Source organism: Thamnophis elegans, chromosome 2 (assembly GCF_009769535.1).
Source record: "Thamnophis elegans isolate rThaEle1 chromosome 2, rThaEle1.pri, whole genome shotgun sequence".
NCBI classification, from domain to species: domain Eukaryota; kingdom Metazoa; phylum Chordata; class Lepidosauria; order Squamata; family Colubridae; genus Thamnophis; species Thamnophis elegans.
The window spans coordinates 174,279,327-174,351,415 of record NC_045542.1 but is presented as its reverse complement, the minus strand read 5'-3'; the positions used below and the strand labels follow the sequence as shown (position 1 = coordinate 174,351,415).

The following is a 72,089-nucleotide window of genomic DNA, read 5'->3' as shown; positions in this document are numbered from 1 at the left end:
TAGAGAGTCACTTATCTGAGGTAGTATAGCTTCTCCTGCTTGAGCAAGGAGCTGGACTAGAAGACCTCCAAAGTGCTATCCAGCTCTATTCAATTCTATATGTAGATCTGATTTATTTTTTGTTTACTCTTACATACAGTATATGTGAACATAGTGTATATTTTCTTTCAAATGCAAGGAACATGTACAATTTACAACTACATAACATCAGAGATTGGATGTTTTCTTGCAGATGTTTCATTTCATTTGCTTGAAAATGTAATACACTTGAAACAGAAACTAACAAACTTATAATAATTGCAATGAATAAAAAAATAAATGTCATGAGCCTAAGAAACAATTTCACTATCAGTTCCCTACTTTTACTATTAGATGTTCCTTAGTGTTTAGATGAGGTCTCAGGATGATAATGTAGCACTTGGGGAAGAAGATGCAGCCCAGCAGTCGAGCACTGGAAGTCAGGATGGAGAAGATCTGCACAATCACCATGGACTTTCCTTTGGTGCTCAGGTAGGTGGGCATGAAGGAGATCCAGACACTGCAAAAGACCAGCATGCTGAAGGTAAGAAGCAGTTCAATAGTTCAATAGTTCTATTTCTCACCCACCCCTACCCTCCACTCAATTTACTAGGTAGAAATATAGTAACACAAACCTGTGGGACTTTGTAGGTGCTTGTTGATATCTGTATGGAAATTTCCCTGAGAGCCCCATCAATAATAACCAGAAGATTGTCCTTCCTTCCACAGCTGTAGTTGGGAACATTGACTTCTCCAGTAGACAACGTGTCCATCAAGGCATCAGAAGTGTGAAGGGTACTCAAATAGTTGTCATGGACATTGTAGCCAAGTGTGAGATTATGCAGGAGCCAGGTATTCTTGTTGACCAATTGAATGGCGAAAACAAAGGGTAGCATTTTTGCCAGATTAATGTGCCTAGTACTATACAAATGTTTTCATGTTATCACCACCAGAAACAGCAAGAACAAAATATTTTTATTTACTCCTATTTATCTCCATGAGTCTATTGAGTCTTAAACCAATATTGATCCAAAACCATGGTCAAAGGTTAGTCGCCCATTATTAGTTTTTTGTCAGTTTTGAGAAGATGAGATGGGGATATTCTTCCACCAGGATTAAGAATCACAAGTAAACCCTTATTTCTAATAGTACTAATTTTCATCTACAGAGTAAGCAGCTGCTCAGCTTGAACTCCTAAGTAAAAAGAATTCTTGGTTTTATTTGTGAATTGCAATAAAGCAAAGCCTGAACTGAAATTTGCATGCCAAAATCTCCAAGTGTAACTTTCCCCCAGTTTAAGTACTTCCCATTGTTGGCCCCCATCGCTCAATCAATTTTTATAAAAAATCTTTTTGGAATGGTCCCTTCGGTGTGGACTGGAAATACAGCTGCATTCCAATCCCACCTGTCTCACCCCAAAGGCATGGGAACAGTAAAGCCTTCTCCCCTCCCATCCAGTTTCCCCCTCCCAGATTTCATGGCAGACTGGTACCAAGCAATAGCAGAGTTCAGGCATGAGGTAGCAGTTCTGACAGCAGGATTCAACATTGTTCAACCATTAAAGAAGAGCCACCATAAAAACAAGACTATCTATGAATAAGTGAATCACCAAAGCAATTCAGAAATTCAGAAATCCTTATAAGGAGCAGGCATTTAATATGGGATGACTGAGGAAACTATTCCTCTTCCAATTATTACATGAAATTAAAAAAAAGAAACATTATTCAAGAGGTGAAGATCCTCTGAAATTTTGTCTCTCCATTTCTTAGGTTCTTTTCAGTTCTTTTTGCCCACCCCTGCATTTGAGTCTGATAGAAGTTACAGTGAAAGAGAAAAGCCCTATAAAATAAAATGAACCAGGGTCTGATACATAACCGTACAATTTAGGTGTAAGTGAAATAAAAAAATGGGAGGAAGAGTGTTAGAAATGTAAATAGCGGGAAAGCAAGTCCATCACTGTGAATGACTTACGGAGGAGATGAAATGTATCGAGCCCCGTTGAACAGTAATAGCTCAGGAGAAGGTTTTGCTACTGTTTCGATCACACTAATGATGTGGTCTCCTGGCCCGTAATAGTTCCAAGGGTTTCCTTTGTCCCGCTTCTTCAAAGTCAGGGGACATTTCTTTCTGAGACCTCCACAGTTTCTGTGGATGAGAACCAGCAGCATCATAGGAAGCAGAAGCAGGAGGTCCATTTCTCCTTGGTCTGAATCAGCCACTTCCCTCTTTCTAAACCTCAAGAATTTCGAAGAATTCAAAGCACTCTCAGAAGATGGAAATACCAGTGAGTTTCCTGGTTTAGACAGAGACAAACTGAGCTTCACAAGAAAAGGAGAGAAGGGTACATTCGAGTGCACAATCTCTGCCTGTCCTAAATCTTGTGAAAACACCCAACATAACTAGAAGTATTTATCCTTTTCTGGTGCAAGATTACTTGTTGCTTAGGTCTGGGTTTACATCAAAGGAAGCCACTGGAGAAGCATCAGACAAGGTCTCAAAGTACAGGATGGTGATAATCGCAGGGAGAAGCAACTTCTCTGGGGACCTTGAACTTCTTCCAGGACTCCATGTGCAGACGGGCAGCTGGGGAATTGCATGTTACTACAAAAATCATAGGAATCACCCTAAGGGCAAAATTGTGCAGTGGTTGTAGCCTTCCTACTGGGATATGTTAGGAAATAAATGTTAAGAGTTCAACCCCAGGTGAAAGAGTTCTGATGTTCTTTAGGATGGCATCTTCTCTTCTGTGCATTCCATTATTAATTGAGATAACTGGATAAGATGACCCTCCATGCTTTGTGTTTGATGCTCTTTTATGCTGAGTGATGAGGGTGGAATGGAGGTTATGTATCCACCCTTCCCCTATTTGACATCTCTATGGCCTTTGATACTACTAATCATGGTATCACCTGAAGATACCCGTAAGACCACATGTAGTGTTGCTACCACTTTATAATGTCTTGGTAGGACCACACTTGGAATATTGTATCCAGTTTTGGTCACTGTGATATAAAAAAGGTGATGAGACTCTAGAAAAAAAGCAGAGAACAGAAATAAAGATGATGAGTGGAATGGAGGCTAAAACATACGATGAATAGTTGCAGGAATTGGATATGTTGAGTTTAATGAAAAGGAGACCTGGGGTGACATGATCGCAATGGCCAATATCCAAACATGTCAATGTTTCAACAGTGTGGCACCTGAGTGACATACATTTTAATACAAATAAAATAATATTGATCATATTTGTTTCATTTAACTAGCTTATATAATCCTTGTAATAATACAAATCTGTTTATTAAATTATTATTGAATCATTCAATATTTCAATATGTCATTTCTATGCTAATCACCCTATTCTAAGTATCATACCTTTTAATACAAATAATATATTATTAATCATATTTATTATGTTTAACAAGCTTATATAATTCTAATAATAGTACAAACATTTATGCTAAAGTTAAATATTCCATTATTTGCTTGTTCAACTTATTTAGTTATTCAATATTTCAATATGTTACGTTTATGTTCATCATCATATTCTGCATGCCATACATTTTAGCACTTAGCACTAGCAATAGCACTTAGTCTTATATACCGACAGCTTCATAGTGCTTTTACAGCCTTCTCTAAGTGGTTTACAGGATCAGCATATTGGCCCCAACAATTTAATATAAGTAAAGCATTTTAGTCAAGTTTGTTACATTTAGGAAACACACCAATTCATATTTTTTTTTATTTTTAAACAAATAAACATAAACACACATAAAACATAAAAACCATCCTCCAGTTACATACAGTGTGTCGATTGGTTACAAAACTTTTATGCTCCCTCACCAAGGTCTTCACTTACAATTTATATAGAATCTCATATTATCAATCTAATATATATGCATACAATTATTATCATTATTAAACATTTATTTGACTACAACCATTATTACTTCCTTTTATGTGAGATATTCTAAGTTTAGAATAAATTTACATTATGGCATTTCATCAAGTCATCCCAAAATCATCCAGTAATATAACATCTTTATATTGTATTCTGCATAAAATTGTTTATCTTTGGTTACAAAACTTTTATGCATCCTCTCCATAGTCCTCACTTACAATTTATGTAAAATTTCATATTATCAATCTAGTATATATATGTATACATATATTATTATCACTGTTTATCATTTATATGATTATAACTATTATTACTTCATTTTATGCATAATATTCTAAGTTTAAATAAATTTAAATTAATTTTTATTATAGCATTTCATTGCATCATCCTGCAACCATCCAATAGTAGTACAATCTTATATCTCTTGCCATTTGTAGTATTTGTGTTCTAATTGTTTTGGTAGATCTTATATCTTGGCAACTTGTTTTTCACTGCACTCGAAACCCCTTGTCTATTCCTTCCATCAGCTTCCCTTTGGTTATCATCGATGCTTCTTCCAGAATTTCTATCATTACTATCTGTCAAATTTTCTCCCTTTTCTCCTGGAATCTGAGATAAAATTCTGATCTATCACTCTCCCATTCCAATATTCCACTCTTGTCTTTTTCAAACACGCTCAATCTGCTGTCAATATCACCAATTTTTATCTCTTTGTTCATCTTTTTCTTCAATTTTTTGAAATCTGTCCTTGTATTTCATCATCGTTTGGTAAATATTCTCAATTTTTCCATCTATTTTCCCTATTCTTTGTTCAATATTCTCCATTCTCTTTTCAATGATCTCTGTTCTTACTTGTATTTTTTGAATTCCCTGAATAATCCTCTGTAATATCACTTCCTTTTCTTTTTCATGTTGCAACATCATCTGTATTGGTCTTTTCCTCCAGATAGTAAACACTGCCACTATGTAAAATCCAAGGCTTTTTTATTAAGTTCCAAACAAGTTCACTACAATCTTCTCTCTTTCAAGTCAAGCTTTCTTTTCACTCCAGTCCAGCTACTGATAGTACTCTAGAGGAGCACCTGTATAAACAATCTGTGCTCATCCCACTATCATTTTCAAAAACAAGCTCAGAGACCTTGAAATGCAGATGAAATGCTCAAAATGAAAAAAAGAAAAACAATGTTTCCAAGCCTCCAAGCCTCTATGTGGCACTGTTACGTCTTTTCCTCTACTTTTGCTTCCCTCTTTATATTCCAAGGTTAAGAAAAAAAGAAAAAATCTTAAAAAGAAAATGCAATAAAGCATTGAAAAAAGAAAAAAGAAACAAAGTCTGAATCAATAAGTATTAAAAAAGAGAAATAGAAGAAAAAAACAGTCCAGTTTAAAAAATAAGAAGCGTTTGTAAAAATTCCATCATTAAAATGATTTTTAAAAAATAACACACTAAGTTTGACTTAGGCTTAATCTCACCACTTAACCTCTTCTATCTTCAATTTTAACTTTACTTTTGATCATTTTGGGTGTTCTCTTCTCTAATGATAAAATTTATCTCACCGATTCGACACACTTTCTCTCCCGCTTTCCTTCCATTCTCCCAACTTTCAGCAGCTTTAATGACTGTTTCTCTGTCACTGGAAAAAAGGGCTTCTCCTGGATCTTCCAGGGACTTTGCGATGTCCCTGGGATCAGCAGGATGTGCCCTTCTCTATTACCATTTCTGTGGGACAGTTTAGGTCCAAAAGGACCGTCCAGCGGCAAAAATATAGTCAGCGATCTTGGAGCTTCAAGATCACACGTTGTATTGTTGTGACGTCATCCCCGCCTTCGAATTATAATCTTTCATTATTTATGTAGTCAATAGTTCACTTTATTATTTTTATTCCAGTCACCAGATTATTTAAGTATACTAAATAATACCATTCTTCAAATTCCAATTTCCCCTCTTATTATTACTACTCCTTATTATATAAAAATGTACATTTTATTAATCTCCTCTCTCTAGTTTCCATCCCTGTTCTAACATTGATTATGCCATGACTGTATTTTAAAAAATCCCTTTCTAACCATGATCTCTTGCCCGCTTTAAAGCTTTCATCATTCGTTTTTTAGCTTGCCTCCAATGTTCCTCTCTTGGAACTTTATTTCCACATCTTGGCTACTCATTTTAAACATTTCTTCGTTCTCTGCTCTTCTCTGTTGGCTTGTTTCTTTTTAAAAAAACAATTTTTATTTGTTTTTCAACAAGGACAAACAAACATAAAAATAAAATAAACCCATCTTCCATTACAAATTGTAGAAAGTGTGCCAGTTGGTTACAGTATTTCCATGCATCTCTTCCATAGTCACCACCTGCTTTTCATATCAAATCACATATTTTAAATTCACCTATATTCATGTATATCACAATTATTATATCTGGACCTTAATTTGATTATAATTGTTTTTACATCCTTTTATATATAATATTCAAAATGTAGAATAGGATTATATGATAAAATTCCATTAAATCATCCTAAAATCATCCAATCACAATACATCTTTATAACATATTCTAGATAAAACTTTTAAACCTCCTCTCATAATCTCCATGTATTGTTTATATATAATTTCATATTATCAAACTAATATATCTATATGTATTGTTATCATTATTAATAATTATTTATCTATAGCTATTGTCACTTCATTTTATACATACCACTAGTAAACTAAATTTAGCTTAATTTTTTATTATACATTTTCATTGCATCAACCTGTATCTTTCCAGTAATAGTATCATCTTATATCTCTTGTCATTTGTAGCATTAATGTTCTAGTTACTTTCTTAATAAATCTTGTATAAACTTCTCTTGGCAACATGTTATGTCTTTCTTATCTCATAAAAGCTTGAAATCCAACATCTGTTCATTCCATCAGCTTATCTTTGGTTATCACTAGTGTTTCTGTCAAGATTTCTCTCCTTATCTCCATCAATTTTTCTCTTTTCTTCTTCTCTGCTTTGAAGTCTGGGATAGAGTTCCAATCCATCTATCTCTCCTTTCCATATTCCGCTCTTGCCATTACCAACCACGCTCACTTTGTTGTCAGTATCCACAGTTTTCTTATCTCTTTCCTCATTTTTTTCTTCCATCTTTTGAACTCTATCCACTTTCTTCATTTGATAAACATCCTCAGTTTCAACATCAAATTTTTCTGTTTTATATTCCATATTCTCCAATCTCTTTTCAATTCTCTACGTTACAACTAAACATTTTGAATTTCAAACATAATCATTTGCAATGTTACAGTTTCTTTTTCCTGCTTGAGCCATTATTTCAATTTTGCAGACACTGCCACTATAGGGATCAAGGCTATTTAATAAACTTCAAACAGGTTCATTTATTATCTTTCAAGTCAAAATATTGTCTTCCCTCCAATAGCTAGTGATAGAACTTCCAAAAGGCACTTATATAAACAACTTGTGCTCTTCCTACTATCACTGTCATTAAACAAGCTGAAAGAACCTTGAATCGCAAGCGATCAAAAAGAAAGAAGAAAAAACAATGTATCCAGCCTCCAGCCTCTAAGTGGCAGTGTAACTGCTTTTCCTCCTGTTATTACAACCCTCTTTAGAAACTGTTTATATAGTTTACTGTTCTGACCCCCTCCTCCATCCAGTAACGAAAGCCGAGACAAGCTTAACTAGAATGTACTTTAATAGCAAGAAACTAAAACCTCGGTGGCTGAAAGCCAAGCATAACAAACAGATAAAGACAAACCTTGGCAGCAATCCAGCCTGCCAAGTTAGTTACAATAGTTCTCTTTAGTCAATGCGTTGATTTCTGCAAGAGGGCCGTGTGCACAAGGAGTCTTTTTTATAGTCTGGAGAGGAGTCTAATGACCACCAGCTGAGGGCAATTACCTCCTGTACTTGCGTAACTGTTCCTGACGCCTATTAGCTCTTCGATTCCAGGCATCCAGGAACAACTCACTGCTGGCTTCTGGATCACTCTCCCTGGTCTCCGCCCCACTGGTCCAAGGCTCAGGCACCACCTGGTGGCCAACCAGTCTCTCTGCACCCTGCTCGGAGTCAGAACCCTGTCCAGGGTCCCCCACATCCTCCAGAACCGACTCATAGGGCCCCTTGCTGTCGGAGTCTGGTGGCAGCTCCTCCTGCTCCTGCTGGGCCACAACAGTTTACCTATGTATCATTGATAAATTCTGAATCTTTGTTTTTCACTTCTCAATCAGTTGTTCGGAAACATTTTTCACTTTTCAGAGCATCTTGTTCTCCCGACTGAGCATATTTGCATGCTAGAGAAATATAGAAGAAAGATTGAAGCATGAAAAGAGCACCTGAGATAAGAAACCAAGGTTTCTGCTCTTAAAATTGTTGAATGTTCAATTCTAGTTCCATCCCTTTCTGGAGAAGAATGAGTTTTGCAATCTTTCCTGCAGGAAACTCTACTTGGACCACAATGGAGATGTAGCAGCAGATCTGATCAGGATAAGTTTGGAGGTTCTCTCCAAGGAGGATCTTATCAAAGAGCACCTGGGGAGTTTTGCAAGGCAGAGTATTACGATTAACCAAGATGCACTCGCACAACTAAAGTTGTTCAATATGGTGAGGGAGCTGATTGGTCGGTGGATCAAACTGCTGCAATATCCCCAATCAGCTGTTCCAGGATGCAGGGATTGCCAGAGACTATCGATGCCTCCGTGCCTCATGTTTTGGGCCTCTAGTCAGAGTGGGTGGGGCTACATTTAGTACACACACACACACACACACACACACACACGTTTTAGGTTCTTTTCTACTTTTTTTCTGGAATCAAGTTTTTGCAGAGAATGTTAATCCTCCCAGTTACTGTTTGGCAGTGGGTGGCAGGTCAGTCATCTTCAGCTTGGTACCTCACTGGCATCCTGGCATCGAAGGTTAGGAGGGAGGGAACATGTGGGGAACAAATGAGTAATAAACCCGTATGGGTATGTGATGAGAAAAGGAGAGGAGAAATGAAAGCTTGGCAAAGAATAGAGAAGCTCAGAACCAGTTTGTGCCAGCACTCAAGGCCATGCACCCCGAGAAAGAATGTGGATTACACCAAACATCTCAGTATGCTCAAAACACTGAGGCAAATCTTCATTGGCTGAAGAAGGACTGGTCATGTGAAGAAACTTTTTCTATCTTTTTCACATGGAAAACTTAGTTCTCGCCTGATTTTGCTGCAACCAGTATCTATTAGTAAAATAATCTATCACTTCAACCAAATGGAATTGAGGGGCTTTCTTTACTAAGGGACCTACCTGGGACAGATCTGACAGTGGGTCACTGTTGTTGTTGGGACATGTCAAGATATGGTTTTTGGAGAGTGATGACTAAAAAACACAGACACGGGACTCTAAATTTCATTATTCTTATATTGATTATTTTAATTCCTTCATTACAACCTTAATTATCATATTAAAAAGAAGAATACAAATAATCATTGCAATAAAAAAAAATGAAATATATGCCTAAGAAACAATTTTGCTATCAGTTCCCTACTTTTATCATTAGATGTTCCTTAGTGTTTAGGTCCGGTCTTAGGATGATAATGTAGCACTTGGGGAAGAAGATGCAGCCCAGCAGTCCAGCACCGGAGGCCAAGATGCAGAAGACCTGCACAGCCACCATGTATTTCCCTTTGGTGCTCAAATAGGTGGGCAGGAAGGAGATCCAAACACTGCAGAAGATCAGCATGCTGAAGGTGATCAGCTTGGCTTCATTGAAGGCCCCAGGCAGGTTTCTGGCCAGGGAAGCCACTATAAAGCAAATGGCAGCTAGGAAACCCATGTAGCCAAGGACAACATAAAACATGGTAACAGATCCTTCATTGCACTGAAGGACAATCTGTTGAGGCTGGGAGTGAAGGTCATAGTCAGGAAATGGGGGAGAAACTCCCAGCCAGATGGAGCAGATGATTATTTGGATAGAGGAACAAGAAAGGATGAGGGAGTTGGCCAAGCTCTTCCCCAACCATCTTCTCACCCTGTTTCCTGGTTTTGTGGCCAGGAAAGCCAGCACCACTGTTATTGTTTTGGCCAACACAGAAGACACGGCTACTGAGAAGACAATGCTGAACACTGTTTGTCGGAGAAGACAGGTGGCTTTCCTTGGTCGTCCAATGAAGAGTAAGGAGGACAAGAAGCAAAACAAGAGTGATATCAAGAGGATGTAGGAGAGGTCTCGGTTGTTGGCTTTGACAATGGGAGTTTTTAGGTAGTTAATGAATATGATTAAAACAAAGATGGCAACTAGGAACAAAAGTAGGGCAAAGGAGACAAGGATAATGCTCAAATGTTCTTCATAGGACAGGAAGGAGATTCTTTTGGGGATACATTGAATTCGGTTCTCAGTTGGATATTGATCATCTGGGCATTTGGTGCATTTTTCAGTATCTGAGAAAATAGAAAGTCATATTTCTTTTAGAGTTTTTCACATTTCAAGAAAGACTTGCTTAGATGACAGCTGATACTGAAAGCCAGTAAAATCCTAATTAATCTGTAAAAAAAAGAGTCTGTACATAAAGATAAACATGCACAATTACAGTATATATGATTATATAATGAATTACAAAATAATACCCCAAAGCGAAATACCTGGCACTACAACTATCTTTCATTATGTCCACCCATATTTTCTTTCTTTTTTTATTTCAAGTTTTTTATTTTATGTTTGTACATATCAATTAGTGAATGATGTGATACCTTGGTATCGTGCGTTTCAATACAAATAAGCATAATATTATTACTCATGGTTATTACATTTCATTTTCATTGTTTCATGTTGTTTACACATACCTTTTACTATCACCCTTCAGTTCTAAATCTCCTTTTTGTTCTTTTATATATCTCTTTCTCTTTCTCTTTCTCTTTCTCTCTCTTTCTCTTTCTCTTTCTCTTTCTTTCTCTTTCTCTTTTGCTTTCTCTATTTCTATCTCTATCTCTATCTATATATCTCTATCTCTATCTCTATCTCTATCTCTATCTCTATATCTATATCTATATCTATATCTATATCATCTATATCTACTGTATATCTATATCTATTTATCTATATTCAAATATTCTACCTTTCTTTCTTTCACCTATTTTGCTATTCACATTTCCATTTTTTAGCTCTTCACATCTATTTTTGTTAAAGCTTCATCCTTCCGAGGTGGCGCAGTGGTTAGAGTGCAGTACTGCAGGCCACTTCAGCTGACTGCTATCTGCAGTGCGGCGGTTCAAATCTCACCGGTTCAAGGTTGACTCAGCCTTCCATCCTTCCGAGGTGGGTGAAATGAGGACCCAGACTGTGGGGGCGATATGCTGACTCTGTAAACCGCTTAGAGAGGGCTGAAAGCCCTATGAAGCGTTATATAAGTCTAACTGCTATTGCTATTGCTTCCTTCTTTCATTACTCAATATCTCAATATATACTTCTACCACCAATCACAATCATATAACTATTTAAAGTACCTCTATTCATGTTCTTCCCAATCCTCCAATCCATATAATTCTACTGTTAACAGACATGTTTACATTAAAATATATTCTTTCATCATCTAATCACCCATTGTTTAATTCTCGCATTTCACTGCTAACCATATTTCTATGCATGTTTAATAATGTCCACCCACATTTTCAACCCCCTCTGTCCTCCCAATGCTTATGGGAAGAGTCATTTCTCTGGAAGGTTAGAAGGGTAGGGGGTCTGTCAGATCTTAACAGAGAAGGGACTGCAACAAAAAAGACAGATTTCCAGGGAACCACAAAGTGACAAAGTTTTAGGGAATGGACCTGAAGGATGCCATTTCCTATTCGCTGTAATGAGATGAGCAGATAACCTCAAGGAGAGGAAATCCCACCAAAACCCTGGGTTCTATGCCATGCAGAGCTTTAAAGATGAATTTATTTGCACATGGGGAAAAAATTGGGTGCCTGTGCAGCACACACAACAGGGGTGTGTGATATTGTAGAATGTAGGGAAATCTGTTGTGACTCAACAGAAGCTTGCTGTGAGTTCCGTTGGGATGCAGGAATAATGAGCAGCTGTTGCTCGTTAGGGTCGTCTTCTGCAGATAAAAGACGGATGGTGCCACGCCTTGGTGGCAGAAGTTAACGTCCTCCGTCGTGTGTGGTTCATCGTTTCGAGATTCAAAGAGCCACTTGGATACGTGATTTGCTTTCTGTAAACCTGATTCAAAGAGGACCTTGGATAAGTGATTTGCTTTCTGTAAACTTGGTGTGCTGTAAGAGCTTTTTGTTTTTGCTTTTGCTGTGTAACTTTTTGCCAGAGACTTTATCTATGTTTATTTTTGGGCTCACCGCCAGCTTGAGCCAGGACTGATAAAGATATTTCCTTTGAAGTTCTGTCTGACTGTCATTTGTGAATGAGCGAAGAGGGCGGTCAGAACAGGAACCCAGCAGTGGTGTGTGTGCCATTGCATTCCAAGCTATTTAGTGCAGAAATAAAGTATTGGATCCCAGGTACTTCTCTCGGCATGGGCTGTGGCCAACAAACAAACCCCAAAGGGAGAGTCGCTCCAACTGTTGAAGCCTTTTGAAAATCACTTAAAACGTCTTTCTTTCAATTGGCCCGATGGTCCTCTGGTAACAAGTAGCTTGTGTGCTGATGATGTCTTGGTGTAATCCCTTCTAGCAATCTTGTTCATTTTTTAAAAAAAAATGTCATGGTTTTAATCTCGTTTTGTGTTGTGGCCCAGCAGGAGCCGTTGGAGTTGCCACCAGACTCCGACAGCAAGGGGCCCTATGAGTCGACTTTGGAGGATGTGGAGGACCCTGGACAGGGTTCCAAATGCGATCAGGGTGCAGAGAGGCTGGTTGGCCACCAGGAGGCGCCTGAGCCTTGGACCAGTGGGGAGGAGACAAGGGAGTGTGATCCTGACATCAGCAGTGAGTTGTTCCTGGATTCACGGCACCAAAGAGGTAATAGGCGTCAGGAACAGTTGCACAGTTACAGGAGGTAATTGCACTCAGCTGGTGGTAATTAGGCTCCTCTCCAGACTATAAAAGAACTGCTTGTGCAGACGCCCCTTTTGCAGAAGTTAACGCAGGAACTAATGTTGGAGAACATTATTATGAGCTTGGCAGGCTGGATTGCTGCCACGGCTTATCTGTGCTGGATTGCTGCCCAAGCTTGTCTGTGCCGGTTTGCTGCCAAGGACCAGTCTGTCTGTTAATTAAATGCTGTAACTTATCTTTGGCTCGGAGTGTGTTGTTGTGGGACGAGGGGGGTCAGAACATTTTGTAATACATTTTCTTCTTGATTTTATTGTATGTCACCCTGAGTCACTTTGTGTGATAAACAAAATTTTAAAAAATATGTAAACAAAAAGGTTAATTCCTGATATAATTCAAGACTGAAACATTTAAAGGGTTTGAAAATGAGACGATAATGCAAAATATTTTGATTGTAGATTTGCTAACAGTTTTAAAAACTGAATGAGCTCCACAATGATATAAAAGTGGTCTTTTTTTAAAAAAAAGTCCCCTTTCTCCTTCCTTTATCTCAGGTGTTCTTCCTTTTAATCTGTATAGTGGAATTAAAAGGATGAAAGGATTTTTTTTCATAGGGAAATAGAACAGAACAGAACAGAATAGAATAAAAGAGTTGAAAGGGACCTTGTAGGTCTTCTAGTCCACCTCCCTGCTTAGGCAGGGAGGTTAGGAAACCGACACCACTTCAGACAAATCGTTATCCAACATGGTACCTTGCTCACTAGTAGTAACTGTGAGAGGGATCTTGGAGTCCTTGTGGACAACCATTTAAATATGAGCCAGCAGTGAGCAGCAGCTGCCAAAAAAGCCAACACAATTCTAGGCTGCATAAATAGAGGGATAGAATCAAGATCACGTAAAGGGTTAATACCACTTTATAATGCCTTGACCACACTTGGAATACTGCATTCAGTTTTGGTCGCCACGATGTAGAAAAGATATGGAGACTCTAGAAAGAGTGCAGAGAAGAGCAACAAAGGTGATTAGGGGACTGGAGACTAAAACATATGAAGAACGGTTGCAGGAACGGGTATATCTAATTTAAGAGAAAGAAGGACTAGGGGAGACATGATAGCAGTGTTCCAATATCTCAGGGGTTGCCACAAAGAAGAGGGAGTCAAACTATTCTCCAAGACACCTGAGGGTAGAACAAGAAGCAATGGGTGGAAACTAATCAAGGAGAGAAGCAACTTAGAACTGAGGAGAAATTTCCTGACAGTTAGAACAATAAATCAGTGGAACAACTTGCCTCCAGAAGTTGTGAATGCCCCAACACTGGAAGTCTTTAAGAAGATGTTGGATAGCTATCTGTCTGAAACAGTATAGGGTTTCCTGCCTAGGCAGGGGGTTGGACTAGAAGACCTCCAAGGTCCCTTCCAACTCTGCTATTGTATTGTATTATTGTATTGTATCTTCTTAAAAACATCCAGAGTTGGAGCATTCACAACTTCTAGAGGCAAGTTGTTCTACTGATTATTTGTTCTAACTATCAGGAAATTTCTCCTTAGTTCTAAGTTGCTTCTCTCCTTGATTAGTTTCCACCCATTGCTTCTTGGCCTACCGCCAGGTGCTTGACTTCCTCTTCTTTGTGGCAGCCCCTGAGATATTGGAACACTGTCTTTCCAGTCCTACAGATGGAATGTTTTCTTTTCTTTCCTTTTCCATTGTTTCTTCCTTTTCTTTTCTTTTCATTTTTTGGTGCTGTAATTCTTTCTATTTCACTATTTAATAACAAATTTTTTTTGGAAAGATGAGAAGGAGTGGGAAGGCCAAGTAGCAATCCTACCAATGAATCCATTATCATGGTTATACTGAACCTGGGATTATTGAAATGTGCTACAAATAATATTTATGTTTATCTCTTAAACTATAACATAGACAATTAGAGCACTGGAGAAAAAAGAGGCAGATTTATTCCTAATATTGGAGAAGGAGAGAGAGAGAGAGAGAGAGAGAGAGAGAGAAAGAAATGTATCTTTAGCAATTAAGGAAAATTTGATATGGGTGAGGAAGATCTATTGACCTGTAACGATACCTCATTTTTTTTTAAAGTCAACTATTGCCAAGAAAGGACAACATTGAAGGACAATTTTAAACTGACAAGTAGAAGAGAGGTTTATTCTGATCCACCATTTCTTCATATCCCATCTTACCTTATCCTTCCAAATCTTTTTCTTATTCTGCCCATAATGAAAGAAATTAGGCAACTTGAAAATAAACAAGAACAAAATAACCAAGCATAGCAGTGCTTTCAAATGTTCTGGATGAATCTAGTCTTCTTTCCCATGGTGTCACCCACCTTCTTGGATGGAGATGGTCCCCTCTGGACAAGGAACACAGTCATAGCAGCAAACTGGCTCTCCTTCCCGAGTCTGTTTGAAAAATCCAGGATGACAGTTTTCTACACATTTGGACTGAGGCAGAGGCTAAGCCGAAAAACAAGGAATGCCAAATGAAATATGTTAGCATTCAGGAAAAACTGTGCTCAAAAGTAATGTTAGCTAAGCAGTCTACAGGATTCCCTTTGATAAATAGGAAATCTCTAACAAGTTCCCAAAAATTGCAAGAGATATAACTACCAACAGATTTTTAATTATTTGCTTCTGGTATATCTCATTGCAATAAAGGAGTTTCCTCTTAATAAATTCTAGGAGAATAGAATAGAATAGAATAGAATACAATAGAATAGAATAGAATAGAATAGAATAGAATAGAATAGAATTCCTTATTGGCCAAGTGGGATTGGACACACAAGGAATTTGTCTTTGGTGCATATGCTCTCAGAGAAAAACATTTAATCTGTTAGGCCTGCAGCCATATTTTCTTGTGGATCTTAGGCCTGCCACACTTTTCTATTATTCTACTATGCATTTTCTATTGTGGGAAAATGGGAGGGGGGATTGTACAGAGTTAGATGGTATGTAGTTATAACAAAATTCTTTCTAGAAAGCCAAGGCCATCCTTTGTCTCTGCACCTCTGCACCTGACCAGAACTGGATGGGTGGAATCTGCCAGCATGGCGGTGGAAGATTGGACCGTGTGATGGACGTGTGGGTGTGGGGGCAAGATCTTGAACTTTCAACTGGGTGGAAAACAGGAAGCCTTCAGATTCGGGATTTCCCAGATGTGCCAACCCATGGTCCAATCTTCCACTGCCATGTTGGCAGCTTCCACCCACCCAGTTCTGGCCAGGTGCAGAGACAAAGGATTACCTTGGTTTTCTAGAAGAAATGTTCTTATGGCTACATATCACCCAACTCTGTATAATCCTCCCTCCCATTTTCCTACAATAGAAAATGAGTAGTAGAAAGTATGGCAGGCCTGAAGTCCGAAAAGAAAAGATGGTTTGTAGGCCTGACAGATTGTTCTATTCCAGTAGAGATATTGAATTCATGACATCATGAATGATATTCAAAATAATCACCCCAAATCTCATTTTAGTCATAGCTGAGTCAGCTTAAATCAGTGTTTCATATTATAACATTTAAAAGACACCTTGGACTATAGTACAGTACTCCAAGCTTTACAAGCAGTCTAAGAAAACTATAAGTGTTCTACTCTCCACATTCAAATCTCAGTGAAGATCATCCTTCTTGGTGATTAGGTTTCACCCACTTGAAATGAGTCCTAAAAGATACCAATATTTTTCTCACCTTATTCCACAATTTTAGTTGTGAAAGAACATCTTCGTTGATCAAAAGTCTCTGTCTTTCAAAACTCCCTAAGTACTTTAAGATGGTATTCTTCTTCGGGGAAATCACCCAGCTCAAGATATTCACATCTGCTATCAGCTCTCCGTTTAGGTTCAAGTACATTTTCATCTCAGAAAGATTGCAAAATTTATTATTCTGAAGAAATGGATGAAGCTAGAATGGAAATTTTAGGAATTTTAAATGAAGCTTTAATATATTATCATATATACTCTTTTCACATTTGAATCTGTCTAATACGGTTGTCTAAATTGGAAATATTCTTGCTGGGGGAACAAATGTTACCACTATATTCAAGGGGGAAAAGATTTTAAAAATGCAATCATATTGACTAAGTTTATATTGACAAATATAATTTGTCAATTATATTAAACATTCTAGAGCAGGTCACAGCTAAATTGAATAAATAAACTCTTCTTAAGAAAATTCTTAGACTCATTGAAAGTAACGGTGTGATTACCAGAAAGCAAAGAAATAAAGATTCAGCATATTTTTCCAATTATATATTGACAGAACAAATAATTGATACAATTTGTCAGTTCTAGGGAGCATTCAAGAACAGGTCAAAGGTACTCAAACAAACAAACAGATTATTCATTCTTTCAAAATTTGTCAAGAAGTTGGTAGGCTGATATTTTGCCATGTAGACCAGATGGGGAATGCTACTAGATGAGCTAATTCTACTTTATTGTAATGCTACATTAAAAGTATCCTGCAAGTGTGAAAGTACAAATCTCCCACCAATGCTTTTTAAAGCCTGAAAATGTTCAGATCCATACTTAATTTTTTTCTCTACTGTTAGAGAAAAACAGTAGATACCACTTTTATTTATCTATTATTTATCTATTATCTATCTATCTATCTATCTATCTATCTATCTATCTATCATCTATCATCTATTTATCTAGTTATTTCGCCAATCATGTATCAGATAACATATAGAAGTATACACATGGAATGGATACGAATAAAAAAGAACAGGTAGACACACTGGTGTGCATATGCATGCCCCTTACAGACCTGTTAGGAATCCCACACTCAAGTAGCGCATTCCAGGCATTGACCACTCTGTTGCTGAAGTCGTATTTTCTGCAATCGAGTTTGGAGCGGTTTACCTTAAGTTTGTATCTATTGCGTGCAATGTATTGTGGTTGAAGCTGAAGTAGTCATTGACAGGTAGGACATTGTAGCAGATAATTTTATGTACTACGCTTAGGTCAGATTGAAGGCATAGTTCTAAGTTGTCTAAGCCCAAAATTTCAAGCCTGGTGGCATAAGGTATTCCGTTGCGAGGAGAGGAGTGGAGGGCTCTTCTTGTGAAATACCTCTGGACTCACTCAGTTGTGTTAATGTCCGATATGCAGTGCGGGTTCCAGATAGATGAGCTGCATTCGAGAATTGGTCTAGCAAATGTTTTGTATGATCTGCTGAGCAGTACTATATTACCAGAGGAGAAGCTCCATAAGATTAGGTTAACAACTCGCAATGCCGACTTCCTGGGGGCGGAGCCTGTCGCCGAAGGAGCTCAATGGAGCTCCTCTCAGAGTTCTGGTCTGTATATCTAATTAAGATCAATAGATATCACCCCTTTTTGGCAGAAAGGGGCAGGCAGAAGCTCAGGTGCTAGGATTTATTCATAGTTCACAGCCCCTTTTCTTTTTTTTTTGGGCTGCGAACGGAGAAAAGATCCAGCGTAACTGAGCTCTTATCTCCAGCCAGTTCTTCTCAGCTGCTTTTTTTTTGCAGCCCTAGACAGGCGATCCCCCTCCTCAGGACAATGATAAACTGCTTAAAGCAACTTAAGACCAACACGAGCGGGTTTTACTCCTGTGATGTTCCTTTTTTTATAACTATCTAAACACCAGCCTCGTTTTCCTTTGAAACTTCTTTGTTCAATCGTGCTGCAAAATGGTGTTTTTACTATGTTGGTGATTGATGACGTAATTAACCGGCTTTATCTCCCCGGAGACTGCTACTCATTAACAAGCAAAATCTACAAATAACTTATTGAGCACTGAGCAGGTGAAGACACTGTTTATCTGTTTATTCTCAGCTTTTATCTATAATGCCTCCCAGGTCTAAGCAGGCAAAACGCTCCCCCCCGCATGTGCTTAAAGAACTTGTTAGTAAATCGCTGCCCTTGCCTCCTACACTCCCTACTGGAGATTCCTTAACACAGGAGCTTCTTTTTCAAATACTCAATGATTTTAAACAAGAAATCAAAGAATTTGTGCTGGATTTATGCGACAAAATACAGACTAAGATTGCCCAAATAAAGGTGGATATGTTTGAAACTATGTCTACTTTGACAGATTATATCGAAGAAATGGAGACTAAACTGGAAACTTTGGAGGAGGCTAATTCTAATTTGACTTCCAACATCCAAGCATTACAACAAGAGATTAGAGATACTCAAACACAACTTATAATGATAAATTATAACAGAAAGGCGTTTGCAATAAGAGTCAGAGGACTGCCCGAAAAGAAAGGAGAGAACTTGAAACAGACGTTTGTAGAGGCTTTCAGTCAAGCGGTGGGAAGTCCGGGATTCAATTTTGATTGGAATATTCGAAAAATCTATCGCCAGAATTCGTGTGTAGCAGAACAGCGACAGCTTCCAAGAGACATAATTATATACTTTTTCACAAGAGAATCCAGAAATGCGATCATCCATAAGTTTTACAACAACAGGCTGCGAATCGATGGGCAAGATTTGTTTGTCTTTAAAGAAATACCACTCCAGATGCTGCAAGCAAGGAGAGACTATACCTTTTTAACCCAAGAGCTTAGAAATCGTCAAATACAGTATAAATGGGAAGCTCCAGTTGGAATCACAGTTACACTCGAGAATCAAAGATTTCGTCTCAATTCTGTTTCGGAAGCTCGGGACTTTTATTATAAAACTCTGAAGGCGGGGCTTCTCGACTCACTCGGAAATGCGGAAAGACAAGGTGAAGGAAAGACAAGCAGCAATTCACTTGGTTACAAGATGGAGGGAGTTGTTCTCCCCCTACCGGAGAGGCAGAAGAGCAGAAACTGAGGATTTAGCCATATTTTCAAAGCAGCGGGACACGTGGTTATAAGGCAGAGGGTTGCCTTCTCTTTCCGGAAGGGCAGAAGAGTAAAGAATAAAGATCCAGCGATGTCTTTAAAATACTTTTTAAGCTCTTGGACTGATTAAAATTTTAGGATTCCTGTTTGGTACGAAATGGTAAAGCTGTGTACTGATGAGGAATGGAAAGAAGCATTGCTTATTTTGGACAGATATTGTATGGGATCTTTATAAGACTTATTTGAATTTTAATCCAAACTGCGCATGAATTGTTTTCTGGTGTGAGGAAAGCGGGGACCAAGATTTATTTGAATTGCGGTTTGGGATGAATGGAGTTGGGAGGAGTGGGGCAGAAGGGAAGGTGGAGCGGGATATCGATGAAGGGATCCTGGGACTGAATGAAGTGGTATGGATTTTGGGCACACATTTTACGGATTTACATGCTTGAAGTATAACATAAAAAGCTCAGGATTTTAAAGTGAAGAGCGAGATCCTAATCTTATGGAATTTGGGCTTGGGAGGAATGGAGATGAGAAACGAGGGGTAGGAAGATGAGTAGTGAAAGTATGATTAGACTGCTCTGTATTTGAAGGTAAATTGATTTTTGTATAAACTATTATTTGAATATAAGGTTAAGAAAGGCTATCTGGAGAGTCTACAGGAAGATGGGGGTAAATATCAAAGAAGCAAGGGACGAAGATAAAATATAAATGGAATGATCTATACTGTTTAAATTTTAAGAATGATGGGAGGCTGAGCATAATGCAAAAGATTTTTATTTTTTTATTTTTTATTTTTCTTTTTTTTCTTTTTCGGAGTGTTCTTTTTATTTTATTTTCATTATTATTGTTAATAAGATATTCTAGAAGGTGAATGGTACTGAACTGTGCCGGGTGTGGGACCTGGGAAGTCGGAGGGGATTAGGGAGGGGGGTTCATTGGGGGTGGGTGGGTGGGTGGAGATATAGTCTCAATATATAGAATAAGAAGAATACACTTGTATACTGTTGTTCCTTATCTTTTCTTTTTCTTTTTCTCTTTTTTTTTCTCTTTATTTTTATTTTTTTTCCTTCTCTTTTCTTTCTAGCGCAATTTTTAGTAATTGAATAGATTAATGAATAGAGAAATGCACCAAAGTGAGAAGTAGAGGAAAAGAAGAGGGAGAAGTAAGGAGGGAGGAAGAGGGGGTAAGGAGGATGAGAGGGGAAGGAGGGTGAGGAAGGCGAGAAAGGAAGATAGGAGGGGAAAGGGAAGTAGGAGGGGTGATTGTTGGAGGGAGAAAGGAAAGTTGGAGGGGGAGAAGAAGGGGTGTATGAAAGCGACAGGTTGGGTTTATGATGAGTTGTGTTTAGGTTGGTGTTTTTTTTATTACATTATTATTATTGCAAATATTCAGTATATAAGTGAATGTACAAAATTGAAAAATGAAAATGAATAAAACATTTGAAATATAAAAACAACTCGCAATGCCTTTTTGGCAATGTTAGTACAGTGGGCTCTGGCCATTCTCTAGGAAACATCTCTTCCCTCAATCCCCTGAATAATTCCCACTTATAATTGCACTTTCTTATTACAGGATCAAATCTGGGTGAGACACCAGGACCAGAGCAGGGGTGGGATTCTACCGGTTTGGACTGGTTTGGGCAAACTGGTAGCTCCGACTATCAGCTGGCAGTGAACCGGTTTTCTCCGACTTTGAAGTGGGCCCAGCCACCCACCTCTGCATCATACCTATATTTCCTTTTCTGAAGCCCGGCAGATTTCTTTGCTGGCAATAATGCAGAAGGTGAGGTTTAGGTTTAGGAAGCATTCGCACACATGCGGAAAGTGCACGCATGAAGCAAGCACTCAACAAACTGGTGTTTACACCGGTAGGATCCAACCCCTTGACCAGAGGTTTAGTCTTTTGAGCTTTCAGACTCATCCTCAGAGAAATTCTATCTAGCAGAGTGTGGGCTTTTGGCTATTCTGTGTGTGGTATTTATATAGTGCCTGTAGCTTTTTATTTGTTGATTGGGGTATTGGGGCCTCTCTTGTTAGATTGTGAAAATAACCTAATTTCAGCACAGTACTTCATGAGGTCATGATTAGAAACCTAGTTAAGTGAGGGCTGGGTGGTGCAACCATTACATGAATAAAAACTGGCTATAAAATTGTACTCAAATAATTTTCAATGTTTCTCATAAAACTGGAAAGTTATGAATAACAATTAGTCCTCTATCATCTGTTCTACCTTTTTATTAATAAGGCAGGTAGAAGTGATGAATTTATGATGCAAGTTTAATATCATCTTGTAGACAAAGCTATTTTGATGTCTTTTTAAAAATACCAAACTCCCAGAAAAGTATTGAAGATTTGCTGCAAACTGAATATGACTCAGCAGTGTGATAATAATGGAAAGAAGCAAATGAATCCATAAGAATCTCAGGAAATGACTGTTCTTAAGTACCACGTACCGTTGCAGGCACCTTGCTTGGAAGGGACTTTGTATAAAAACTGGATCGGCTTTAAAGAAGCGCAATTAAGCCAAGGCATTAATTAAAGGAGCTGCTCTTAGCCTTGAGTCAAAACAAGAAGAAGAGCCATGTTTGTCTACAGGAAAATTGGAAAACATCTGGGAGCACTTTTCAACCTAATATAAACTTATGATTGGAGAAGGGGGGATACAACACTCTTCCAATATCTCTCATAGTTGAGATCAGATTGGTCAAACCTGTTGCACTCTTGTAGTAGAAAGAGACTGATATGGTTCCCTTTCTTTTTCTTTGGATTACGTTGGATGGATTCTTGTTGCAACCCCTTACCTGCCATGGCTGAAGCCTTGAAGCTCCCAAACTCTCTTCACCCTCCTTCCTTTTCCTCCTGGATATGGAGGAATATGCCGCATTCAAAGCATAAGCCAGAGTCCTGACAACACTGTAAATACGGTGATCACCTTCAAATTTGTAACTGTTCCTTTTGTCTTTAGTCTCCAGTGGTGCTTTCTGGGTGCATCTTTTTCGGCCTTTGGCAGAAAATATGTGCTTTGAAAAAGAACAGCGAAAACACTTATGTAGGGGTGCCACCGTGATAACTGGTTGGTAAGTCTCCTCATGTCCTCTTTCCTGGATCTGAAAGTTCCAAATACTATGGACATATTGGTAAACTCTGTGACTTCTCACCGGTAATTCTCCAAAGAGCGTGATGATCCAGACTTTCCCTTCAATGGGTCCTGGCAAATCTCCAAGTGCGAAATGGACAGCAGAAATTCCTTCAATCATGGTAGTATAGTCTGTAAAGGAAACAAAGACATTGACTTGTCTCCACTTAGAGATGGCATCCTTCAAGGGTGCTATGTGTATAGTCACTGAGAATCGTTGTGATACAACAACACAAATTCCATTCTTAACAAGCACAGGAGTAAAAGTCTTCATGAAATTTTCTCCCCTCTCTGTGTCTGAAGCAAAAAGACCAATCAAAGTCCATCTGAAATGGAGAAGCAGTTGGACAATTGCTGGGTACTGGACTTCACTTTTGGGGGCCATTCGGTAGAAAAAGGGGAACTGACTTTTATCACTCAGAGCCTCTGAAACAAATCTACAAGTGATCTGAAAGAGAAATGAAGAATGGTGTATTATATTTAGGGTCAGATGAAATCCAGAATATTACCTTTTAATGAATCCAACTTAATTCTCGTGACAATATATTATTTACTGTTGATTAGTCCTTAGCCCATATCAAGATACAGAATATAAAATAGAACAACATAAAAAGATTCTATATAAAATGGAATAAAAAACACATCAAGAAAAAGAATTAATCAAACAAAAAGCCTATTCACTGTGGTGGATTAAGTTAAACCTTCCATATTTAACCATTATGTCCAGCTGTTAAAATCTTTTTCCAGTAAATACCCTGCTAAGATGTTTAAATATTTCCGTGTTTCAATACTTAGCATTTTGGAAGGTCCATTTGTAATGACTTCTCCATTTCAATGGGTCAGCTTACTGAGGACAGCTATATCTTTATCTGTTTTGTTTGTGTGGATTTTTTTTTTGGAACAATATTTTACTTTGTTCTCTATTCACACAAGATAGCAATAGCACTTAGAATGATATACCACTTCACAGTGTTTTACAACCCTCTATAAGCAGTTTGCAGAGTTAGCATATTTCCCCCAACAATCTGGGTTCTCATTTACCAACTTCAAAAGGATGGAAGGCTGTTGAAAATCGAACTGCTAAACTGCTGGTGATCAGCAGAAGTAGCCTGCAGTACTGCATTCTAACCACTGCACCACTGTGGTTCTTAAATGCAGGAAAACCACTGTTCCAAATATAATTTGTACAATTCAAGAGGACTTTCATTTACATTTTGTTTTTTCTAACTGAAAAATTGCTATTGCTTTAATTTCACACCAATAAATATATGCTCTAATTTCAGACAAAGAACAAATTATCTAAATGGGTGTTCTTTGACCTTTGATGTTTTCTTGCAGACATATCATTACCAAACAAAATAGCATCATCAGCACTAGAAGGAAGTGGGGCTTGGTCTTATTTTATGTACCAGTGCCCTGTCTATGTTGGTGGGAGCAGCCTTTGTGGTTCCTTGATTAACTGTTGTTTACTCTTAGCTTTTTTTGTCTGAGTTTGTCACCCAGTCTCAGAGAAAATTCTCTAAGTTAGTGAAGGTATTATTTGCTCTAGTGGCTCTCCATTAAGTAATCAACCATGGCTATGATTTCATTTTCCAAAGACATTTTTCTACTATTTTTAAAATGCAGAACAGATATTGCCATCTTCTATCCATCTGAGATATGGGAGCCATCATTTACATATGTAAATCAACCTGCCAATAAAGGGCCCCACCAGCCAGCATATTTCTTCAAACGATTTAACCAGTAGGAAATCCTCAGTATGAAATCTCTTTCTCTTTGAACCTTTTATGATGATGAACAGATTAGGGTAAAACTAGTTAATGTATTAACTAATATGCTTGTAATATTTTTAACAAAGTAATCAACTAATGCTAATAGTAATAATGACTCTGTGAGACATACTTTATATGTTTTCTCAATAGTAGATAAGATAATACATTGGAATTATTATTCTTATGATCTGAACATGTACAAGATATCAGCTTCCATCACTTCTAGATCTTTTTTTGTATAGAAGAACTTTGATTAAACACAAAGGCTTCCCTCACTATAAGAAGTGAGAAGCTGAAGCCCCCAAAGCAGATATGGCTGCTTTGATCTTTCCCACATCCCCACTCTGGATCCCAATCCTTAGCCAGGGTCATCGTACAGGACAGCATACAGTAGAAATGTAATAAATAAATATAGATAAACAGTCATGATGATGGCCCTGGTAAGAAGCAGTTATTGAATTCAATAGAGAAGGCATGGCTAGATCTATTGCTCACCCCCCCACCCTCCATTCACTTTACTATGTAGAGATACAGAAACACAAACCTGCGGGACTTTGTAGGTGCCTACTAATGTTGATATCTGTATGGAAATTTCCCTGAGAGCTCGATCAATAATAACCAGAAGATTGTCCTTCCTTCCACAGCTGTAGTTGGGAACATTGACTTCTCCAGTAGAGAGTGTGTCCATCAAGACATCAGAAGTGTGAAGGGTGCTCAAATAGTTGTCATGGACATTGTAGCCAAGTGTGAGATTATGCAGGAGCCAGGAATTCTTGTTGACCATTTGAATGGCGAAAGCGAAGTGTAGCAGTTTTGCCAGATTAATATGTTCAGTACTATATAAATTTTCCATGTTATCACCATCAGAAACAGCAAGAATAAAATATTTTAATTTATTCCTATTTATCTCCATGAGTCTACTGAGTCTTAAACCAATATTGACCCGAAACTATAGTCAAATGATAGTCACCCTTTACCATTTTTTTACAGTTTTGGAAGATGGGATGGGGATATTTTTTCACCAGGGTTAAGAGTCGCAAGTAAACCCTTATATCTAGTAGTACTAATTTTCATCTACCTAGTAAACAGCTGCTCAGCTTGATCCCCTAAGTAAAAATAATCCTTGGTTTCATTTCTTGTGAAAGGAAAGTGAATTGCGGTAAAGCAAAGCCTGAACTGAAATTTGTTTGCCAAAATATCTATGTGTAACTTTCCTCCACTTTAAGTACTTCCCATAGCTGGCCACAATCGCTCAATCAATTAAAAAAAATGTTTTTGGAATGGTCCTTTCGAGTGTGGGGCTGGTATGCAGCTGCATTCCATTCCCAGCTGTCTCTCCTTGAAGCCATGTAATCAGTAAAGCCTTCCACCCTCCCATACCAGTTTTCCCTCTCTCAGATTTCATGGCAGACTGGTACCAAGCAATAGCAGAGTTGAGGCAAGAGGTAGCAGTTCTGACAGCAGGATTCAATTTCATTCAACCCTTAAAATACAGTCACTATAAGAGCAAGACCATGGATGAATAAGTGAGTCACCAAAGCAATTCAATAATCAAATCATCCTTATTCCTATAAGGAGCAGTCATTTAATATAGGATGGCAGAGACAACTATTCCTCTTTCAATTATTACATGAAATTGAAAAAAAAACATTATTCAAGGGGTGAAGTCAGTACTGGAAGAGGAGAAGATCGTTTGGACTTCTGTCTCTCCATTTCTCTGGTTCTTTTCAGAATTTTTTTTCTGCCCATCCCTGCATTTGAGTCTCATAGAAGTTATGGTAAAAGAGAAGAGCCCTGTAAATCAAAGCCAACCAGGATCTGATACATAACCCTACAATTTAGGAATAATTGAAATAAAAAGATGGGAGGAAGAGTTAGAAATGCAAACAGAGAAGAAGCAAGTCCATCACAGGGAATGACTTACGGAGGAGATGAAATGAAACGAGCCCCGTTGAACAGTAATAGCTCAGGAGAAGGCTTTGCTACACTTTCGATCACACTAATGATGTGGTCTCCTGCCCCGTAATAGTTCCAAGGGTTTCCTTTCTCCCGCTTCTTCAAAGTCAGGGGACATTTGGTTCTGAACCCTCCACAGTTTCTTTGCATCAGAACCAGCAGCAGTACAGGAAGCAGAAGCCGGAGGTCCATTTCTCCTTGGCCTGAATCAGAGACTTCTCTATTTCTAAACCTCAAGAAGCTACAAGATTGAAATGCGGGTTTAGACAGAGACAAACTGAGCTTCACAAGAAAAGGAGAGAAGGGTACATTCGAGTGCACATCCCCTGCCTGTCCTAAATCTTGTGAAAACACCCAACATAACTAGAAGTATTTATCCTTTTCTGGTGCAAGGTTACTTCCATGTTGCATCAATCTGGGTTTACATCAAAGGAAGCCACTGGAGAAGTATCAGACAAGGTCTCCAAGTACAGGATGGTGATAATTACAGAGAGAAAAGAAACTTCTCTGGGGACCTTGAACTTCTTCTAGCACTCCATGTGCAGAGGGGCAGCTGGGGAACTGCATGTTACTACAAAATCACAGGAATAGCCCTGAGGGCAGAATTGTGGAGTGGTCGTGGCCCTTCCTACTGGGACATGTTAGAAAACAAATGTTAAGAGTTCAACCAGGTGAAAGTGTTATGATATTCTTTGGGATGACATCTTCTCTTCTATGCATTTCTTAATTAACTGAGACAACTGGATAAGGTGGCACTCCATGCTTTGTGTTTGATACTTTCTGTAAGGACCTGCCTCTCCTCCTTTCCCAAGAAAGTATAGACTCTTGAAAATGTCATATTTCCGAATCTTTTATTGAAAGGAAGTGATAGCAGGACATTTGAAGCAGATTCTTAATGCCTTCCAAACTATACAGTTAGAAAAAGGGCTGTAGAATCTCCTCCCTCCTCTCTATTGGGACATGTTAGGAAATGAGTGTTGAGGGATAAGAGTTCAACCCCAGGTGAAAGAGTTCTGATGTTCTTTAGGATGGCATCTTCTCTTCTATGCATTTCATCATTAACTGAGACGACTGGATAAGGTGACCCTCCAATGTTTGTGTTTGATGCTCCCTTATGCCGAGTGGTGAGGGTGGAATGGAGGTCATGCATCCATCCTTCCCCTACATGACCTCTCTCTGGCCTTTGATACTACTAATCATGGTATCCCCTGAAGATATCCGTAAGACCACATGATGTTTTACTACCACTTTATATTGTCTTGGTAAGACCACACTTGGAATATTGCACCCACTTTTGGTCGCCGTTATATAAAAAAGAAGATGTGTCCAGAAAAAGTGCAGAGAACAGAAAAAAAAAGACGATTATGGGATTTGTAGGGTTATTACAGTAAATCATCTGGGTGGTTCTTAAGTTACACGTGATTGCAAACTGTCAGCAATTCTTTGCTATTTCAGTGTTTCCCAGGAATGTACAAGGACACGGGATGATACAAATTATAACCTGTAACATTTACTCATTTGATAACACTTGGTTTTTTCAGTGTGTGAGAACATGCACATTCTCACGAACACCAATGATGTAATGACTAACCAATTATTGTGCCTTGAAGACTTGTTAACCAATAATGGAATAACACGTAAAGTAGGTGAGGACTAAGAATCTGAGAAACTATAAGAATGGAGTCTGATGATCAATAAGGTGCTGCTGATTTTGCTGTTGATTCTGCTATCCATGGAATGCTTAATGCTGTTGATTCTTCTGTTAATTCTGGATGCTCAATAAACTTCGGTTGGTTCAGCTATCCATGGATTGTTCACTTTCATTCATCTTCAGCCTCAGGACCCTAATGCAACAGGATTGGAGGCTAAAACATATGAAGAATGGTTGCAGGAATTGGGTATGTCCAGTTTAATGAAAAGAACTGGGTTGACAGCTTAGCAATGTCCAATATCTAAGGGGTTGCCACAAAGAAGAGGGGCTCAACCTATTCTCCAAAGCACCTGAAAACAGGGCAAGAAACTATTGATGGAAACTAATCAAGGGGAGAAGCAACCTAGAACTAAGGAAAAACTCTCCTGACAGAACAATTAAAATTGTCAGGGTTCCAACTGATGCCCTAAAACCTAGGTGGCAACACCTAGATCTGGAGTTTTTTTTGTCTCAGGCTGGTTGAGATGTGATCCGGCAGTTGGAGATGATAAATATCAGTCCATTGCCAAGGATAGTTTGCTCCCAGCTTGCCTTTCAGCCCACTGGTGCCATACAGGGAAGTAGTGCCTACTTCATTGAATGGTATTCTTTCTTTTTTATATATATATTTTATTTTTTACAAACATGTGACTGCATGAACTGTGTTGCACCTGAGTGTCATACATTTTAATAGAAATAAAATAGTATTGATCATATTTGTTTCATTTAAGAAGCTTATATAATTCTTGTAATGATACACATCCGTTTATTAAATTATTATTTAATCATTCAATATTTCAATGTTTCATTTCTATGCCAATCACTCTATTCTAAGTATTGTACCTTTTAATACAATTATATTTATTACTTTGAACAAACATATACAATTTTAATAATAGTAAAAACATTTATGCTAAATTTAAATATTCAATCATTTGCTTGTTCAATTTATAATCCTTCATTATTTACTTATTCAATATTTCAATATGTTTCAGTTTAATAGTTTCAGTTTAATAAAATTTGTATGCTGCCCATTCCCATTGGGACTCTGGGCGGCTCACAAGCAAGATAAAAGCATTTAAAAAATTAAGAAAAGATACAATTATTAAAATTAATACACCATCCATTCAGTCAAGTGGGGCTGGATATTAATCAACAGCCCCAGGCCTGCCGGAACAGCCAGGTCTTGGTCGCTTTACGGAAGGCCGGGAGAGTGGTAAGGGTCTGGATCTCTACAGGTAGATCGTTCTACAGGGCTGGTGCAGCTACAGAGAAGGCCCTCCCTCGGGGGGCCGCCAGCCGGCATTGTCCAGTCGACGGCACCCGGAGGAGGCCCAACGTGTGCGATCTAATTGGTCGTTGGGAGGTGAATGGCAGGAGGCGATCTCTCAGGTAGCCAGGTCCTATACCATGTAGGGCTTTAAAAGTAACGACTAGCACCTTGAAGTGCGTCCGGAGACCAATGGGGAGCCAGTGCAGCTCGTGGAGGATAGGTGTAACATGGGTGTATCTAGGTACACCCATTATCGCTCGCGTGGCTGCATTCTGGACCAACTGTAGTTTTCAAACACTCTTCAGGGGCAGCCCCATGTAGAGCGTGTTACAGTAATCCAGTCTTGAGGTGACGAGGGCATGAGTGACCATTCGAAGTGCCTCCCGGTCCAGTTAGGGCTGCAACTGGTCCACCAGGCGAACCTGGCCAAAGGCCCCCCTGGTTACAGCTGACAGATGGTGTTCTAATGTCAGCTGTGGATCCAGGAGGACACCCAAATTGCAGGCCCTCTCTGAGGGGTGTATAATTTCACCCCCCAGGCTAAGAGGTGGAATGTCTGGACCATCCTTGGGAGGCAGCATCAATAGCCACTCGGTCTTGTCTGGATTGAGTGCAAGCTTGTTCGCTCCCATCCAGACCCTGACAGCTTCCAGGCACTGGCACATCACTTCCACTGCTTCGCTGAGTTGGCACAGGGTGGACAGATACAATTGAGTATCGTCCGCATATTGATGATATTTGATCCCGTGCCGGCGTATGATCTCACCCAGCGGCTTCATGTAGATATTAAATAGGAGGGTGGACAGGACCGAACCCTGCGGCACCCCATATTTGAGGGGACTAGGTGTCGATCTCTGCCCCCCAACCAACACTGACTGCGATCTGTCCGAGAGGTAGGAGGAGAACCACCTTAAGACGGTGCCTCCCACTCCCACCTCCCATAACCATCGCAGAAGGATACCATGGTCGATGGTATCAAAGTCCACTGAGAGGTCAAGAAGCACTAGGATAGAGGAATGTCCTCTATCCCTGGCCCACCAGAGATCATCGATCAGCATGACCAAAGCAGTTTCGGTGCTGTAACCAGGCCTGAAACCCGACTGAAAGGGATCCAGATAATCTGTTTCATCCAAGGTCCGTCGGAGTTGAAAGGCCATCACCTTCTCAACAACCTTCCCTACGAATGGGAGGTTGGAGACTGGGTGATAGTTGTTGAAGATGACTGGATCCAAGGAAGGTTTCTTAAGGAGGGGTCTCACCACCGCATCCTTTAGAGGGTGCGGGAAGGATCCCTTCTGAAGAGAGGTGTTAACAATCCTCTGAAGCCAGCCACATGTCACCTCCCTGCTGGTTGAGACCAGTCAGGAGGGACACGGGTCCAGTAAACAGGTGGAGGCACTCACCGCTCCCATGGCCTTGTCCACTTCCTCAGGAGTGACAAGTTGAAACTTGCTCCATAAAATCCGATCAAGACCTTCCTCTGGCGTCTCGACTGGTACCGTCCAAGTGGAGTCCAGGTCCGTCTGAATCAGAGTGATTTTATCCGATAGAAACTGAACAAATTCCTCAGCTCTACCCTGTAGAGGCTCGTCCGCATCCCTCCCTTTCAAAAGGGAGCGGGCTATCCTAAACAGGGCGGCTGGGCGCGATTCATTGTTATTTTTATGTTAATCACCATATTCTGCATGTCATACATTTTAGCACTTAGCACTAACAATAGCACTTAATCTTATATACCGACTGCTTCAAGGTGCTTTTACAGCCTTCTCTAAGTGGTTTACAGAGTCAGCATATTGGCCCCAACAATTTAATAAAAATAAAGTATTTTTAGTCATAGTTGTTGCATTTAGCAAGCATACACCTATTCATATTGAATTATATAATTTTCATTATTTATGTAATCAATGGTTTGATTAATTATTTTTATAACAGTCACCATATTATTTAAGTATATTTAGTAATTAGTAAACATTTCTCCCTTCTCTGCCCTTCTTCATTGCCTAGTTTCCAAAGTATCTACTCTTGCCCTTATCTCTCTCCCATAAGAATCTTCCGAGTTCTCCAGTTCCTTTTTTTAATCCCCTTGGAATATTCTCCCCTTAGCTTATGTCATCAATCCTTATTATTTTTATTATTATCTCCTCCTTATCATCTTGTTTCATTTGTTTTGTCTCTTCCATTTTTTCATCTACTCTTTCAGTTAGATCATCCTCTTCCTGGGCATCTTGATCATTCATAGTCCTTTCTGTTATATTTCCCAGCATTCCATCTATGCTCTTTATTCGGTTCATTATTTCCTTAAAATGACTTGTCACTGTCTCCCTTGTACTTTGAATAACCAATGCCATCTCTTCCCAAGTTCTACTCCTTTCTCCTTGATGAAGCATCTCGTTAAATTTCACTGCGTCCCTTTTTGGTCAAATAATCCAAAGACCATATATTCAAACCTATGGTCACTTCAAACAAAATTAAATATTCTTAGTTCTTTGTATCCCAAAATTAATCAACCTGTTCCTCTGGATAGCTCCACAATTTTGGGAGTATATTATTCTTCCTTTCGTCAGCAGGTGGCACTCTTAGATTGGACTTCAATATTAACCAGTGTTTGCATTTTCCCACCTCAGCTTCGCTGCTCCTACACAGTGGCTTTGACTCCTTTTGGAGCAGACAAATAGGGAGAAGCCAGCACAGGAATGGAGAGTTCCATTCCCTGTGCCCGTTAACTCTATGAAGCTCCACCCCTCTTCCTTCATTGAATGATTTTCCCAGAGTTATCTTTAGCAAGATTTATTGATATGAAAAGGAAGGGAGTTACAATAATTCCAGTCTTTCAACTATTTCCCACTTAGAAATATGCAAATTTGATTTTTTTTTTGTGTCCTCTTACATGTAATATATGTGAACACAGTGCATATTTTATTTCAAATACAAGGAACTTTTACAATTTTTACTAGGTAACATCTGAGCTTGGATGTTTTGCAGATGTTTCATTTCATCTTATTTAGTTCTAAATATCTTTGGCAATATAATACAGTTGAAACAGACATTGACAAGACTGCATGGCCCTATTGCATTAACAGCATCTAAGGTACACCTTGAATTTTGGGATCCTTGACCCCAACACAACAGTTTAATTGTGTAAATTAAAAAAAAGAATGAAAGTTAGCAATATTTATATGTCTTACCTATGGGATGAAAAACTGGAATAACTTGGGTCAATGTCTTTAAAATGTAATATATGGTAGTTATAATTGAATTATAGTGGAATTAATAGTGAAATTAATCCATTAGAAAATATTAATATTTTAAGTTTATTGGACTGCTGAAAGAATATTTTTCCCAAAATGGGCATCAGATTTGTGAAAGTGTGTATGTCAGGCCCACTCCATTCCATAATTAGGAAAGAACACTAAAAGACTCCATGGGTTGGAAATCAAAGTACTTTTACTAATTATAAATGGTAAGCGAGCAGTAGCAAAGCAAAGTCTGATTAATATGGCGCGAAAGCAATTGATATATAGGATAGCCCGTTCCCCCCCCTTAGGATCAAAGCTGCAGTCCAATCATAAGTCCTTCAAATGTCAGGTGTGAGATAACTTCAAAAAGACAGGCCAACGATGGAATGTGTAGGCCGTTGATGCAGGCGGGAAACACATACGCATGCGCAGTCCCAACGACTGGTACATCCTAGAACATTCCTCCAGCACGTTAATTAACCCCTCCCAAATACACGCCCCCCCCTTCCCGTTTCATGGCAGCTGAAGCAACAGCAAGGCAGAAGCTGACATCCGGCCGTCCCCCGGAGAAAAGGCTGTCAGGCCTGGAAGAAAACAAACAAAACAGACCAATAACAAACACAAACAGAAGAGGGAGGGGAGAAAAGTCAAGGCTTGTCGGGATAAGAAGCATAAAATTTCCGAAGCAGGCGGGGAGCACGAACGTGGGACTTATCAACCCATTCCGTGTGGGATGGGGGAAAGTGTTTCCAAGCCACAAGGTATTGGATGCGATTACGGTGCCTGCGGGAATCAAGAATTTCACGAACTTCAAAATGACGTTCCCCATCAATCAGCAACGGAGCAGGTGGAGGGTCATCGGGGGGCCGAAGGTGGGAGACCCGAACCGGTTTGATGAGGTTGATATGGAACACCGGGTGGATACGGTTGAGGTGTTTGGGCAATTGTAAACGAACAGAAACAGGATTGATAACTTTCACAATTGGGAAAGGGCCAACATACTTGGGGCCTAACTTCTTGGACTTCTGTGTAGTGTGCAAAAATTTTGTGGACAAATAAATTAAGTCCCCAACGTGGTACTCGTAGGGCTGAGAGCGTTTCCTATCGGCTTGCTTCTTATGGGCCCTATGGGCAGCGTCCAAGGTGGAAAGAGTCAGAGGCCAAATGCGACTGAGACGGTCACTCCAGTCGGCAACTGAAGGAACCTGAGGCTGGGCCGTAGGCAGTTCGGGAATAGGAACAAAATCCTGGCCGTAAACGACCCGAAAAGGGGTGAACCCCGTGCTGGAGTGAACCGAGTTGTTATAGGCCACCTCAGCATGCGGTAACAAGTCAACCCAATCGTCCTGTTGATAATTGATGAAACAACGTAAATATTGTTCAAGGACGGAATTAGTACGTTCACAGCCGCCATTAGTCTGAGGATGGTAGGCGGAGCTAAGGCCTTGGGTGGCTCCAAGGCGTTTGAGAAACTCTTTCCAAAAAGTAGATGTAAATTGGACCCCACGATCGGAGATAATTCGGTCGGGAACCCCATGCAAACGGTAGATGTGGGAGAGGAACAGTTTAGCCAACGCCTTGGCGGAAGGAATCTTGTGACAAGGCACGAAATGAACTTGCTTGGAAAACAAATCAGTGACTACCCAGATGACGGTATGCCCCTGGCTCTCGGGAAGTTCAACAATAAAGTCCATAGAAATCTCCTTCCAAGGAGCGACCGGGCGAGCGACGGACTGTAGAAAGCCCTGCGGTTTCCCCGGTGGTTTTTTGGAGGTCGCGCAAACTGGGCAACTGGCGACATACATTTCAATGTCCTTTTTTAAAGACGGCCACCAGAATTGTCTCTTCAAGAGGTGCAAAGTTTTCACGAACCCAAAATGACCCGCCATTCTGGAGTCATGAGCGCGACGAAGGACGACAAGTCGTAGGGAAGCGGGGATGTATAATTTAGCACCAATCCACGGTAGATCGTCCCTCATGGTACATTCGTCCCGATGGTTGAGAAACCAGTCGTCTTGAGGAAGAGCCGCTTTGAGGTCAGAAAGTAGATCTTGAGGTACCTCCTTCTGAGCGTGGGTCTGTTGACGTGTGAGTACCGGAGCTGCCAGGAGCGGTTGGACGATGCTCAGTTTAGAACAATTGTATTGAGGTAATCGGGACAAAGCATCCGCCATGAAGTTCTTTCCCCCCGGGATATACTTTAGAGTGAAATTGAAACGGTTGAAATATTGGGCCCATCGCATCTGCTTGGGGGAGAGACGACGAGGCGTTCGCAACGCCTCCAAGTTCTTGTGGTCAGTCCAAACCTCAAATGGGTGTTTAGAGCCTTCTAGGAAATGGCGCCAAGTAGCGAGGGCCCAACGGACCGCAAAAGCCTCCTTCTCCCAAACCGCCCAGCGCCGCTCCGTGTCAGTGAGTTTACGGGAGGTGTAAGCGCAAGGCTGTAAGTTACCTTGGTCGTTGGCTTGCAGCAGAACGGCCCCTACGGCGACATCACTGGCATCAGCCTGGACAACGAAAGGCTGGGTGAGATCAGGATGTTTAAGAATCGGTTCAGCGGCAAAAAGGCGTTTAAGCTTTTCAAATGCCGCCTGGCATTCCATGGTCCAGTCCAAAGGTTTATTGGGTTTAGGCTTCGGGTCGCCTTTCGTCTTGAGCAAATTAGTAATAGGGAGAGCAATGTCGGCAAAAGAGGGAATAAATTGACGGTAGAAATTAGCGAAACCCAAAAACTTTTGCAATTGTTTACGAGTTTTGGGCGCGTCCCATTCAGTGACCGCCTTCACCTTCCCAGGGTCCATTTCAATGCCATCAGGGGAGATGCGGTAGCCCAGATAGTCAATTGTAGTTTGGTGAAACTCGCACTTAGACAATTTGGCATAAAGGTTAGCGGCACGGAGCTTTTTCAAAACAGTGCGCACCAGATTGACGTGGTGGTCGTAAGTGCGGGTATAAATGAGGATATCGTCCAGGTATACGATAACGCCCTTGTACAGATGATCGTGCAGGATCTGATTAATAAATTGCATGAACACAGCAGGAGCCCCCTGCAGGCCAAAAGGCATAACCCGGAACTGGAAACAACCAAGAGGGCAGTTGAACGCGGTTTTCCATTCGTCCCCTTCCTTAATGCGGACCCTATAGTAAGCCTCTCGCAGGTCCAATTTTGTGAAGATGCGGCCCTTCCCCAGTTGGGCTAACAAGTCCTTCATCAACGGGAGTGGGTAGAGGTTTTGAGTAGAGATAGCGTTAAGGTTTCGAAAGTCGCAGCATAAGCGAAGAGAACCATCTTTCTTTTCACGAAACAGTACAGGAGCAGCCACTTTGGGGCGTGCTGGTTCAATGAAACCACGTTTCAAATTTTTGTCAATGAAAGAACGCATCTCCTCCATTTCTCTGGGTGACATGGAGTAAATGCGGGGTTTAGGGAGCTTAACCCCAGGTAAAATGTCTATGGAGCAATCAGTCGGTCTGTGGGGGGGCAGAATGTCCGAAGATTGTTCGCTGAAAACTTCCTTAAGGTCTAGATATTCTTTCGGAATTTTCTCCTCCCCAGCAATACGCTCCTGCCCTCTAGCGGCAACTTCAGGAATGTCAGTGACGGCAGGCAGGTCCGGAGAGCCCTCCCCCACTGGAGGCACCTTCGAGCGGATGCGTAAGCGGCCTGTCCGCCAGTTTATGTGAGGGTTCCACTTCCGAAGCCATGGGATGCCCAAAATGAGTGGCCTGTCCATGCCAGGTGCGACCACAAAAGAGATTAATTCAGTATGGGTACCCATTGTCATCTCCAAAGGCTCAGTAAAAAAATGGGCGGGTCCCCCCCCCCCCGCAATGGAACCGTCTATTTGGCAAAACACAATTGGGGTTTTCAACGTGCGCAATTTGAGGCCCAATTTCTCTACCATGGCTGGATTGATCATGGATCGGGAACAGCCGGAATCAAGTAAAGCGAGGAGGGTGGCAGGTGTCCCCTCAGGAGGAACTTTTAATTCAATAGGGATTAGAAGGGGCCCCTTGTTTGAACTCACCCAGTGAGGCGATGTGTCGTCATCGGAGTCCTCCGAAGAAGAGGAGTTAGCATCTGCATCACCCTCTAATGGCTGGGCAATAGGAGGGGGGGTGGAATCCCCAGCGAACGCCTTTTCCTTCTTCTTCTTGTCAGGGCCCCTGGCAGACTTTTCCTCACGTCTGGGAGGGGGTTGGGCCGAGAGAGGCAATTTAGCCCGACATTCGGGGGCGGTGTGCCCAAGCTTGCCACAACGAAAGCATGTTAAAGGTCTGGAGAAGCCAGAAGGGGGCCCTCTCGCTTCACCTCGTCTTTTGGAAAGCGATTGAGTTGCAGGAGTGGGGAGGGACTTGGCCGCCCTCTCTTTCCGCTTCCTTCTTTCTTCTTTGGCATAGCGGAGGCGGGTTAAGTCGAGTTCAGCATGCTCAAACCAAGTGATTAAACGTCTCGGCAGGTTACGATTGACACATTGCTGATAAATGTCTTCATTTAACCCTTCAGCAAACCTGTCCAGAAGAGCGTCCTCCCCCCATCCTCTCATATATTGGGAAAGACACTGAAATTCCTGGATGTATTGGGCGACAGGTCTATCGTCTTGTGCAAAGGTTAAAAACTTCAATTTGTTTCGCTTCTCAGTTAATGGGTCATCAAAACGCTGGCGGAAAGCCTCCATAAAGCGGTTGAAATTCCCCAAGAGGGGAGAGCCCGACATATGCAATGCAGTCGACCATGTAGCCGCCTCACCATCTAAGGACAAAAGAATCATCCTGACTCTCATGGTGTCAGTTTCAAAGTCCCGGCCATAAATCTCCATGTAGTTAAACACTTACATAAGAAAGGAGGGCAGGCTAGCAGAACCACCATTAAAACGTACAGGCAAGGGAGGGATTTTAGCCATCCGATGTCTTCGGGGGGGAGGCTGGGGGGGAGGTCTTCCTTGATCTGCAAAACCTCTAGCCGCAGGGGGTGACGCGGGCCGAGGGGGGGGGAGATGCCTGGCGTGGGTAACGTTGCCAATTCCTCCAGTCTCTTTCCTCCTCCCCCCTTCTCTCCTCCAAATATGTTTGACCCCAATAATCAGGTAATTCACTCCGCTGGGGTTTTCTCACGTGCCCCTGGTGCTCATAACTTCTCCATTCTCCTTCATCGCCCCCTCTTCTCTCCCCAAAGTACCTTTGGCTCCAATAGTCAGGGAACTCACTCGCCTGGGGTTTCCTCACGGCACCCGGCTCCAGCGAAGTTTGTCGGGGTGGTCTTTGGGTGAGGCCAGCATTCCAACTTGTCTCTATCTCTTTTTGTCCCACCGAAGTTGACCATCGGGGTGGGGGGGAAGGTTCAGGTTGGCTGGAAATTTGCAGTTGAAATAAATCTTCGTGCAAGGGTCGGTCAGGCGGGCTGGGCTCGTGTAAAGAAAGGTCGGGAGGTCCTAGTTCACTGGAATCCGCTCCTCCAACGGGGCCCTCCTCCTCTCTGATCGGAGAAGACATTATTTCCCTTCTCGGAAGACGTAAACCTCCTGGAAAGGGTTATTAATGAGACTTTGCTTCTTGTCAGGCCCACTCCATTCCATAATTAGGAAAGAACACTAAAAGACTCCATGGGTTGGAAATCAAAGTACTTTTACTAATTATAAATGGTAAGCGAGCAGTAGCAAAGCAAAGTCTGATTAATATGGCGCGAAAGCAATTGATATATAGGATAGCCCGTTCCCCCCCCTTAGGATCAAAGCTGCAGTCCAATCATAAGTCCTTCAAATGTCAGGTGTGAGATAACTTCAAAAAGACAGGCCAACGATGGAATGTGTAGGCCGTTGATGCAGGCGGGAAACACATACGCATGCGCAGTCCCAACGACTGGTACATCCTAGAACATTCCTCCAGCACGTTAATTAACCCCTCCCAAATACATGCCCCCCCCTTCCCGTTTCATGGCAGATGAAGCAACAGCAAGGCAGAAGCTGACAGTGTATGTGTCAGAAAAAGAGAGAGAGAGAGAAAGGATGGAGGGAGAAAGAGAGAGAGAGAGAGAGATGGTGTTGTAAGAAATTTAAGGACTCTAGTTTCTATTAATTCTTTTTCTACAGCATCATTGTTGCTTCAAATCAAAGTTTACATTGAAACAATTTTGGACAGAAATGTAAACGTTAAAATGTAGATGTGATATAAATTGTTTTACTAAAGTATATAATCCCTTTATGTAACTAACCTGAACATTAAAGAATGTGTTCGGGTTATAGGTTATCTGTTAAGTCTGTTATCTATTTTTGTGAAGAAATTGAAGGACTGTGTTTCTCTAAAACTTATACTTAAAAAAAGTTTAAGGATTGAACTAATTCCTGGTTGATGAAAATGGATATTATTTAGGACTTTTTATTAGTTTTTTCTTCACTTTTTTCTGTTATAGCTGGCTCATAGTGTATATTTGGATATTCATATTTTTATTTCTTTCAGTTTTAAATAACCTTAATTATCATACAGATGAAAGGGAGGATACAAACCTTATAATAACTGGTTGCCGACTTTTATGATTAGATGTTCCTTAGTGTTTAGATCTGGTCTCAGGAGGAGGATGTAGCACTTGGGGAAGAAGATGCAGCCCAGCAGTCCAGCACTGGAAGTCAAGATGGAGAAGATCTGCACAATCACCATGGACTTTCCTTTGGTGCTCAGGTAGGTGGGCATGAAGGAGATCCAGACACTGCAAAAGACCAGCATGCTGAAGGTGATCAGTTTGGCTTCATTGAAGGCCCCAGGCAGGTTCCTGGCCAGGAAAGCTACTGTGAAGCATATGGCAGCTAGGAAACCCATATAGCCCAGGACAATATAAAACATGGTGACAGAACCTTCATTGCATTGAAGGATGATCACTCCTGGCTGGGAGTGGAGGTCAAAGTCAGGGAATGGGGGAGAAACTCCCAGCCAGATGGAGCAGATGATAATTTGGATAGAGGAACAAGAAAGGATGATGAAGTTGGCCAAGCTCTTCCCCAACCATCTCTTTACTCGGTTTCCTGGTTTTGTGGCCAGAAAAGCCAGCACCACTGTGATTGTCTTGGCCAACACAGAAGACACGGCTACTGAGAAGACAATGCTGAACACTGTTTGTCGGAGAAGGCAGGTGATTTTCTTTGGTTGACCAATGAAGAGTAAAGGAGACAGGAAGCAAAGCAGGAGGGATACAAGGATGATGTAGGAGAGGTCCCGGTTGTTGGCTTTGACAATGGGAGTTTCTAGGTATTTAATGAATATGATTAAAACAAAGAAGGAAACTAGAAACAAAAGTAGGGCAAAGGAGACAAGGATAATGCTCAAATGTTCTTCATAGGACAGGAAGGAGATTCTTTTGGGGATACATTGGATTCGGTTCTCGGTTGCATATTGATCATCTGGGCACTTGGTGCATTTTTCAGTATCTGAGAAAAATAGAAAGTAATATTCCTTTTATAGTCTCTCACATTTCAAGAAAGACTTGCTTAGATGACAGCTGATAGCGAGAGACAGGAAATCCCTAGTAAATGGTAAAAAGGAGCCTGTACATAAAGATACACATACACAATTTCAGTATATGTATGATTTTATAAAGAATAACAAAATAATACCCCAAAGAGTAATACCCGGCACCACAACTACCCTTCACTGTGTCCACCCACATTTTCAGCCTGCTCTGACCTCACCCTATACCCATGATGGTGAATCTCTGGCACACGTGCCAGAGGTGGCATGCAAAGCCCTCTCTGTGAGCACACACTCCATCACCCCATGGTCTCAGCGCATGTGTCCGCCCATGTCCAAGCATGTCCAAGCATGCATGTTTTTTCAGGCACATGTTTGCACATTCTCAGGCACATGTTCACACAGGTGTGCCTTGCAGTTTGGACATGTGTGTATAGACACAGTTTGGGCATTCGGTGCCTAAAAGGTTCGCCATGACTGCCCTATGCCAGTGCCTGGGGGAAGAGTCATTTCTCTGGAAGTTTAGGAGGTCTGTCAGATCTTAACAGAGAAAGGGCTGCCAAAAAAAGGCAGGCTTCCAGGGAACCACAAAGTTATAAAATTTTAGGGAATGGACCTGGAACATGCTTTTCATATTTGCTATAATGAGATGAGCAGATATCTTCAAAGTGAGGAATTCCCATCAATACCCTGGTTCTATGCCATCCAGAGCTTTGAAGATGAACTTATTTGCATTTGAGGAAAAGTTGGGTGCCTATGCAGCTCACACAACAGGGGTGTAAGATGGTAGAATGTAGGGGAACCAGAGGTAGCATTCAGAAGGTTCTGACCAGTTTTGGAGAACCGGTAGCAAAACTTTTGAGAAGTTCGGAGAACCGGTAAATACCACCTCTAACTGGCCCCGCCATGTATTCTCTGCCTCCCAAGTCCCAGTTGATTGGGAGGAAATGGAGACTTTACAGGATCCTTCCCCTGCCACGGCCAGCAAGCCACGGCAAGCAAGGTATATCACATTCATGCCCACAGAACCTGTAGTTAAAAAAATTGAATCCCACCACTGAGGGAAACCAAATAGTGCTGTGTGCCATTGCATTCTGAACCATTTGTATATGGTGTATTTCACGGTATAAAAACAAGTATCAGCAGATACACTTGCTTTGGACTTGGTACCCATGGGCTCAAATTTACTTCTTTGCAGAAATACAGGATTTGATCCCAGGTACTTCTCTCGGCATGGGATGGGGTTGACAAACTAACCTCAAAGTGATAGTAGGCTCCAGCATTTGAGGTCTTCTAGAAATCTCTTAAAATGTGTTCCTTTCAATAGGCCTGAGGATCCCCTGGGAACAAGTAGCTTGTGTGCTGATTACCCTATTTTTCAGAGTATAAGATGCACCTTTTTCCCTCAAAAAAGAGGCTGAAAATCTGGATGCGTCTTATACACTGAATAAAGAATTTTTGCCTCCTGAAACCCCACCCCCTTCACCAAAATGGCTGTGCAGAGCCTGTAGGAGGCTTTCAGAGAGGTCCTGGGGGCTGGGGAAGGCAGAAGTGAGTGAAAAATGGGCTACTTTTTGCTCAATTTTTGCCCTCCTAGCCCCCAGGAGTACTCTATAAGCCTCCTAAACACTATCCATGAAATTGGTTGCCAAAAAACGAGGCATTTTTGCTTGTTTTTGGGGGGCACCCCCCCAGGAGCACTTTACATGCCTCCTAAAGGCTATTCATGCCTCTTTTGTTTGGGAAAAAATGGACCATTTTTGGGAGGTTTGCAGAGCGTAAAAACTTTTTTTTAATAAATTAAAACATTTGAATTATGACATAATTGCAATGCAAGAGGTCTATATAACTAAACGACAGATCCAGATCTTAGAATATCCCAGATTGGGTAAACTTTACATGGCATTAGCTTATCAAAAGAAAAGAGGAATAGCATTATATGGTAAAGACATGATCCAGACTAAACTAATTTATCATGATGAGGAAGGGAGAATATTAATTGTAGAAATAATGTTAAACCCAAAAAAGGTGTCACTGGTTGTAATATATGCACCTAATGAAGGTCAGGAAAATTTTTATTATAGACTACATAGCATTATTCGAGAGATGGGAAATGAAAATGTTTGTTTAATGGGTGATTTCAATGCTATAGTCGACCAGAAATGTTACTACAAAAGTGGAAAGAAGAGAAAAGGTGCTAGGAGAATTTTGCCAAGGTCATTCTTTCAAATGGCTGAAGAACTTAATATCTATGTTGTATGATGAGAAAGATGACCAGAGGGAAAGCAATATACCTTCTACTCAAATAGACATGAATCCTGGTCAAGGTTAGATATGGTCTGGATGTCGATGGAGTTAATTTTGGAAATGAAGGAGATAGACATAGAACCCAACTTATGGGCTGACCACAACCCCATGAGGATTATATGGAAAAAACAAAAGGGCAGTTTTGGTTGGTTACTCAATAGAACAATCCTAAAGGATCAGGAATATATTAAAAGAGTTAATCAGGAATGAAGACGTTTCTTCAAAGAAAACTGGCCAGGAGACACATCCATACAAAACCTATGGGATACAACTAAGGCATTTATAAGAGCGGTCACAATATCGGCTACAGCTAGGAAGAAAAAAATTGAGAATCAAAAAATAAGAGAGTTGAAAGAAAGGTATAGAAATCTAAAGAGTGAACTTCAAAAGAAACCACAAAATAGAAGTATAAAAGGAAGTATGGAATTGATCAAATATGAATTGGCTATATTTGAAAAAACAAAATTGGCACAGTCAATAAAAAAAAGCAAAACAAAATTTCTTTGAGAATGCAAATAAACCGGGGCAGTGGCTATCCTATAGGCTGAGGAAGCAAAAGCAAGAATATTGGATCAATAAATTACAAGATGGAAAAGGTGGGATCTGCTATCAGCTAGAGGAAAAGAAAAGCTGCAGGGCCGGATGGGCTGCCAGCGGAAATATATAAAGAATTCCAGGATGCGCTTGTTCCAACGCTGTTGGAAGTTTATAATGCTGTGCTGAAAGAGGCGAAGACACCATTACTATGGACGGAGGCTAATATTGTATTATTACCTAAGGTGGACACAGACTAGATGGTTATACAAAATTACAGACCATTCTCACTGTTAAATGCAGATTACAAAATTTTTGCTCTAATAATAGCAGAACGGTTGAGAAAATTCCTTATATCATTCATCCACACAGATCAAAATGGATTCCTCCCCAGAAGAGAAATTAAAAACAATATAAGAATTATCCTGAACATTCTTGAATATTATGAAGTGCATAATGAAAAACAGGTTGCACTATTTTTTCTCGATGCCCAAAAGGCATTCGATAACGTGAACTGGGAATTTTTGCATCAACAATTGGAACACATGGAATTTGGGGATAAATTTATAAACATGATTAGAGCAATATACACAAATCAAAAAGGCAAATTAATAATTAATGGTGAATTAACGCAAAGTACAGCAATCCAGAAAGGTAGAAGACAAGGTTGTCCCCTATCCCCGCTGCTGTTTATATTAACCTTAGAAGTTTTAGCCAGGAATGTACGTAAAGAGGAACAAATAAAGGGACTAGAAATCAAAAAGGAACAATTTAAGTTACAAGCCTTTGCGGACAATCTAGAGTTTGTGTTAGAGGATCCTATTAAGTCTGGTACAAAACTTATTCAGGAATTGACAGAGTATGGGAAAATAGCGGGTTTAAAAATAAATATGACTAAGACTAAAATGTTGGTTAAAAATATGACCGCAAAAGAGGAGTTAACGAAAAAATTGGGTATCCAAACTGTCAAAAAAGTCAAATATCTTGGTATACATTTATCTGAGAGGTGTGTGACCATCAAAGAAGATAACTATACTAATTTGATCAATAAAACTAAGAAAGACTTAGAAAGGTGGAAAAAATCTACAACTGTCCCTGATGGGTAGGATCGCAGTCATAAAAATGAACGTATTACCAAAATTCCTTTTCCTATTTCAGAATATTCCCATCAAATTAGAAAAAGGTTTTTTTTAAGATTTGAATCAACTGGTTTCAAAATTTATTTGGCAGGGAAGAAAACCAAGAATAAAACTCAAGGCTATGCAAGACACTAAGGAAAAAGGAGGATTTAGCATACCAGATTGGGATTATTGAAATGAGCTACAAATAATATTTGTGTTTAACTCTTAAACTATAACATAGACATTTAGAGCACTGGAGAAAGAAGATAAAGATTTATTCCTAATATTGGAGAGGGAGGGAGAGAGAAAGAGAGATGCCCTTAAGAAAAATTTGATATGCGGGAGGGAGATCTATTGACCTGAAACCATACCTCATAATTTAAAAAAGTTCAATTGTTTCCAAGAAAGGACAACATGGAAGGACACTTCCAAACTGACAAGAAGAAGAGAGATTCATACTGGCAGATGCACCATGTCTTTCTATCTATGTCTACCTTATCCTTCCAAATCTTTTTCTTATTCAGCCCATAATGAAAGAAATTGGGTAACTTGAAAATAAACAAGAATAAAATAACCAAGCTTAGCTGTGCTTCCAAGTGATCTGGATGAATCTAATGTTCTTTCTGGGGGTGTCACCCACCTTCCTGAGTGGAGATGGTCCCCTCTGGACAAGGAACACAGTCATAGCAGCAAACTGGCTCTCCTTCCCGAGTCTGTTTGAAAAATCCAGGATGACAGTTTTCTACACATTTGGACTGAGGCAGAGGCTAAGCAGAAAAACAATAAATGCCAAAGCATTCAGGAAAAATGGTGCCCAAAAGTAATGTTAGTGAAGTAGCCCACAGGATTCCCTTTTGATAAATATGAAATCTCTAACAAGTTCCCAAACTTGTTAACAGCCGTGTCCCCCAAGGCAGAGTTCTGGGACCCAAACTCCTGCTTTACATCAACAACCTATGTGATCATATTAAAAGCAGCTGTGTCCTCTTCACTGATGATGAAAAATGATTTAACACCATCGACAATGCAGCTGCCCTTCAAAGCGATCTTGACTATGTGTCAGAATGGTCGCAACTAACAAATGCTCTGTTCTACAAATTGGCAACAAAAATCAGAACACCAAATACAAGTTGGGAGGAAACAAGCTCATAGACGACCCTCACTCTGTCAAGGACCTAGGAGTACTCATCTCAAATTATCTTAGCCCCAGAGCTCACCGTAATAGCAGTGCCAAAAAAATCAAGAATTGTTAACCTGAATTTGCAAAGCTTCTTCTCCAGTAACCTTGTATTACTAACTGGGGCATACAAAACCTTTGCCAGACCAATTCTCAAATACAGCTCATTTGCCTGGAATCCACACTGTATATCAGACATTAATACAATTGAGTGGGTCCAGAGGTATTTCACGAGAAGAGTCCTCCACTCCTCTACTCACAATAGAATCCCGTATGCCACCAGGCTTGAAATTGTAAGCTTGGACAATCTGGAACTGTGTCGCCTACCTGTCAATGACTACTTCAGCTTCAACCTCAATAATACACAGGCAAACAATCGATACAAACTCAAGGTAAACCACTCCAAACTCAATTGCAGAAAATATGACTTCAGCAACAGAGTGGTCAATGCCTTGAATGTTCTACATTACTCCATTGTTACATCGTCAAACCCTCACCGCTTCAACCTTAAACTGTCTACCATGGACCTCACCCCATTCCTAAGAGATCCATAAAGGGGGTGTGCAAAATAACACCAGTGTGCCTACCATCCCTGCCTACTATCCCCATTTATTTGCATTCATTTCCTTTGTTCATGTCCAACTTCATATTTATACCTGCTATCTTGTACATGTTTGGCAAACTAAGAAATTAAAATAAATAAATGGGATTGCAGGAGATACAACTACTAACAGATTTTTCATTTATTTCCTCCATTTTGCTTCTGGAATATCTCATTGCAATACAAGAGTTTCTACTTAATACATTGTAGAAGGATAGGATAGAATGGGATGGGAGGGGATGGGATGGGATGGAATGGAATGGAATGGAATAGAATTCTTTATTGTCCAAGTGTGATTGGACACAAGGAATTTGTCTTTGGTGCATATACTCTCAGAGAAAAATATTTACGCATTAAGTGACAACCAGTGGATTCTTCCTCATGGCGATATTAACATGAATTCCTCCATTCTTCATATATCCATGATTTTAAACTTTGATGATGATTGCTCTATTCTAATAAAGATATTGAACTCTTGACATTAGGATATTCAAGAATAATCACCCCAAATCTCATTTTAGTCACAGCTGAATCAGCTTAAAGCATTGTTCCATATTATAACATCTGAAAGACACCTTTCACTAAAATCCTCCCACGCATCCCAAGCCGTCTAAGAAAAAAATAAGTGTTCTCCTCTCCACATTCAAATTATCCTTCTTGGTGATTAGGCTTTGCCCATTTGAAATGAATCCTAAGGCTTTGGAAAACATAGAAAAGACCCCAATATTTTGCTCACCTTATTCAACGATTTTAGCTGTGAAAGAAAATCTTGCTTGATAAAAAGTCTCTGTCTTTCAAAATTCCCTGGCATTTTTATGATGTAATTATTCTTTGGGAGAACCACCAAGTTCCAGATGTTCACATCTGCTACCAGATCTCCATTTTGGTCCAAGTACATTTTCATCTCAGAAAGATTGCAAAATTTATTCTTCTGCAAAAAGGGATGAAACTAGAATGGAAAAATCCAGGAATTTAAATGGTACTTTAATTTTTATCCCATATGGTCTTTTCACATTTGAATCTATCTAATACAGTTGTCTAACTTAGAAATGTTCTTGTTGAGGGAACAAATGTTGCCACTATTTTAAAGGGGAAAAGATTCAAAAAATTGTTCATCTTATATTGACTAAATAAACAGTATATTGACAAATATAACCTGTCAGTTATATTAAACATTCTAGAGCTGATCACAAATAAATTGAATAAATAAACTCTTCTTAAGAAACTTCTTAAACTCCTTGAAAGTAACAGTGTGATAACCAGAAAGCAAAGTAATAAAGATTCAACAATTTTGTTGAATCATATATTGACAAAATAAATAATTGACACAATTTGTCAGTTATAGGGAGCATTCAAGAACAGGTCAAAAATACAAAGAAAAAAGATTATTCATTCTTTCAAAATTTGTCAGGAAGTTGCTAGGTTAATATTCTGCCATGCAGACCACGTGGGGAATATTACCAGGTGAGCTACAGTAGTGGCCAAAATTGTGGAAACCTTTTGGGAAAAGTGTATTTTTGAGGTTTGATTGGTAATAAGACAACCTTTTTTGGAGTAGTATCAATTATATATCAATGGAAAGATTTATTTAATCAAGAATGCAATGCAACAAAGTTTAATTATCTGTATTTTATGAAAGGTTATAGCCAAATATAGCCAGCAAAAACCCAATTAATAGAAGTAATAATTAAATCTTGGTTTCATATTATAACAGCTGAAGAACTAACAGACTTGGTTCACTCCATGGAAAGACGTTGTAAGGCTGTACTTCATGCTAAAGATTACCCAACTGAGGATTAACTGACATGGTAATAATTTTTGTATATCTCATTTTTTATATTTGTATATCTCATTTTTTCTATGGTGATAATTTTTGTATATCTCATTTTAGGAGCTGCTCTTAGCTTTGAGTTAAAGAAGGAGAAGAGCCATGTTTGTCTACAGGAAAATCAGAAAGCATCTGGGAGCACTTTTCAAACTAACACAAACTCACAGTTGGAAAATGGAGGAGACAACACTCTTCCAATATCTCTCATAGCTTCCAGTCTTGAGAACATTATGACTCAAGAGATCAGATTGGTCAAACTTGTTGGGAGTCTTGTAGTTGAAGGAGATTGATATGGTTCCCTTTTTGGATTAAGCTGGATGGATTCTAGTTGGAACCCCTTACCTGCCATGGCTGAAGCCTTGGAGCCCCCAAAGCCTCTTCACTCTCTTTTCTTCTTCTCCTGGATATGGAGTAATATGCTGCATTTAAAGCATAAGCCAGAGTCCTAACAACAGTGTAAGCACGGGGATCAACTCCAAATTTGTAACTGTTCCTTTCGTCTTTAGTCTCCATTGGTGCTTTCTGGGTGCATCTTTTTCGGCCTTTGACAGAAAAGACATGCTTTGAAAAAGAACAGTGAAAACATTTATGTAGGGGTGCCACCACAATAGGTGATTGGTAAGTCTTCTCATAACCTCTTTCCTGGATCTGAAAGTTCCAAATACTATGGACATATTGGTAAACTCTGTGACTTTTCACTGGTAATTCTCCAAAGAGCGTGGTGATCCAGACTTTCCCTTCAGTGGGTCTTTGCAAATCTCCAAGTATGAAATGGACAGCAGAAATTCCATCAATCATGGTATTATAGTCTGTAAAGAAAACAAAGACATTGACTTGCTTCCACTTAGAGATGGCATCCTTCAAGGGTGCTATGTGTATAGTCACTGAGAATTGTTGTGATACAACAACACAAATTCCATTCTTAACCAGCACAGGAGTAAAAGTCTTCATGAAATTCTCTCCCCTCTCTGTGTCTGAAGCAAAGAGACCAATCAAAGTCCATCTGAAATGGAGAAGCAGTTGGACAATTGCTGGGTACTGGACTTCACTTTTGGGGGCCATTCGGTAGAAGAAGGGAAAATGACTTTTATCACTCAGAGCCTCTGAAACAAATCTACAAGTGATCTGAAAGAGCAATGAAGAATGCTGTATTATATTTAGGGTCAGACGAAATCCAGAATATTACCTTTTAATGAATCCAACTTAATTCTCGTGACAAGATATTATTTACTGTTGATTAGTCCTTAGCCCATATCAAGATACAGAATATAAAATAGAACAACATAATAAGATTGTATATAAAGTGGAATAAAAGACACAGATTAAGAAAAAGAATGAATCAAATACAACCCTATTCCCTCTGATGGACTAAGTTAAGCCTTCCAGATTTAACCATTATGTCCAGTTGTTAAAATCTTGTTCCAGTAAATACCATGCTAAGATGTTTAAATATTTCTGTTTTTCAATACTTGGCAATTTGGAAGGTCCATTTGTAATGATGTATTCATTTCAATGGGCCAGCTTACTGCTGACAGCTGTATCTTTCTCTGTTTTATTTGAATGGATTTTTTTGGAACACTATTATACTTTTTTCTCTATTCACAGAAGGTAGCAATAGCACTTGGACTTGTATACAACTTTACACTGCTTTACAGCCCTCTCTAAGCAGTTTACAGAGTAGGATATTTTCCCCAACAATTTGAATTCTCATTTTACCGACTTCGAAAAGATGGAAGGATGAGTCAATCTTGAGCCTGGTGAGATTTGAACTGGCAAACTCCTGTAAGCCAGCAGTCAGCAGAAGTAGCCTGCAGTACTGCACTCAAATCACTGTGCCATCTCGGCTCAATAGGAAATTCTAACTATGGACTCTCTTTGAAGCTTTTATGATCATGAACAGATTAGGGTAAAAGTACTTAATGTGTTAACTAATGTGTTAAAAATGTAACATTTTAAGTAAAATTGTCAATTACTGCTAACAGTAGTAATGACTCCATAAGACATATTGTATATGTTCTATCAAGAGTAGGTAAGATAATACTTTGGAATTATTATTTTTATGAATCTGGAATTTGTTCATCATTGCCTCAGGTCATGTACAAAATATTAGCTTCCATCACTGCTACATCTTTTGTACAGAAGATCTTTCATTGGACACAGAGACTCTGTTCACCATAAGAAGTGAGAAGCAGAAGCCTCCAAAGCAATGGATAGGGTCCCATGGCAGGATAGGGCAGCTGTGATCTTTGCCACCTCCCCACTCTGGATAAAAATTTCTAGCCAGATCATTGGTTATTATATTTGGTTATTATATTTCTACCGAATGTTACAGGGCAGCATACAGTAGAAATACAATAACCAAATATAGACAAATAGCCATGATGATGGCCCTGGTAAGAAGCAGTTCTTGAATTCAATAGAGAAGGCATGGCTAGAGCTATTGCTCACCCCCACCCCACCCCAACCCTCCACTCACTTTACTAGTTAGAAATACAGAAACACAAACCTGCGGGACTTTGTAGGTGCCTACTAATGTTGATATCTGTGTGGAAAGTTCCCTGAGAGCCCCATCAATAATAACCAGAAGATTGTCCTTTCTTCCACAGCTGTAGTTGGGAACATTGACTTCTCCAGTAGAGAGTGTATCCATCAAGGCATCAGAAGTACGAAGGGTGCTCAAATAGTTGTCATAGACATTGTAGCCAAGTGTGAGATTATGTAGGAGCCAGGTATTCTTGTTGACCAGTTGAATGGCGAAAACGAAGGGAAGCATCTTTGCCAGATTAATATGTCTAGTACTGTACAAATGTTTCATGTTATCACCACCAGAAACAGCACGAAAAAAATATTTTATTTGTTCTAAATCTAAATCTAAAAAAATAACATTGATGAATAAGTGAATCATCAAAGCAATTCAAAAATTAAGTCATCCTTATTCCTATAAGGAGCAGGCATTTAATATGGGATGGCAGAGGCAGCTACTCCTCTTTCAAATTAAAAAAAACATTATTCAAGGAGTGGAAGAGGAGAAGATCCTCTGGTTGTTCTCTCTCCATTTCTTAGGTTCTTTTTTCAATTTTCTTCGGCCCCATCCCTGCTTTTGAATCCCATACAAGGTACAGTAAAAGAGAAGAGCAATACAAATCAAAATGACCCAGGATCAGATATATAACCTTACAATTTAGGAATAAGTGAAATAAAAAGATGGGAGGAAGAGTGTTAGAAATGCAAACAGAGAAGAAGCAAGTCCATCACTGTGAATGACTTACGGAGGAGATGAAATGTAACGAGCCCCATTGAACAGTAATACCTCAGGAGAAGGTTTTGCTACCGTTTCAATCACACTAATGATGTGGTCTCCTGCCCCATAATAGTTCCAAGGGTTTCCTTTGTCCTGCTTCTTCAAAGTCAGGGGACATTTCTTTCTGAGACCTCCACAGTTTTTGTGCATCAGAACCACCAACAGCACGGGAAGCAGAAGCCTGAGGTCCATTTCTCCTTGGCCTGAATCAGCCACTTCTCTATTTCTAAACCTCAAGAAGTTAGAAGAATTCAAAGCATTCTCACAAGATGGAAATGCCAGTGGCTTTCCTGGTTTAGACAGAGACAAACTGAGCTTCACAAGAAAAGGAGAGAAAGGTACATTCAAGTGCACATCCTCTGCCTGTCCTAAATCTTGTGAAAACACCCAACATAACTAGAAGTATTTATCCTTTTCTGGTGCAAGATTACTTGTTGCTTAGGTCTGGGTTTACATCAAAGGAAGCCACTGGAGAAGTATCAGACAAGGTCTCAAAGTACAGGATGGTGATAATTGCAGGGAGAAGCAACTTCTCTGGGGACTTTGAACTTCTTCCAGGACTCCATGTGCAGAGGGGCAGCTGGGGAACTGCATGTTACTACAAAATCACAGGAATAGCCCCAAGGGCAGAATTGTGGAGTGGTCGTGGCCCTTCCTACTGGGATATGTTAGGAAATAAATGTTAAGAATTCAACCCCAGATAAAAGAGTTCTGATATTCTTTTGGATGGCATCTTCTCCTCTATGCATTTCCTAATTAACTGAGACAACTGGATAAGGTGGCCCTCCATGCTTTGTGTTTGATACTCCCTGTAAGGACCTGCCTCTCCTCCTTTCTCAAGAAAGTATTGATTCTTAAAATGTGGTATTTCAAAAGGAACCTTTTATTGAGAAGAAGTGACAGCAGGACAGGTGAAGCAGACTCTAAATCCCCCCCCAAAAAAACTATACAGTTAGAAATAGGGCTTTAGAATCCCCTCCCTCCAGTCTGAATGTGGATTTAGCCAATCCAGATGTGTGAAGATGTTTATTGTAATGGCCGTCCTAAAAACGGGAAACTGAAACAACCCACATGGCCCTCCCTCCTTATTACATTTCAAGGAAGGTGAGAATACTGCAGGGCGAGGGGTGAAATTTGGCAGGTTCTGTAGAACTGGTAGTGGAAATTTTGAATAGTTCGGAGAACCAGCAAATATCACCTCTGGCTGCCCCCTCTGGGAATGGAGATTTTGCAATATCATTTGCCTGGAGTGGGGAGGGAATGGGGATTTTGCAATATCCTTCCCCTGGGAGGGAATGGAGGTTTTACAGTATCCTTACCCTGGGAGTGTGGAGGGAATGGAGAGTTTACAGTATCCTTCCCCTGGATTTACAATATCCTACCCCAACCCTTCTGATAAACAAGATCAGTGTCTTAGCCACTGAGTCACAGAATCCCCATTCAATGACATGGAAAAAAAGAGACGTATGACCATTTTTCACAGTTCCTTCCTTTGCAGCAACCCGTGATCAAAATGCAGATGCTTGGCAATTGGTTCATACTTATGACCATTGCTGTCCCAATTCTGGTTTCCTGCTCAAAACCAGTTCTGGTTTCCTGCACAAATGCTTTTTCAGTTAAACAATACTTTCTTCTCTCCACCCCTAGATGGTCACATTGTCCAATTGTGGGACATTCTTTTGTTATGGGAACAGTCCATCTCTTTCTCCAGTACCTGCAGTGGTGACCTTGATAGTTTCCATGGTCTCTTTCACTTTATTCCCGTTGCCCCTGAAGTTTTAAAGGGTCTGAGGGAATGGCTACTTGGTTATTTCTTCTTTTCCTTTTCCTTTGGCTAATTACAAATGGGCAGGAATGTCTGAGATGTGTGTGAGCTACTTGAATCATTAGGCAGGCTGGCAGGCAGGCAGGCATGCAGGCAGGCAGGCAGGCAGCCTTGACTATTCAGATAGTTTGCAGAACTCCACAAAAAGGTAACAAATGGTTCTCCTGAACCAGTGCAAACCAAATGAACCCTACCACTGCCCTCTGCCAGTCCAGACAAATGGATGTCCAAAAGTAAGGAAGCAATCCTTGATCCCTGCCTAATGTTAAGAATGTTTGGGATTTTCTTTTCTATTAGATCTCCATGTCTCATTCCTAAATTGGAGCTGATTTTAAAATTGCTTGTCCTGAAGTGAAATTATATTTACCATCTGTTTAGCAATATAAATTCTTGGAGGATAGCTGACTAAGGGAAAAGAAAGTGATGTCCTGTGGACTGCATACTTTGATAAAAAGGAAGACAGGGAGAGGATAGAAATGTTTGTGTTTCTTTTTCTTGACAGCTCCTGTGTTGCCTTTCCATATTGATATAAAACAATGAGATCCGTTAGATTTCTGAAGTTTCTCAGTTTGGGAGTTCACCCCCTCACACAGCAGCACTCAGATTTTGAAAATGGCTTGTGGATTTCGAAGCCAGCGTTATAACCCTGTGAGCCCCCAGACTTCTCCAACAGTTTTTAAAGAAACAAAAATTAATTATTAATTCATTTGTTTTATTGTTTGATAATTATCTTGGATTTTTGTTGGATTACTCTTACACTTTTCATATTTTAATTCCTTTGGTTTTAAATAACATAAATTGTCAAACAGAAAGGAAGCATACAAACCAATAATAATTGAAACCTATAATTAATGACTCTAAGAGCAATTTCACTATCAGTTCCCTATTTTTATCTTTAAATGTTCCTTAGTGTTTAGATCTGGCCTCAGGATGATAATGTAACACTTGGGGAAGAAGATGCAGACCAGCAGACCAGCACCAGAGACAAAGATGGAGAAGACCTGCACAGCCACCATAGACTTTCCTTTGGTGCTCAAATAGGTGGGCAGGAAAGAGACCCAGACACTGCAGAAGACTAGCATGCTGAAGGTGATCAGCTTGGCTTCGTTGAAGGCCCCAGGCAGGTTCCTGGCCAGAAAAGCCACCATGAAGCAAATGGCAGCTAGGAAACCCATGTAGCTGAGCGTGATGTAGAACATGGCAACAGAGCCTTCATTACATTGAAGGATGATCTCCCCAGGCTGGGAGTGTAGGTCAGAGTCAGGAAATGGGGGAGAAACTCCCAGCCACATGGCACAAATGAAAATTTGGATACCAGAACAAGAAAGGATGATGGAGTTGGCCAAGCTCTTCCCCAACCATCTCTTTACTCTGTTTCCTGGTTTTGTGGCCAGGAAGGCCAGCACCACTGTGATTGTTTTGGCCAACACAGAAGACACAGCTACTGAGAAGACAATGCTGAACATTGTTTGTCGGAGAAGACAGGTGGCTTTCCTTGGTCGTCCAATGAAGAGAAAAGAGGAGAAGAAGCAAAGCAAGAGAGAGACCAGGAGGATATAGGAGAGGTCCCTGTTGTTGGCTTTGACGATGGGGCTTTCCTGATATTTAAGGAATATGATTAAAACAAATCCTGTAGTTAGAAAAAAGAATATGCCAAAGGAGATCAGGATGATGCCCAGATGTTCCTCATAAGACAGAAAGATTCTTCTTTTGGGAACACATTGGACTCGGTTCTTAGTTGGATATTGATCATCTGGGCACTTGGTGCATTTTTCAGTATCTGATAAAAAGAAAGGAATATTTCTTTTTATACTTCTTTTTACATTTCAAGAGCTTCTTTGGATGACATGATACCAACAGAGAGGAGAGCCATAGCAAGTAGTAAAAATATACCCCATTTGCCTGGTTGCCCATCTTAAACCAATCTTTGGGAAGCCTAAAGCAGTAGAAAACCTCCATCCCCCTTGACATATACAACAATGAAAGCAACAAGAAAAAAATAAAACTTAAATGGCTGGCACCACAACCACCCTTCATTGAGTCAATCCACTACATTCTCATCCTCCAATGACCTCACCTCATCCCAATGCCTGGGAAAAGAGCCAGTTCTCAAGAAAGTTAAAAGAATGGGGGTGTTCAATTTCAAGGGGAAGGGGTTTTCCATTGCATAGGGACTATAACAGAAAAGGCAGGTGTCAGGCCTGCAAGCCATCGTGTGGTATGTAGCCATAACAAAATTCTTTCTAGAAAGCCAAGGCCATCCTTTGTCTCTGCACCTCTGCACCTGACCAGAACTGGATGGGTGGAAGCTGCCAGCATGGCATTGGAAGATTGGACCATGTGATGGACTTATGGGTGTAGGGGCAAGATCTTGAACTTTCAACTAGGTGGGAAAACTGGGAAGCCTTTGGTTTCAGGTTTTCCCAGATGTGCCAACATAGATGTCTTAATAAATTGAAACTTTGAGGAATCCTTTGCCTAGGACTCTGATTTAATTTTGAGTGCTATTTGGAACCATGACAACAGGCTTGCAAGGACTGACAAGGTAACAAATATCTATGAATGGACCTGGAGCGTGCCTATTATACTTGGTGGGAAAAATCTCCTCAGGTACAGGAAGTCCCACAGATAACTTGGTTCTGTGCCATGTAGTGTATTTAATCCTTTAAAGTGAATTGAATTATACTTGGAAACTAATAGCCCGTGTAGCTCCATTATGAAAGATCTCTAGGCTGATCTCTAGGCTGTGATCTCTAGGCTGGAATACTGTAATGTGCTCTACATGGGGCTGCCCTTGAAGAGCATCCGAAGACTTCAGCTAGTCCAGAATGCGGCCGCGCGAGTGATCGTGGGCGCACCACGGTTCGCCCACATAACACCGATCCTCCGTGAGCTGCACTGGCTACCTGTTGGTCTCCGGGTGCACTTCAAGGTCCTACTCACCACCTATAAAGCGCTCCATGGTAGTGGATCTGGCTATTTGAGAGACCGCCTTCTGCCAATTACCTCCCTGCGTCCCATCAGATCGCATAGAGCTGGCCTCCTCCGTATTCCATCCGCCAGTCAGTGCCGACTGGCGACTACTCGGAGGAGAGCCTTCTCTGTTGCGGCTCTGACACTATGGAACAATCTCCCCGTGGAGATTCGTACCCTCACCACCGTCCAGGCCTTCCGCACAGCCCTCAAGAACTGGCTAACCCGTCAGGCCTGGGGATAATCTTATTTCGCCCCTCCCGAATGCTGAGTGAATGTTGAGTTTTATTGTCTAATTTACTTTGTGCACATTTCTTTTTTCGTATTGTCCTACACTCCCCTTCCTTTTTGATTGTAAGCCGCCCTGAGTCCCCTCAGGGAAAAGGGCGGCCTATAAATAAATAAAACAAACAAACAAACAATGAAAGAAATTGAGCATACTGATAATAAAGAACAACAGCAAAATAGTCAAGCTTAACCTCTAATAAGTGTCCATATAGTTTTTAAATTACTTTTTCATCAGTACCGGTCAAAATTTTATCTAGCTGAGTCATTTTATCATAAAAACCTTCCTTTTTACGATCTTTCTCATATCTAGATCATATTTGCACAGTTCATCTTCATTCCTTCCTGTTCCAACTCTTTATTTAAGTTCACCCGCTGCATTCAATATTTCACCATATCTAAACTCTTTGTTCTTTTTGTATATTATTGAATATGAAAAAGCTTCAATGTTTGATAGCCAGAGTGGAACTTTTAGATAGTATTGTCTTTTAATCTTCTCCCAATTTAGTAGCAAAGCCTCCCTTAGGTAATGTCTTCTAAAATACCCCTGTGATTTGATTCCCTTGTACCATAAAAAGGCATGCCATCCCAGCAATAGATCATGTCCTTCAACAGTCAATAATCTAGTGTTCCTTAATGTTATCCATTTTTTAACCCACATCAAACTTGCTGCCTGGTAATATAATTCCCAATTGGGAAGGCCCAGTCCACCTCTTGTTCTTGCATCTTGTAACAGTTTAAGTTTTATTCTTGCTTTTTCCCCCCTGCCATATGTACTTCAACCCTATTTTATTTAAGTCGTCAAAGTATTCCTTCCCTACTCTAATTGGAATTGTCTGGAATAGATATAAGATTCTAGGTAAGATGTTCATTTTAATTGTAGATATTCTCCCTATCATCGATAGTTGTAAATTTTCCCATTTCTTCAGGTCCATCGCAACCTGTTGTTTAAGCTTATAGTAATTGTTCTCTTTAAGAGCACTACATCTTGCTGTTATGTATATCCCTAAGTATTTGACCTTATTCGTAACTAGCATCTCCAAGGTTCCCGCCAGTTCTTCCTTTTATCAGGTTGGTATATTCTTTGTCAAGATCTTCGTTTTATTTATTTTCAGTCCTGCTACTTTTCCATATTCCTCTATTTTTTCTATCAGCCTAGGTGCTGTTTCTAATGGATCCTCTAGGATGAAAAACAAATCATCTGCAAATGCTTGTAGCTTATATTCTTCCTTTTTGATTCTCATTCCTTTAATTTCTTTTTCTTTTGTGATGTTTCTATTTAAGACTTCTAATGTTAAGACAAAAAGGAAAGGTGATAATGGGCAGCCTTGTCTCATCCCTTTCTTTATTTCAATGGACTCTGTCAGGTCTCCATTAATCATTATCTTAGCTGTTTGTTTATGATATAGGGGGGAAGGCTTGGGGAAAATGAAAGTATACGTTGTATTTGCTCGAGATGCTGCTTCAAGGTCATCCAGCTGGAAGAAGGAAGGAGCTGCATACCAGCCTATGCTTAGACCAATCTTTATGAAACTATCTTGCCTGAACTTGATTGGTTATGCTGGGGTAGAGAAGGTGAGATAGATAAGGAAGGGAAATGTAGAATTTAGGGATTTTGGCATGCAATGCTCAGTTCTGGCTTTGCATTACTGCAATATACTTTATATATTTAAACTTAAATATAGTTTAAGTTGTGGCAGGTCTGACACATTGATCCAAATGCTCTGGACGAATCCAGTTTCACCCACCTTCCTGAGTGGAGATGGTCCCCTCTGGACAAGGAACACAGTCGTAGCAGCAAACTGGCTCTCCTTCTCGTGCTCGCTTCACAAATCCAGGATGACATTTTTCCACACATTTGGACTCAGGCAGAGACTAAACGGAAAAATAAGGAGTGCTGATGAAAACAACTTAGGACTAACATCCATGGAAAATGGAGTTCAGTGTGAACATTAGTTAAGTAATGTCTCAACTTCACATAAATAAAACATCTTGAACTAATTCAAAACAGTTTTAAGAAATACAACTACTGGTAGATTCTTTAATTAGTTCCTCCTTTTGCTTGTGGCACATTACATTGCAATAAAGGATTTTTCTATTTAATAAAATCTGGAGGGAAGGAATTGACTTAAGCATTAAGTGACAAACAGGGGCTTTCTCCTCATGGCTATATTAAAATGGATTCTTCCATTCTTCATCTAGCCATGATTTTAAAATCATATGATCTATTCATATTCATCCTAGACATAATAGAATATTACGAGACGCATCCAGAAAAACAAATGGTACTGGTTTTCCTTGATGCACAAAAAGCATTCGACAACTTTGGAAATTTATAATAACACTATTAGACAGGATGAAATTCAGAAGAAAATTTACAAAAATGATAGAAAAACTTTATACCAGTCAGACAGCCAAAGTTCTGATGAATGGAGAACTAATAGAGAAGATTGAAATAAAAAAGGGAGCCCCCTCTCTCCTTTGCTGTTTATATTAACCCTGGAAATTTTATTAAATGAAATTAGGGAGGACCAGGGAATAAAAGGTTTGAGACTCAAAAACGAAGAATATAAGGCCCAAGCTTATGCCGATGACTTAGTATTTGTTCTAGAAGATCCATTAGAATCCAGTCTGAAATTAATTAGAAAATTAGAAGAATATGGCAAAGTGGCAGGATTAAAAATCAATAAAGGCAAAACAAAAATGATAACCAAGAATATGACAAAAAGGCAAGAAGAGGAACTGGAATCAGCAACTAGAATGCAAATAACTAAGAAAGTGAAATACTTGGGGATCTGGGTGTCTGCAAAATGTTTCACAATTAAGGATGATAATCATAATAAACTAGTGACACAAATAAAGAAAGATTTAGAAAGCTGGAAAAATATTCAGCTATCACTAATGGGACGTATAGCCACAGTCAAAATGAATATTTTACCAAGAATCTTATTCTTGTTGCAAGCTGCACCTATTAACCTGGGTAAAACTTTCTTTCAAGAATTAAACAAAATAACTTCTAGGTTCATTTGGCAAGGATGAAAAGCGAGTATTAAAGTAAAGTCAATGCAAGATAGCAAGGAGAGGGGAGGTTTAGCATTACCAAATTGGTATTAATATTAATAATACAGTTACATTAGCTAATCTTAGATTACCATCTACCAGTCTGCACTTATTGGGATTATGGTATTTCCCATTTTTTTCATATATTTTCTCATTATCCATCATCACTTAATCTTTCTAGAATTCCATCATTTATTGATTTTTTGGTCATCCTTTTATCTCGCTCTCTCTTGCTTATATCTCTTTTAAATTTTTTTGTATCTACTAATCTTTACTAGGCTTCACTAAATTGAAATGGTCCTTTTGGAAAAAAGAAAAAAGACCAATATTTTCCCCACCTTGTTGAGCAGCTTTAACTGAGAAAGAGCATCTTGGTTGATAATAAGTCTCTGTCTTCCAAAACTCCCCAGTTGCTCTTTGATGGGATCCTCCTTAGGGAGAACCAGCCAGCTAATGATGTTCAGATCTGCAGCTACATCTCCATTTTCATCCAAGTACAGTTTCAGCAGGGAAAGATTGCATAATTCATTCTTCTCCAGAAAGGGATGGAACTAGAATGGAAAAATACAGGACTTTTAAGAGCAGAAACCTTCCCACACAGTTTTTTCACATTGGCATATTTTTTCTACAAGTATCTAACTTGAAAATAACTTGAAACAACAAAAGTTACCATTGTCTTCAAAAGTGAACAAAAAGGCTCAGCAAAATCAGCAAAATTGTAAATTGACAAAATTGTAAATTGACAAAATATATAATGACAAAATATAACTAATAAATGTGTCAATTATGAGAACATTCTAAAACAGGTACAAATACATGAAACAAACAAATTAATAAAGAGAGCTGTCATAGCATCCAAAAATAAAGTCCAAGGCAAAGTATTGCTCAAAGATCCAATTTATTAAGAGAGCCATGTTGGCACATCTGGGAAAACCTGAATTTCAAAGCTTCCTGGTTTTCCCCACCTAGTTGAAAGTTTAAGATCTTGCCCCCATACCCACAAGTCCATCACATGGTCTAATCTTCCACTGCCATGCTGGCAGTTCCAGCCACCCAGTTCTGGTCAGGTGCAGAGGTGCAAAGACAAGGGATGACCTTGGCTTTCTAGAAAGGATTTTGTTATGGCTACACAGTAAGTAACACCATACAATTCCCCCCTCCCATTTTCCCATAATAGAAAAAGGCATAGTAGAATAATAGAAAGTGTGGCAGGCCAAAGATCCAAAAGAAAACTGCAGGCCTGACAGGAGCATTATTAAATACAGAGAAAAAAACAAAGTGATTACAAGAAATCATAGATTCGTCAAGAAAAAAGTTGCAAGGAAAATCTTCTCTCAGGTAAATCAGATGGGAAACATGATCAGATGAGCTAACTTTCATCAAATTTACAGACAACACCCACACTCTGGAAGACAGGCTTAAGATACAGAAGGATCTTGACAGACTTGAACATTGGGTGCTTTCTAACAAAATGAAATTCAAGGGTGAAAAAAGTAAAGTTCTGCATTTAGGCAAAAAAAACAACCAAATGCACAGGTACAGTATAGGTGGTACCCTGCTCAACTTTTGTATTATGTGTTTCTTTTAATGTTGTACGCCGTCCTGAGTCCTTGGGAGAAGGACGGCATATAAATTTAATAAACCAAACCAACCAATAAACCAAACCAAACCAATAGTGGTGACTGTGAGAGGGATTCTGGAGTCCTATTGGACAACCCTTTAAATATGAGCCAGCAGTGTGCAGCAGCTGCCAAAAAAGCCAACACAGTTCTAGGCTGCATCAACAGAGGGATAGAATCAAGATCACATGAAGTGTTAATACCACTTTATAATGCCTTTGTAAGGCCACCCTTGGAATACTGCATTCAGTTTTGGTCACCACGATGTAGAAAAGATGTTGAGACTCTAGAAAGAGTGCAGATAAGAGCAATAGAAATGATTAGGGGACTTGAGGATAAAACATCTGAAGAACGGTTGCTGGAATTGGGTATCTCTAGTTTAATGTAAAGAAGGATTAGGGGAGACATGGTAACAGTGGTTCCAATATCTCAGGGGTTACCACAAAGAAGAGGGAGTCAAACTATTCTCCAAGGCACCTGAGGGTAGAACAAGAAGGAACGGGTGGAAACTAATCAAGGAGAGAAGCAACTTAGAACTGAGGAGAAATTTCCTGAAAGTGAGAACAATTAATCAGTGGAACAGCTTCCCTCCAGAAGTTGTGAATGCCCCAACACTGGAAGTCTTTAAGAAGATGTTGGAGCTCTTCAGACCTCTTTGTCTGAAATGGTATAAGGTTTCCTGCTTAGGCAGGGGGTTGGACTAGAAGACCTCCAAGGTCCCTTCCAACTCTGTTATTCTACTCTACTGTATTGGAAGGCTATATTAAGAGAATCTTGAAAATCTGAATGTCTAGATCTTCCACCAATTCATTTGACATGCTGAAAATTAGGTAAGGTCCTTTTTCAAATGAGGGCAAATATGTATGTCCCAGGATAATGTTACAGGATCCAATCTGGGTTGGTCACCTGGACAGAGGTTTTTCTTCTGAGCTTTTGAAATTCAACTGGCAAAAGATCGTGGCTTTTGTACCATAAGGAGGTAGAGAAGATTCCCCTCTATCTCCCTTGGACTTTTTTTTAAAGAACTAGAATAGAATAGAATAGAATAGAATAGAATAGAATAGAATAGAATAGGATGGGATGGGATGGGATGGGATGGGATGGGAAGGAATGGGAATGGGAATGGGAATGGGAATGGGAATGGGATGGGAAGGAAAGGAAAGGAATGGAATGGAATGGAAATGGGAATGGGATGGGATGGGATGGAAAGGAATGGAATGGGAATGGGAATGGGATGGGATGGGATGGGATGGGAAGGGAAGGGAAGGGAAGGGAAGGAAAGGAAAGGAATGGAATGGAATGGAATGGGAATGGGAATGGGAATGGGAATGGGAAGGGAAGGGAAGGGAAGGGAAGGAAAGGAAAGGAAAGGAAAGGAATGGAATGGAATGGAATGGAATGGAATGGAATAGAATAGAATAGAATAGGGGATGGGGATGGGGATGGGGATGGGATGGAAAGGAAAGGAAAAAAAGGAATAGAATAGAATAGGATGGGATGGGATGGAAAGGAAAGGAAATGAACGGAATGGAATGGGGATGGGGATGGGAATGGGATGGGATGGGAAGGGAAGAGAAGGAATGGAATGGAATGGAATGGAATGGAATGGAATAGAATAGAATAGAATAGAATAGAAGAATAGAAATGGGAGGGAGTGGGAGTGGGAGTGGGAGTGGGAGTGGGAAAGGGATGGGATGGGATGGGATGGGAAGGGAAGGGAAGGGAAGGGAAGGGAAGGAAAGGAATAGAATAGAATAGAATAGAATAGAATAGAATAGAATAGGGATGGGGATGGGGATGGGGATGGGGATGGGGATGGGATGGAAAGGAAATGAACGGAATGGAATGGGGATGGGGATGGGGATGGGGATGGGAATGGGAATGGGATGGGAAGGGAAGAGAAGGAATGGAATGGAATGGAATGGAATGGAATGGAATAGAATAGAATAGAATAGAATAGAATAGAAATGGGAGGGAGTGGGAGTGGGAGTGGGAGTGGGAGTGGGAGTGGGAGTGGGAAAGGGAAAGGGATGGGATGGGAAGGAAAGGAAAGGAATAGAATAGAATAGAATAGAATAGAATAGAATAGAATAGAATAGAATAGGGATGGGGATGGGGATGGGGATGGGGATGGGGATGGGGATGAGGATGGGGATGGGGATGGGATGGGATGGAAAGGAAAGGAAAGGAAAGGAAAGAAAAGGAATGGAATGGGAATGGGAATGGGATGGGAAGGGAAGGAATGGAATGGAATGGAATAGAATAGAATAGAATAGAATAGAATAGAATAGGGATGGGGATGGGGATGGGGATGGGGATGGGGGATGGGGATGGGATGGGATGGAAAGGAAAGGAAAGGAAAGAAAAGGAATAGAATAGAATAGGATGGGATGGGATGGGATGGAAAGGAAAGGAAAGGAAAGGAAAGGAACGGAATGGAATGGGGATGGGATGGGAATGGGAATGGGATGGGAAGAGAAGAGAAGGAAAGGAATGGAAAGGAAAGGAAAGGAATAGAATAGAATAGAATAGAAAATGGGAAGGGGAAGGGGAAGGGGAATAGGGATTGGATGGGATGGGATGGGATGGGATGGGATGGAAAGGAAAGGAAAGGAATAGAATAGAATAGGATGGGATGGGATGGGATGGGACGGAAAAGAAAGGAATGGAATGGAATGGAAATGGAAATGGAAATGGAAATGGGAATGGGAATGGGAATGGGGATGGGGATGGGGATGGGATGGGATGGGAAGAGGAGGAAAGGAATGAAATGGAATGGAATAGAACAGAACAGAACAGATTAACAAAGTTGCCAGGGACCTCGGAGATCTTCTAGTCTAACCCCCTGCCTAGGCAGGAAACCCTCCACCACTTCAGACAAATGGTTATCCATCATCTTCTTAAAAACTTCCTGTATTCATGCATTCACAATTTCTGGAGAAAAGTGGTTCCAGTGATCAATTGTTTTGTCAGGAAACTTGAGGGGCTCCTACAAAAATGAGGGGGCCAATCCATTTTCCAAAGCACCAAAAGGCATGACAAGAAACAATGAATGGAAACTAACCAAAGAGAAAAACAGCCGAGGACTAAGAAAACATTTCCTAAGGGTGAGACCAATTAACCAATAGCAATAGCAATAATAGCAATAGCAGTAGACTTATATACCGCTTCATAGGCCTTTCAGGCCTCTCTAAGCGGTTTACAGAGAGTCAGCATATTGCCCCCAACAATCTGGGTCCTCATTTTACCCACCTCGGAAGGATGGAAGGCTGAGTCAACCCTGAGCCGGTGAGATTTGAACCGCTGAACTGCTGATCTAGCAGTAGCCTGCAGTGCTGCATTTAACCACTGCGCCACCTTGGCTCTTAATGGAATAGTTTTCCTTCACAAGTTGTGGGTGCTCCATGACAGACAAGCAACACAGTTACAAGACAATTTGAAACCTCCACAGTCTTTTGGAACTTCTGGAAGCAAGTTGTTCCATTGATCAATTGTTCTAACCGTCATTAGAACTAAGTTGGATGGATTCTGATTAGGACCCCATACCTGCCATGGCTGCAGTCTTGTGGCCACCGACCTCTCTTTGCCTTCCATCCTTCTCCTAAATCTGTAGGAATAGGCAGCATTCAAGGCATGGGCCAGAGTCTTAACCACAGTGTAAACATGGTGGTCGTTTCGCATCTGGACACTTTTCCCTTTGTCTTCAGTCTCCACTGGTGCTTTCTGGATGCATCTTCTCCGGCTTTTGACAGAAAAGGCATGCTTTGAAAAAGAACAGTGAAAAGACTGATCTGCGTATTTGGGATGAATAATTAGGTAGGGCTCAGAGGCATAATCTTTTGGCCTGTTTTTTTCCTGAAAAGTAAAGCTCAAAATACTATGGACGTATTTGTAAAACCTGTGTCTTTTCAGTTTTAATTCCTTACAGGTTGAGATGATCCAGACCTTCCCTTGGATGGGTCCTGGTAAACCTTCCAGTGCTAAGTGAACAGGGAAAATCCTGTCAATGATGGTGCCATATTTTATAAAGTAAACAAAGACATTGACTTGTCTCCACTTAGAGATGGCATTCCTGATGTATGCTGTAACTCCAGTCATTATGAATTGTTGCGATATGACTACACAAATCCCATTTCTGACCAGCACAGGACTGAAAGTTCTCATGATATTCTCTCCCTCATCTGTTTCTGGAGCAAAGAGGCCAATCAAGGTCCATCTGAAATGGAGGAGCACTTGGACAATTGCTGGGTAGTGAACCCCTTCTTTGGGGGCCATCCGGTAGAAAAAGGGGAATTGACTTTTGTCACTCAGTGCCTCTGAAACAAACCCATAACTGATCTGGAAAAACAATGAAGATTGCTGGGTTACGTGTGGGGGAAGATCAAATCCAAAATATAAATTTTAAATAAATGCTACTTGTTCCAAATGAACATGTAGAAAAAGACCAAGCTGAACATGAGGGGGGGAGTTAAATGTATCATCAATCAATAGTAGTTCAGATTCTTGTAGAGAGCTTTAGCTTAAAATAAAAGTATACATTCATCTGAAATGCTTGGATTTCCTGTGTTTAACAGAAGATATTAGAACACTTTATTCTGGATTAGTCATTAGGGTATATCACAACTCTGTTTCCCTGAAAATAAGCCCTTCCCCAAAAATAAGCCCTCGCTGAAAATATTGCAGCAGCCATGAGGTGACCACACTCGCCACCTCCTGCACCTCAAAAATAATAAGACCTCTCCAAAAATAAGGCCAAGCGCTTATTTCAGGTTCCAAAGAAAATAAGACCCTGTATTATTTTGGGGAAAACACATTATTAAAAATATAAAACACAGAACATTAATAAAACCTTATACAATAAGAATTTAAAGAAACAAAATCAGTAAAAACAATATGAATAAATAATGTATAAAGAATGAGCTTCCAATCATTGCAGTATCTTTCTGTTATACAAATATATAAATCACATTATTAAACAAGGCGCTCCAGCAGGTTGTAGAATTCCATGCCTCACAAGCCTGCTGTGGTAATCTGAGATCTGATTCTAGCTGAAGGTATGCATGGAATGTGTTGCCCCCTTTTCTCCCATAGCAACTCGATAACAGACATGCAAATGCTTTACGAGTTAACAGGTCATCATGAAAAAATGTTCTCAAATTCCATAGAGAAGATATGATTTGAAATGGTGGAAAAGATCTGGTTCTCTATGACATCAGTTCACCCACAACCCTTCGACTCACTTACCAGATAGAGAAACAAACACAAACCTGTGGGACTTTGTAGGCACCTACTAATGTTGACATCTGGATGGAAATATCATTTTCAGCTCCGTCAACAAGCGTCAAAATGTTGTCCTTCGTTCCACAGTTGTAGTTGGGAATATTGGCTTCTCCAGTAGAGAGCATGTCCATCAAGGCATCTGAAGTGACAAGGGTGTCCAAGTAGTTGTCATGGATGGTGTAACCAAGTGTGAGATTGTGCAGGAGTTGGGGATTCTTATTCACCATTTGAATGGCAAAAATGAAGCATATGATTCTTGATTGATCAGAAGATAATAGACTGTAAAAGAACGTTTATGTTATCATCATCACAAACAGTAAATATCTGTCTGTTTGTCTATCTATATCTCTATCTATTATCTATCTGTCTACCTATCTGTCTATCTGTCTACCTATCTACCTATCTGTCTACCTATCTACCTATCTACCTATCTACCTATCTACCTATCTACCTACCTACCTACCTACCTACCTACCTACCTACCTACCTACCTACCTATCTATCTATCTATCTATCTATCTATCTATCTATCTATCTCTAAGCTGTGGGGGCACAATGGTTAGAATGCGTTTCTGCAGACTAACTCTGCCTGTAGCCCGGAGTTCGACCCTAATCAGTTCAAGGTTGACTCAGCCTTCTAAGGTTGGTAAAACGAGGACTCAGATTTTTGGGAGCAATATGCTGACTCTGTAAACCGCTTTACAGAGAGTGTTACAAAGCTTTATGGGTGGAATATACATAAATCTAAACGCTATTGTTATTGCTATCTATTGATCGATCAACATACATATAAATATTTGTCTCCACAAACGTATGACTCTTAAGTCAATACTGATCCCAAAACAGAGGCAAATGCTGGTTACTTATCACTATTTATTTTTCATGTTGATAAGATGGGATAGAGATAATCCTCCTCCAGGCCTGACACCACCAGCGTTAAAATTGTAAATATACATCTTTTAGATTATTAATTGTCATCTGCCTCGTAAACAGGATCAAAACCATTCCGTCATTCAAGTAGAACCCACACAAAAGCAAGAACAGCTGACCCAGAAAAGTAATTCTAAAAACAAATAATTCTTATTCCTATAAGGAGCAGGCATTTAATACTGATTAACAGAGGCAACTACAACAACCCTTTGTACATCAAATAAAAGTCAGGATTCAACAGATAAATTCAGGACTGAAAGAGGAGATAAAAATCATTTGGATTTTTGTGGCTCTTTCTCATGATCTTTTACTGTTTTGTCCCCTGCCCCATCAATTCATGAAGTCTCTAGCACAAAAGAAGGCAAAGGAGGAGATTTCTATCAATCAAAATGATCCAAGAACTTACAAGTCCTACAAATTTGGAATAAGTGAAAGAAGAAAGGAGCAAATGGATGGAACGTAAGTCCACCATTGAATATCTTACGTATGAGAAGAAATAAAACGAGAGCCATTTAACTGTAACGGTTGAAGCAAAGTTTTTGTTGCAGTGACAACCACGCTGATGAGATGGTCTCCTGGCCTGTAATAGTTCCGTGGATTTTCTCGGTCCCGCTTCTTCAGAGTTGAAGGGCATTTGGTTCTGAGCCTCCCAGAGTTTCTTTGGGAAAGCATCAATATCAGAACAAGAAGCACAAGGTCCATTCCTCCTTGAGATGAATCAACCAGTTCTTTGTTTCTGAACTCCAAGAAGAATTCAAAGCTCTCTCTCAGAATGGATACATCAGTGGAAATGTCTGATTCAGATGGAGGCAAACTGAGCTTCTTCTGGAAAGGAGAGAAAGGGACATTCAACAGCACAGCCTGTGCCTGTTTTCAGTCTTGTGCAAAACACTCAGCATGAATAGAATCATTTATCCTTTTCTGATGCAAGATCCCTTCCACGTTGCTTCAGTTTGATGTTTACAACAAAGGCAGGCAAAGGAGAAGGAGCAGAAGAGGTCACAGAGACCAGGATGATGATAATTACAGTAATAAGCAAATTCTCTGTGGATTTTGAAGTTTTTCCATGTGCAGAAGGGCAGCTGGAGGACAGAAAGTTAGTGGAAACCCACAGATACAACCCTGGAGACTCTGTTCTGTAGTGGTTGAGGTACTTCATGCTATGAAATTGAGGTTGGGAGATGAAAGTTCAATCCCCCAGGTGAAAGAGTTCTGATGTCCTTTTGGATGGAATCTTCTCTTCTATGGTTTTCAACATTAACAGAGATGATTGGGCAAGGTGTCCCCCATTCTTGGTCTTTGGTATTATTAAAGGCCAATAATACCCATCTCCATTGTTGGATGACCTGTCCAATCCCTTGGTAACTGCTTAGAATATGGAGGGAGGCTGAAGAATTACATCAGATTGTTTCCATGTGATTCTCCCCTCTGGGGAATCCCATCACACTTGATGGGTCATGGGGCTCTTGAGACAAAGGAGAGAAGGAAAGCCCCACAACTGACAGCCGTTTCAATTACCAAAATATTTGTGTGTAATTCACTTTGAGCTGTTTGTATTTCTTAGGAACATGGATGAGCTAAAAGGCATTCAAGAAGTCATGAGAGTAAATCCACAAGAAAAGCGGATTTGTCTTCTGATTAAATGAAAAGCAATCAAGGGAGTGAAATAATGAAATAATGTACTAGTATGACTAGTAGACACCTTTATATTTAACAGACCATAAGCCTTAAATTTTAAGTTAATTCCACACCAATACAAGAATAGAATAGAATAGAATAGAATAGAATAGAATAGAATAGAATAGAATAGAATAGAATAGAATAGAATAGAATAGAATAGAATATGAATGGAATGGAATGGAATGGATAGAATGAGGTGAGGTGGGATGGGACGGGATGGGATGGGATGGGGCGGAAGGGAAGGGAAGAGAAGGGAAGAGAAGAGAATCATTTATTTGTCCAAGTGTGACTAAACACACAAGGAATTTGTCTCCAGTGTAGAAAGTCTCAGTGTACATAATGGCTAATAATGTCAGAATAATAAATTTATCCAGATTAGAGCACAGTTGGGGTAGTCATGTTATAGATCTTTCATGCTCTCCTCAATACCCCCCTTCCCTCTTTATTATCCTTTGTTACAAGGGGAGTTTCTCATTCCCTGCAGGACGTAGGAGAGGAAACCTTAAAGTAATTCTTTCGAAGAAGCTCCTACAGCTCCTGGCTAGGCAACACCTGGACACTCCATGGTAGTGACTGGGGGCCTCAACCAGCTACATTATCTGGGATTCAGTTTTTTATGTCTGAGAAAGTAGAGATTCTATGATCTTGGATGACCTTAGCATAATTGGAAGATGAATACTTGCATGTTGTCCTACTGACTGAAGAGCAGGAGTTTGGGCATTGGTTTTCTGTGGTTCTGATGCTTCCATAGTTGATGGTTATTGGGGGCAGAACTCAACCTAATGATTTCATTGGGGCAGTTCTTTTCCATCTGCTCTTTAACATCCATGGGGATCTGTTTGTAGAAGTTATGTGAGAGTTTGGGATCTGGGATTAACAGGCTATCCATATTTTGCCTTGTGACCCTGGACTATGGTCATTGAAGGTGCCATCGAAGTTCTATCTTGGTGCCTGGAAGCTGTGAGGGTTTGGATGGTCTCCATAATACTCCCTCCCTTGTCTCTTTGTGATCCCTTCTTTCAAAGAGGGATCCTGCTCTCTTAGTAAGATCCAGGAGAGTCAACTTCAAAGGGATATCCTGGCAGAGGCTCTGTACCTTCCGGTTAGGATTCCCATCTAAGACCACACATACTGGTGCATTTGTCTTGAGTTAGTGACTAATCATTCTTGCTGCCAGTCTTTGTGGCTAAATCAGTGTGTTGTGTGTTCCCGACTTTCTCACCAGAGGGCTCTACAGAAGTCTGCCTGCTCTCCAGGAAAACCAATTTCTCAAACTAGCAGGGGCTTAGAAAATTGCCCAGAGTTTATTTTTGTCAAATATATCGAAATATAAGTGGTAACTAGAAGATCAGTCCAAGAGAGGGCCATGATCATGTTCAGGACCATGTACATGAATAAAAGAGATAACGGCATCTTACTCCTCCCTTACTGTATTGGCCACTTATTATCTGGTGATATTGTCCTAGTGGTCAGTTCTTTCCTAGATGAGAGGATGCCTGCAGAGTTGTTACTTAGTTGCTGTGTCTGGTTATTACAATATTTTGTTGCTGGTAACACTCAGATTCCCGTCAGTCTGGACTCAATATGAACCATCTGTAATACTGACTGAGTTATCACCAGTTCCACATTTAAAGGACAATCTTGTAGCTTGAAACTGAAATAAATCCTCTGTGTAGTTCATTTTCATTTTTAAACCCATTAAAATTTCTGGGCCAGGGAGATATGAGGTGAGTTTTAGAATCCAGAATGAAATTGACTGACATATTTTATTCTTGAGAAACCTGGAGAATTGGTTTCAAGCAAGACCTTTCAAGAAGGCCAGAGTCCATTGTTCGTACCACCACTTGGATCCTTTACTAAGGAAGTTTTATTGTCACCCCTGAAGTTGACCCCTGAAATTTCTCCTTACTTATACGTTGGATCTCTCTTTAATAAGCTAACACCCATTACTTCTTGTCCTGCCTTCTGGTGTTTCAACCATGACTAAAATGGCAAAGGTGGCATATTTTTTCTTTCTCTCTTCTTCTTAGAACTGTTTCTTTAAGGAGTGGAGGAAAAATCAGAGAATCAACCACCAGTTTTCCTTCCTCCCCGCTTTGGGCATCAGATCCCACCCTTTCCCTATGTTTGGATGCATCAAAGGCAGTTGGCATCCAGGCACCTTCTGGGGAAGATGGGTTCTCCTTGCAGCTCCCAAACTGTCTGAATCGTGAATCCTCAGGGATGCCCATCTCCCATTTTCTTTTGCCCTTCGAATGGTACAGTGCTGAGAGCTTCCATTTGGGAACATGTGGCTTCTTTGGATAAAAGATCCATCTGTCCTCAGTCTGTTTAATTCTTTCCTTCCTGGATCATGACTTCCCAACAGGTTTTGACCCTTGTTGTTTGGCAGTGGGGTCATTTCTTTGGGGACATGTTCAGAAAGGATGTTGGAACACTGATGAACTTACACCAAGGTCATAGAACTCTGAGGTCCCATAATATTTATTACATCATCACCTTCTGGAATAACAAGGGTAGGCCATTCAACTTGGAGTCAACTACATGTTCCTGTATGAGAATGACGACAGAGAATGAGGTGGCTGGATGAAGTCACAGAAGCAGTCAGTGTGAGCTTCAATGGACTCTAGTAGTTGGTAGAGGACAGGAAGTCCTGGAGGAACATTGTCCAGGGGGTCACGATGGGTCAGACATGATTCTGCAACTAACAACAACAACATGTTCTTGACATCCAGGTTAACTGCCCTTACCTACTTTTGAGATCAAGTCATACAGATAAAGAGACCATGTTCAGCTGTTCAGACATACTTAGATTTCTCTATTCATCTCACCTTAGGAAATATTCCCTTTTGTGAAAAGGGGGACTAGGGGAGACACGATAGCAGTATTCTAATATCTCAGGGGCTGCCACAAAGAAGAGGGAGGAAAACTATTCTCCAAAGCAACTGAGGTTAGGACGACAAGCAAAGGGTGGAAACTAATCAAGGAGAGAAGGAACTTAGAACTAAAGAAAATTTCCTGACAGTTAGAACAATTATACTATGCAACAATTTGCCTCCAGAAGCTCCGAATGTTCCAACGGGAAGTTTTTAAGAAGATGTTGGATAACCATTTGTCTGAAGTATTATAGGGTTTCCTGCCTAGGCATTGCGTTGGACTAGAAAACCTCCAAGGTCCCTTCTAACTCTGTTATTCTATTCTACTGTCTTATCCCTTTTGCAGCTGGTGTATGTGTATGTGGATAGCATTTCTTTTTTAGTCCTTCCATGACTGCATGAAAATTATTAATTCATTTTTTTATTGTTTGAAGGTTATCCTGGTTTTTAATTTGAACAGTCTTATA

The 72,089-nt window shown here is 40.2% G+C and overlaps 1 protein-coding gene across 1 annotated transcript; it reads right to left on the bottom strand.

Annotated features, from left to right (window-relative positions):
• Nucleotides 1-39,271: 39,271 nt before the first annotated feature.
• LOC116502616 (vomeronasal type-2 receptor 26-like) lies at nt 39,272-50,566 on the bottom strand. Its single transcript, XM_032208486.1, has 4 exons — nt 50,300-50,566; nt 46,702-46,893; nt 44,828-44,954; nt 39,272-40,185 (listed from the first exon to the last, which is right to left on the bottom strand). The coding sequence occupies exons 1-4, from the start codon at nt 50,564-50,566 to the stop codon at nt 39,272-39,274; spliced, it is 1,500 nt and encodes a 499-aa protein (XP_032064377.1).
• Nucleotides 50,567-72,089: the final 21,523 nt, after the last annotated feature.

What these genes read in the sequence shown, in the direction of transcription:
- LOC116502616 (XM_032208486.1), bottom strand. Translation starts at nt 50,566, where the DNA reads ATGCTTCCCTTCGTTTTCGCCATTCAACTGGTCAACAAGAATACCTGG. An exon ending in GCACCTACAAAGTCCCGCAG is followed by an intron (nt 46,894 to 50,299) that starts GTTTGTGTTTCT and finishes TTTTTGCAGAAG; the next exon opens with AATAAATTTTGCAATCTTTC. An exon ending in AGCTAAAATCGTTGAATAAG is followed by an intron (nt 44,955 to 46,701) that starts GTGAGCAAAATA and finishes TTTTCTGCTTAG; the next exon opens with CCTCTGCCTCAGTCCAAATG.